This window comes from Spea bombifrons, chromosome 10, assembly GCF_027358695.1.
Source record: "Spea bombifrons isolate aSpeBom1 chromosome 10, aSpeBom1.2.pri, whole genome shotgun sequence".
Lineage (NCBI taxonomy): Eukaryota > Metazoa > Chordata > Amphibia > Anura > Pelobatidae > Spea > Spea bombifrons.
The window spans coordinates 36,130,706-36,202,794 of NC_071096.1; the positions used below are offsets into that span (position 1 = coordinate 36,130,706).

The window sequence follows — 72,089 nt, forward strand, 5'->3', positions numbered from 1 at the left end:
ATGTCATTTCTAATGGAGGGCGGACAATAAATTGATTTGCGAACGCAGGTCGCCATATTGGAGATACTGCTCTACCCTGACTGGTAGAGCTACACTGAAGACCCATGTGGCCTCCCTATAACATTCATGTTATAGAGACAGTAAAGGGTATGGGGAAATGATCCATTGCACTCTGCATCCGTACACCCAGTTTACGGGCTGTGAGCTTTTACTGTATGTTGAATAGTATCGAGCTGCAGCTCATTTGCAGTTTTGGGGTTCGTCCGGAAGGCTGTCTGCCCAGGAGAATGGGAGAGATGTGGAGCTTCTGTAACATCATGGAAGCTCTGTGTTACAATGTAGCGTTACAATGAATGCAGTGCTTGTCGGGCAGAGTGCGGTTCATATAGAGGACTGCTCTAAACCATTAGTGTGCAAATCACTTTCAGCTTCTGCTGGCTGTAAGCATGTGTTTAGCTGATCTGTTTTATTGCAGCAGTGTTTTGGCAGGACGAGGGTTAAGTGTCTGTAAAGGGGGTGGAGAGGGAATCCCTGGCCGGGACTAGAGCCTGTTCAGCTGAGAAAGAAGCTTTCAGACATAATGATGCAGCCCTGCAAACAGCATCGTCTCTGGATGTGAGAGACAGTCGCCAGCTGGGGGGAATCTCCTCTTTGCCCAAAGGAAAGGAGCGTATAGAGATGCATGGTGCTCTGCCCCGCAGGGTAAGTGCCTCCAGACAGCTGGCCATTTGCCTGCACCTGGATGCATGCCTTGGACCGGTGGGATTTAGAAGGACAGTCCTGTTCATATCGATCATTCTGCCTTTTGACATGTGAAGGAATTTCATTTTTGGAATATGTGAGCGAGAACTAGAGGGGGTCACCTTTAGAGGCTTTCCTATTACTTGCTCGAAAGCCATAGGGTTAACTCTACAAGGATACAATAGTCATTTGGCAGCTGTCATACTTTTTAATATGTGATATACAGATATTAATGCATGGCAGGAAAAAAAACAAACAAACGTAACCCTTCCAGGTCGGTTACATAGGCCCATCTTTCAGCTAAAGGGTTAAAACACACAATCATTTTCTAGGAATGCAGTGATGTCTGCCGATATTTTATCTGGGAACATGATTGCAGCGTTCATTTAAGAAAATTGTTTGTAATGCGTTTGGCGTAATGCTTACAGCTCGATTACGATGTGATTTTAAAACATTGGATGCATGTGTGCACCGGGGGCTTTTTGATGTCAGACGGTTTAACTCTTGTACGCATAACATTTGGTTTTAATGACTCGTTTCCCTAAAACACGTCATTAACACGCTGGCTCTGGAAGTATCAGATCTACTGTTTCGATATAGGAGGATACGTTATTTCTCTGTTTACAATGTAGCTAATTGTTAATGTTATCCGTTTGTTCCAAAGACGTTGTGATAAAAAACTGATGTAAACATAAGGAAAGCTCCATTCACTTCACAACTGTAGGTGTCTGCCTTACTGCAGGACAGCGCTGGTCCTTAATGGTCCTTTGGGTGGAATTTGGCACTGGAAGCGTGTGGGACTTGTGTCACCGGTATAAGATTCAATGTCAGGATCAGTTCCTGGACACAAGCCCTGCTCAGCACCACAGTGATTTAATACATATGTCTCTGATACAAAATCCAAGATTTATCAGTTGTTAAGATAGACATGATAAACATGAGGTCAGAGCCTGGCACTATTGGCTTAAATAATAATAATAATACAAAAATAATAATAATTATCATTATTACTCCTATCCTACTTTTCTCTTTTTAAAAAAAATCAAAATGGGGAATTTAAAGGATCAGAATCACGTACTCGCTCCGTTGCCAATTCCCCAAAATCCCTCATTCTGACACTTCCCCTCACCTTTAGCGGAACGCATTTTGGGAGAGGATGCATGCGAATGGAATGCTGTGGAGGAGAGGCAGGATCCCCATTGGCTTACGAGTTTTGGAACCGTGAGCAGCCAACAGTTGCCATAGAAACACATCTATTTTGTGTTCTGAGAGCAGGGAGTAAAGGACATTCATAACGTTTTAAACAGGATTCTTATACTCTTGTGTTTTTGTTACATTGTTCACATTGTTCATATATGTGATTATAATGTTACAAATTGTTACCACCTTCTTCCTAAGCAAACCCTCCTTTCTAGCTTCAAGGTTATATCACATGTACCAAGAGGGTGCTTTGCCACACGTACCAGGGGTGATTGTATTTGTATCTACTTTGCGCATTGGTTACCACACCAGGCATGAAATTCTGATTGTGACAACATTGTGACGGTAACTTTGCTGAATGTACCAAGGTGACCCCTTCTTTGCCTGCATCCTCGGAGTGCATGCCATTGCTTCAGTGGTCTCCACACCTACTTCATCATCATTGCAATCATTAGTTCTGCAATCTAATGTTGAAAGATATAGAATTATTTTTATAAACTGTCTTTTGGACAGTTCAGTATTATTTTCTTGCCCCCTGTTAAAATTGACCATTACCTGTGCTGGATGAGCCATTCATATCATAGTTACTGGACGTTTTCAACTAAACATATTGGTTTTCGGCAAAATGAATAGCCACACAAGTCTTTGCACATGGCTCATGTCGGGAAGTTACTTCCCTTTGGACCAGAATTACGTAAACCACCCACCCGATCTCCGTTTTATCTTGGCTGAATCTGAGATAAGGCGCTGAAAGCTTTCTGGCGAGGAGGAGACCTCATACAGATGCCAACTGTCTCTCATTTTAGCGATGGGACATTATTTAATCTCCTGGATTACAGCAATTCCCCCTTATCCTTTAGCGCTGATGAAAAATAGCAACCAGGTTTACTAATGGACTGCCAATATCAATAGGGGGCTGAGAGTATGAATTACACATAAAACACGCTAAGCAGTAACAGGAGGCATGAGCGCATAGTTGGACATATATGCATAATAAAACTTTTGTATATTAGCCTAGAATCTCCACTGCTTCCCATTCCACAATTTATGTTACCTGTCGGATATTGGGAAGTCAAGTTTGGGCCGTAGAGCGATGCCAACCTTCTCATTAAAGGAAACCGTATCATTATAAATGGCCTAAGTATCATGTAATGGCGAGTGGAATACTGTCCTTGTTTATTTTATTTCATATGTAATTAGAAAAATAGATAAAATAATAATAATGGATAAAAGAACAAGAAGGAAATGTAACCATATCATAACTTTGCATTGGTGGATTTGGCAGCCTGTAGGATTGGGTAGAACACATCAGAATAAAGGTACTGTTTGCCTCTTTTCACTGACATGACAATGTTAAAGACAGGCGGACACACCTCACCTGTCATCTTAATTTATAATGATCTATTCCCGGGGAGAAACGAGAGGAGAGGGTTCCTTTCTAACTCTTCACATCACAAAACCCAAATGGGGGGTGAAGCAAGACCGTACAGGAAAAATAGTTTAAGAATTTTAAGCGCTTGCATAGTCCACGAATCCTTATAATATTGCATATTTCTTAGCTATAGATGGTATTTATCTTTTGCTTTCAGGCTATATCTCCTTGCACCAGAACATTAGTTACTTTAAAACGTATATATCTTTCCATGGCATGACAACTGGAAACGTTGCACTAGACCCTATAATTTAGTGATGGAATTTCAGTGGTTTCCTTACAATAAGAAATCTTCAGCTTATTGTCACCTGTCTGCCATTTATTTTTTCTAAATATAATAACATACGACATGTGTTTCTAATGCTATGATGCCCTGTTTTCCTGCATCTCCTGTTTTTTCCTCCATGCTTTCTTTGGCTTTGGTTGATTGCCCGAGGTGTGATCTACTTCTTCCTATTTAAACCAAAGATCGTGTGAACCGAAATGGATCACTTTCAGCCTCCTGGGACCATTTGTCTAAAGACTACAATGATGGACTTTGTATGGCTACACATTTTGTCTGTTGGTTAATACTGTTCAGTTCCACCATCTACTCTATCTTCTCTGATTCCCCAAACTTGTATAAATGGTTATTTAGCGTGCGCGAGGGATCTGGTTAACGCGCGGGGCTCTAATTCCATGAAGCAGACAGAAGTGATCTTTTGTCATATCTGCTAGATACTGTTGCAGAATATCTTATTTCACATACAAGCTTCGACAAGCACGGGGCGTTATTCCTCTTGGTTGGGAATTGAGAAGCGATTTCTACAAGTGCGAAATCAATGGAAATTGGCCTCTCTGAAAGACACACATAAAACGTAGGGGATTTCATATGCGATATAATGTTCTTCTGCCCCTTCTATATCTCTAATATACTCACATTCAAATTATACATGTATCTCTGCTGCTTTGTGTATTCATTAGCAATGTTTTCCAGTTGGATTGGTATAATCCAGGGTTACCCCTGAGAACCACCTGTAAAGCATAACATCCGACAAAAGCGCTCCGAGTGGAACTTTCCACCAGTTCTACTCCACATTTACAACGTTTGCCCAGAATTGTAACGTTTACGAGTTCTACAAGTCCAGTGAGTTTGATCTCCGCACACATACAGTATATACTACTGGCAACACTTCTTCCATTACTTACATGCCCCAAACAGAAGAAGATGTCTGCTAGAAGCATTTGACTGTGTAGCTTTTACACTGCAGCACAGGGGGAGTTATCTTGAGTTGGTTCAGCTCCCGGGATGGGGTGTGTACGACAGACTGGGACGACGCGTAGTAAAGGCGGATGTTCTCATTCATTGACTTTGCGTGTTTGTTACAATCCACGTTTAGCCGCGCTTGTCCCGCTCGTCTTTTATAACATTTACCACCGGAATATCTAATGCTCTGGCTGTGTTCTCAGTGAGGTTTAACGGTCCTGGCGAGCGGCCAGTTACAGTCTATGTCTCATGCAAGCTGCTGTTCCTCGGTCTGTTTCCGGATCGTTGTGAGTCTGTTGGTAACCTGCATCCCCCCCCCCCCCAGCACACAGCTGTCACTATACGCGGTCCCGAACCGGCAGCACTCCCCTGCGATTCCCTCGCGGACTGCTCTCAGGGGGCCAGCTGTCACTCAGTAAATCCTCTGGGCCCAGCCACATTTAGGAACCCTCGCCAAGATGTGCAGGTGCTACGGTGGCACCACGGGCCAATTTTGTTTGTTTACATGCACACCAGCGAGTGCAGCAAAGTTCTCCTGGAACAGCAAGTGTTCTAGCCATGAGAGCTTACTATCTAACTTAAGAGATGTCTAAGAGAGATGGGGCAAAAGACACAAATGCTGCAATTTCTTTTTGAAAAGTGCTGTATTTGTTGTTTTCGGTTGACAGTTTTTTTGATAACTGTAAAGCTACAACCTATGTCCCGTGTGTGTTTTATTCCCTTTTGGCTTTCAAGAGGTTAACTTATCAAACATCGTGGCTTAAATCTCTCAAGACAAATGATGCATTCAGTGTTACGCAACATTTTTAGACAAAAGGGCAAAAAGACGGTATTGTGGCTGACCCAGGAAACAAACTGGTTAATTTTTGCTGCAGGATACATGCTGCCAGAAATTTGCTTGGCCTGATATAACTATGAGAAAATGTCGTGATGGCCGGCTCTGCTCTATCTCCTCCCAGACACAGAAATAAACCAAGCTTCTCCTCCACAATCATACAGCGTCCGCGGGATGAAATTCAAAGAGATGAGAGATGATTTTATATTTGTAGATTTCCTCTTTTCTGCTAAGATTTATTCTTTATCTCTCCCCAGCATTCCCGTATCCTTAGACTATGGAAGCATTAGTTGGAGTTACCCAATGGAGGAACCTGTTGAGGTTTAGAGAAAAACTGTTCATAATTAATAGTTTTGAGATGCCAAGCCCCTTACCTCCCCACCCTGGCGTGTCCTTTAATGCGTTTTCAGAGTCATTGAATCGCTTGCTGCTTTACCATGCTTGTTCTGGGACACGGCACGTGGCAGGGTCCTCCATCTAACCCGCTTATCCTGTCGGAGAACCCTCCCAGCATCCAGCCGCTGGTGACGTTACAGATAAATGCGTCCTCATTGACTTTACCCGAGTATTCGATGTTAGTGATATTCTCCCGGCCGCCTCTTACATATGTAGTTTATGTTACTGAATCTCACTGCTTACCTTCCTCTCCACTGTCCTGTCAAAACCACTGCTCGCGATCCATTATTCACTTAAACCATATGTCCTGCTCCCAGTGTAACAAATCGTTAATCCCACCAAGATTTAGACCTCGACTGGGGAAAGTGGAATTTAGATTTCCCTGCTTGTAGCCTGTTTAGTATAAGCTATTGTGTTTCTGCAAAGCTCTTCAGCAGGTTCCTAGAATCTTTGAGGCTGGAGCGTTTCTCGGTTTCAACACCTTGTACGACAGCATTCAGGAACATCTTTGCAGGGAAACAAACGTATGTAATATATAATATAAAGAAACGAGATTGTTGGGCAAAAAAATGCGCCGCTATAATTTTAAGTGATATATAATATTTCTCTGAGGTTGACTCGTGGTTTCTGTACAACCGGCCTATTAAACAAAGGCTGCGCGCTCGTTATTTTACAGTTCATAGACGTTCTCGTAGCAAACCATAGGGTAAAACCATCGGCATTTGACAGTATTCCACATGCTCTGGTTTTCAAACCGTTTCTCGGACCACCTAGTCACATAGCGTGTTTAATTCGTTCCAGATACAACATGATGCATTGCATCGCGTGTCAATCATATGCCTCTTTGAACATGCATGTTCCAGGTGCCTTGCCGTCACGGGAAGAGCATTCTGGGAGCGGCAATGAAAACAGGAATCATTTGGGCATCGGCGTCAATTTACATTATTTTGGAAGAACTTTTCACACAGATTTGTCCGCAGTGCGCTCACACCTGCGCAGACGCGGCCCTCGGCAACAAAGTTTCGGCAAATATTATATCTGGAAACCTTAAGGTTCTCTTCTGTGCGATGGTGGTAGAGAGGACGTGGAAAAGCCTCCAAGCAGAAGTGGTAGAGGTTAAAACAGTGATGGGATAGACAAAAGCATGTCCTGCATCTAAGCTGAGACCAAGTCTGATTATGGTCTTTACAAAGGGAAAAAAAGCAGACCAGACGGGCCCAGCGGACTGCAAACCCTATGTTTCTGTTGAGCAATAGAACTTTTTTTTGAACTTTTATTTGCCGTTACACATGGCAATGGATAAACCGAGCATGCCATATGATAGCGTGGATGATATCCGCCATATATACATTTTATACGATTAAGCCCATATGCCACCCGGTTGCCATCCTCACCTCCCACACATTCCGCTCCAAGAACAAAGTTTCGCTTGATACAAAACTTCTGAAGTTTATTATTTCCCTGCTCCTTCCTCCTGTGTTTATTTCCGGCGTCCAGCGCTTCACAATTCCTGCATCTTGGTCTATGGACCAGCACCGGTGGAATATTTTGGTGCACAAACACTGCTATTATTCTTGGCTCATACCAATTCATAAAAAGCCTTTTTTTTGTGAGTTTGTTGTTTTTCTTTCTGCATTTTCTTGACTTTAAAGGACTTTTTCTGACTTTTGATCCTTTGTCCTTCTGTTTTGGTTCTTGATCTTATAATAGTTTATTTGAATTCTTTTTTTCTGTCTGATGTCTGTAGATGCTGAAAGCTGATTTCCATAAATTCTTTTACTGTTATATGCTTTCTGTTCTATATTATTTAAGGTGTTTTTTCTTCTTCATCATGTCCATATATATATATATATATATATATATATAGGTCTAGGCAAAGGATGTAGTCCAGGGATCTGTAACAGATGTTTGATTGCAGCTAATTTAATTAGCTGTGGTCACACCTGTTCTCGTATAGGGATGTTACTAAAAATCATCCCGTTTTGGGTTCCCGGGAAATAAAATGAGAGTAATTTATCAGAGCTTTAAGGACAGAGCTATCTGAGTACACTTAATCCGCCCAACCATGCAGCCAATGAACGGGACAGAGAATTCATACAGCAAGAATATTCTCACACCCAGAAATGTCTGCGCATTCTAAGCGAGTATCTGCTAAAACCATTCAAACGTTTTCCTTCCAGCTGTTAATTCAAACGGGGCTTTGTTTTAGCCATTTAACCCTCAGCAATGATCCGGCCGACCGTACGTTAAAGCACCGATCCCCACTACCCCGTTACAGTATACTGCCTGCGTTTTAATGAGTGCAGAATCCATTAGAAACAAATTAAAAGCAGAAACTGTTTATAAATAAAACAAAACAGCTAATTATGTCACTTCCTATGTTTTTTCCTTTATTAATTGTTTCATTATTGTGTGAATTAATTGCACTTTTCTATGTAGGCTTGCATGGCAGCTTGTGGCGGCTTTATAAAGTCCCTTGGGTTATTCCTTTTCATTATTCACAAGAGTTTGTATTTTTTATATTTTTAGATATCCGTCTGTTGCGTGCTCGTAACAATTGAAGAGTCTGTATAATTATACATTATAGGGTAAAGCATATAGCCCCGTGGCTGGGCTCCATAGAAGACACTTTAAGGACTCAGTCTCTTGATACTGTGTCTTATACTGGGTGTCACTAAGGTACAGAGGTACACTAAGGTACAGAGGCACAGCTGGTTCTTGGAAATCGATCATATTTGGGAGCTAACGTATATAGCCCCTGGCATAAATGACATACTTTCATGACTTGAATAACATAACATAGCAAACGTTCCACAAAATAGCAGATCGTACTATGGTAAGCTCAGAAATAAAATGGTAAATTCAGGGGATTCGTTTCCTTCTCTGCTACTCAAAGTCTGTGGAGTTCTGAAAAGAACTGGCAAGCCTTGGCAGTCACCATTTTTTGGGTGTCATCTACCAAGTGAGGAAGCTGAAACTCGGCTCACATCAAGTGCACTTGAGTTTGGCTGGGAATAGCTGCTTTTTGGGAAGTACAGTGGAGACCGAGCTCAAGCTGTCCACCACAATCCAGCGTCAATGTCATCCTTCTCTGTTCATCTGCTGAGGACAAGTCACGTTACAGGTGGCCATTAACTCAGAAGCCAAGCAACTCCGCAAAGTTGAACACCATGAAGTCAGGCATTGTCCCAGATTGTGCTTTCACAAAAAGTTTTAAAGGCCTATCTGAGATGGACTTGTTTGTTGGTACGCGGATATCAATGATATTAGAAGACTTAGCACTTTGGTTTCTTTCCCCTCTCCAGAGACACTCACTTAATCAGGGCAGAGGCCACCCTCAATGGGCGTCCAGCATGGCAGCGTCAGCCTCAAATGTAGCTACATACAAAGCAGCCACCACTTGTGAATGGAATGGAGACAATGTATTCTAAGACATTTAGTAACTGTTTCATTTAACTCTTTTGTTTCATTTATTTCCTGGTGCCAAGTCGTCCTCTCTGGCCTTCAAGGGCTCAGTCTTATGCTGCACGATGTACAGTGGAAGCATTTCATTATATTCCTCTTCAGCAAAACATGTTTGTCTGGTTAAAGGAATGTATCGTTTTCAGTGAAATAAGAACGGATCGTTGCCTGTTTGATGGCTGCGCACGCAGGCTCCCATCATCTCCGTAGAGCACAGTTGGAAGATATTACTGATTTGTCATGTTAATGTATTCCATTGAGACAGACTGCCAAGATAAACAGAGTAATTAAATCATTAACTCCCTGTTGGGTAGACTGTTAAACAAAAAAACAACAGACCGAAGTCTGGAAAAGATCTTAAGGTTATTTAATAAGCCCCCCGCCCCCCCGACTGATATAGCAATGAATACCTACCCAGGCAGGTAGTATAACATGTCGCAGTTTGGTGGTTTGTATGATCTGTGATATTATATGGGATTGTGTCTTTACTTACTTGACACACAAGGTTGTCCAAACGGAAACGCTTTCATCCTTTATAGATCTAGCTAGATACAAAGGTATGCGTAGAAGTCAACATCTCAAGAATATAGTTACTCAACACAAGGATGATACCATTGGGTGTCCTAGACTAATAGAGCCCTTCGTTGGTGCTACTGCATGGTGAAAGTAAGCGATGGGAGAACGATGAGCATGCACGCCGTAAAAAGAATCATTGTGTTACTTTTTGGAAGTTTTATGGAGAGTGGATCTGTTATTCCGTCAGATTCTCCATGGATCATACCACATTTCCCATCCCATCTCTGCATGAAGCTTTGTTTATTCCATTATGTGTATTTTACGTAATTTGGCGTATGTCTTGCAGTCGTGGAAGTATAATTCTCTTGGAAGGTATTTTGTTGGTATAATAAAAGGCTAATGTAATTATTACACGAATTCATATGATTGCAACAGATGTCATTTATAAAAGACAATAAAGCGGGTCCATGACCTCATTGTCATTTATGGGGTCCAGCTGGAAATGACGTGTTTTACTTTAAAGTCTAATCAGGCTTTAATTCTACGAAAAGACCGCTTTACATCATCCCTTTCTGCGATGATGTATAAGCTTTGTATTTTGCCTTTGCTGTTTCTGAAGGTCATTGTAAGCCAGATGGACCAGAAATTTGTTTTTGTGTGTATTTTAGGAATGGGACAGGGGAGAGAAAGGGAGGATTTTGACTTAATAGCTTATTAGTAGTAAAATCAATAGTAAAATTCCATCTTGTGAAAATCAACATGCCTTTAATGTAGTGGGCAGAGAAGAATTGCCGATGCCAGGGCAGGTAGAGAAGAATTATAATATGATCATTAGCGGGATTCAGCGCAGGTAGAGGGTATTTGGAATCTGGTCATTAGCAGGAGTCAGGGCAGGCAGCGTGGATATGGGATCTGGTCATTAGCAGGAGTCAAGGCAGGCAGCGTGGATATGGGATCTGGTCATTAGCGGGATTCAGGGCAGATAGAGGGTATTTGGAATCTGGTCATTAGCAGGAGTCAGGACAGGCAGCGTGGATATGAGATCTGGTCATTGATGGGAGTCAGGGCAGGCAGCGTGGATATGGAATCTGGTCATTAGCAGGAGTCAGGACAGGCAGCGTGGATATAGGATCTGGTCATTGATGGGAGTCAGGGCAGGCAGCGTGGATATGGGATCTGGTCATTAGCAGGAGTCAAGGCAGGCAGCGTGGATATGGGATCTGGTCATTAGCGGGATTCAGGGCAGATAGAGGGTATTTGGAATCTGGTCATTAGCAGGAGTCAGGACAGGCAGCGTGGATATGAGATCTGGTCATTGATGGGAGTCAGGGCAGGCAGCGTGGATATGGAATCTGGTCATTAGCAGGAGTCAGGACAGGCAGCGTGGATATAGGATCTGGTCATTGATGGGAGTCAGGGCAGGCAGCGTGGATATGGGATCTGGTCATTAGCAGGAGTCAGGGCAGGCAGCGTGGATATGGGATCTGGTCATTAGCAGGAGTCAGGGCAGGCAGCGTGGATATGGGATCTGGTCATTGATGGGAGTCAGGGCAGGCAGAGAGGATTGTGAATCAGATCATTAACAAGAGTCAGGGCAGGCAGAGAGAATATGGGATCTCGTCACCGGCAGCAGGCACCAATGAAACTACAAATCACTGATATAAGGCATGTGCCTGGCATTAAATTCCGTCTCCAGCATGTGAATAGAGCAGATGCGGAGCTGCAGCTCGTACTGTTGTGGAGTGCTGTGTAATTTGTGTTTATTGTAACAGCGCTGTGTGCTGTTTCTTTTCACTGCAACAAGTTTAACAAAAACAAACTGACATCTTTAATTCAGAGTGCAACTAAAATTTGCATGTTGCTCTCACGCATTACTCAAACAGTTGAAGTAGATCTCTGATATGATGCACACACGTGTGTACATTACTTGTAAACACATAATAACCCCTTTAATGTAATTTGTAAGATTCCGTCTGTGCGGGTCTCGTATATTTATACCTTATTTACGTTTTTGATACAAACCATCCTTTCATGTGTGCCTCTTGGCTTTCGTATGATAACACAACCATGAAAAGCGTTCTGCAAACTAAACATAGTGATTGACACATTTAAAATACGAGCGTTTCAGGATGTGCCGTAGTCTGAGCTGGTGTGAGGAGGGGGGAGAAGTGATTGGCATATCACTAAAATTTTCTTTGATGCCAGTGTGTTAAATGACTGGCGGCTGGCCATTTCCGCTCTTCTACCAACTGAGCTTGAGGATTCCAGGATGGATTGCTCAGAACGTGTTGTTGTAAATAGAGATATCTTCTTGATTGCTTACCAGTATTAACAGCAGACATGGCGCTAATTGTTTGGGAGCTTTTTCTTTCTTTCCTTGAATCCTTTGTCTGTGTTAGCTGGAAGATTAGGGCAAATCTATGCAAAGCCACAATGTCTTAATGAACATTTGAAAGGACAGACAAGCTACCCCAGAGAAAGATGAGTTGTGGTGCAGTCGCCACCTTAAGTAATGAACTGTAATCTTCCCGTTCTCTAGGGAAAAGTCAATCATTTTAAAATTTGATAAAAGAGACTCAATTGAATCTCGGGGTAGGATTTCACCTGAAATTGACAAGGTGTTTGGTTGCTGAGTGTAACTGAGCTCGTCAGCTCTCTACAACTGTAACAGCAAACCATCAGGGGCGCACAAGAGCTGCTGAGGGATCCTGCCGGGGAACTCCGACGGACTACAGCCGCCCTGTTACCAGTTCGCATTAAGGAATTCAGGATCTCCTTAGCTGAAAAGCTGTGAATGCCATGATTAGCTTTGCTGAAAAAGTAAGTTAGAATTAAAATAGTTATGGCCACAATGATATCCTGAATGAAGCGGACAGAGGTTTTGTGGCTGGTAGGAAAAACGCTCCCTGGGTGGGCCAGGCAGTTCCTATCTATTGGATCCTTTGCATCCCCCATCATTCCCGTAAAGCCGAGTCAAAGATATGCGTTGGCAGGTTCTTTAGAGCAACTCACGCTTCTGGTATGCAAACGGCATTCTCTTTCTCCAGTCAAAAGTCCATTTGCACGGCTGTGGCATCTTTTTGGCAACTCATTGTCCTTTACCTGTCCCTGGTTAGAAGGCATAGAGGGGAGATCCTATAGTAAATTGACTGTTTAAAAGACTTATAGGCTTGGCACTGGAACATTAAATTCGTACATAAATTCTACTCCGTTCCTCCCAAACCATATTCCATTAAGCACGAGCTTCATGCTAGTCTGACCGGTCCCTGGCCTCCCAGTAATCCGCGCCCGATCTAAAATCCATAATCTAAGCCTGTCCCTCTCGCACAGACTTCTCCGGCGATGAAGAATTAAAAATGGAACATCTCTGTATGATGCCTGTCTATGTGAATGTTCTCTGCTCGGGGGCTTTGCTGCAAACCTGGAAAAAGTCTACATTTTTCAGTTTTTTCTAAAAATAAAAAAAAAGCTTCTTAGAAATCACAATATTTTATCAAGTTGACAAGAAATACTTCTAAGATATCATAAAAAAAGGAATTTTGACAAGTAATAAAATTAAATAGAATTACGTCACTTGCCATAAATCTGCATGTCACTACATTCCAGTCCTCGTAATTGCCGGTAGTTAGTTAAATAAATAACCCTGCCGGTGCTCTAATTAGTGGAATAATCAAAGCTCTAACCTTTTCATCACTTATAATAGGTTGTAAGGGGCACATATATTGTACCCGTAATATTGAAATGTAATTGGAATCAAGCGAACATGAGGTCATAGACAGTTTATTGAATTCATTGCTTTATTCTTTGATGTTTATAGGGATGTCATACTTACGTTTAATTCTGGAACTCATTTACTGTAAGACAAAATATTTTATGAATAAAATCACCAATACACTTCTGTCTCAATATAAATCCGCAGCCGGGTTCCATGACACAAACACTGAGCTTAGACAAAAAACTGCAAAGAACCTTGGATGAGGAGAACCAACTTTGCCAGGGTTTAAATCCATTCCACGAGGCCTTCTTCCTTAATCCCATTCATTATACAATCTATACGTGCTAAGTCTGGGGAGACTGCATGGCTTATACTGCGAGCTCCAATGAAATAGCAACTCGGGTTCCAAAGAGGGACTGCCCTGCGCGAAGATGGACACTTGAGATATAAACCAAAGATAATTGTAAGTTCCGGTGTTTTATGTTCGGCTCAGCTCACACCCTGCAGATGGGTTCCGGTCTGTCTGAGGTCCCCTTTTCTCTGCATCTCTGATGTCGGATCGATGTGAACCCCCAAATAGCTTCCCTTGCGGATGTGGCCCACACAGAGCCCAGCTTCCCACAACACACATGATGACCTCAAGCGCTGCCGGTAATCGCGTGCAGATCAGCGGCTTCCTCAGATCAGTTAATTTTCGGATATAAATATGTTGTGCAGTTATTAGTTTAATAGGGCGATGGAAAGGAAGGAATGATTTGAACTTGTGATTTGAACCAAATGATTTTGCATTATACACAAATAATATTTATGACCTTTGCTTATGATGATCCCGCCATCCGTTGTGTGCACAATTCCTGACATCTCTACTGACAACTTTATCATCCAACCCACAGACCAAGTTCACTGCCTTGGTGTCACACTTGGCTCTTTCCTTCATCCCTCACATTCAGTCCCTCACCAAATCCCGCCACCTGTCAAATTCACCCATTCCTCACACAAGAAACTACCGACACGCTTCAGTCTTGATTATTGCGACTGCCTACTAACTGATCTCCCCCTCTCCCTCATTCACTGCAGCTAGATTAATCTTTCTCTGTTACCGGCCCTCCTTTGTTGCTCCTCATTGCCAATCGCTTCATTGGCTCCCAGTACTCTCCAGAACCAAATTCAAACCTATGATCCTGACCTACAGAGCCTGTAAGGACTCCGCACCCCTATATCTCTACCCTCCTATTCAAATACACCCCTAATCACCCTCTTCGTTCCTCTAAAGACCTGCATCTATCTTCTCTCATCATTACCCCTTTTCTGGAACTCCCTTCCTCGTTTCATCAAACATTCTTCCTCGTTTCATCAAACATTCTTCCTCGTATTCGAATCTCGAAGGCTCTTTGAAGGACCTACCTTTTTCTAGAAGAGTACAACCTCCTCGCTGAACACTGTCAGCCAACATTTAATGTAACGCTGATGGAAGACTTGGCTGACTGGGGCCATATTAGGGATGGAAGTGAAGAACGCGCAAGCCCTTGTTGGGCAAATCTATCTAGTGTGCTTTCAGGACTGTGCCAGCCACAGGTTTTGTCCATCGGCTGTCTGAGGGGGGTCTCCAAGGTATTGCTTGCAAAAAAACACTGTATAAAAGTTTACAAATATTGTGGCAGTCAGCCTAATGGGCTCCAGGCCAACAGACTAGCTGACCTTTTCCTTCTCTGAAAGTTAATGTATAACATTTAATGTAGATTTGGTGTATGTTAATGTATTGTGTTTGTTAGAGTGTTCTGGGCAAAGTGCCAGGCCCTCGGGTTGTGTACCGAGGAAAATTGTCTCCATTTTTAGAAACAGATAATTCACTTTATGACGTGTCTAGATCTAGAACTGCCTTTTTTATTGTGTTATGATTTAATGTGGTAAAAGTTGAGTGAGTTTATGCAGAGTCCACCCAGACACCCATAACCGGCCAAATCAACGACTAGTTATGGATAGGGTTGCCACCTGTCCAGGTTTCACCTAGACTGTCCCAGAATTAAGAGACAAGTCCTATGTCCCGGAATGTACTCTTTATGTCTCTGAAAATGCCAGGTCAGTGTCTACACGAGTCAGCATTCCCAAAAGTAGGGACTAAACATCCTTTGGACAGGTGAAGGCGGTTACCTGTCACACTAGCAGGGCCCTGGAAAGAGCCAAATGTCGTCACTCTCTACCAGTTAAAGAGTTTTTCCCTCATTTTGCGCTTCTTTCTACTCGTTTTGCACTTTTATTTACTCTCATACGGTTCCCTCCTTTCTTTTTTCCCCTCTTCTTTCTCTGTTCTTGCTCTACTACTTTCTTCCCTTTCACTCCCCCTCCTTTCCCTATCATCTTTCCCTTTCTTCACCTGTCACTCTTTTCATCTATCTTTTCTCCTCTCTTTATTTCTCTCCTCTTTATTTCTCATTTATTTTTTGGGGTTTTTTCCTCTTCTTTCTCTTCTTTCTCTGTTTTCTCTCTCTCCCCCTTCCTTTTCCAGTGTACTCAATTTTAAGATCTAAATTATATCTTGGAAAATAATGCCAACCCAGATGTGAAATGAAGTGGAAATATTTCATAGACTCAGAAGCCTAAATAAATAAAGAGAGGTGTATCTATTAGGCTTTAGAAGAATCATTTTATGGCCGTGTTCATTTAGCTGGTTGACTGTAATAAACGGCCCTAATATCTCATAATTGATGAACTGCAGGAATTCAAGAACACTGGAATCTTTCAGAAAGGATTTGCAAATCCCGGTTTGTATGATTTGCTATTTAAAATCAAGGCTATAGAGAAAAGCGACCTGTCTGAGCCCATAAATCAGATACTGCAAACCATTTTCCATCACGTTTCTCAGGTCAGAACATAACTTCCTAATGACGTCCATCTGTATGAATGGTCACATTACACTGCATGCATTTAGAAACGTATCTGTATCTACAGGTACATAAACACGCGGGATTACAGCCATCCGCATTTACGCTGGCTGTTTGCTAGGCTCTGATACTTCAGAAAAATGTAAAAAAAATATAGTAATTTTAGGTAAAAACCCACATCAGATGTGTAAAACAGAGCCATACAGAGCAGAAAACACCAGCACGCACCATCTGTGTGTCGTTTGGAAATTGCTTCAATAAAAGGTATCACAGTTTTTGGGAGCAAAGGCTTGTTAGTTTTACATGGAGCTCCTGGAATCGCACATAAATGTTTCTGAGTACAGTGGAAGCCATTACTGCGAGCGATTATAGTACGCTTAATATCCAGAGAGAAATTCCAGTTTACTCAACGCTCGCGGTATTAAACAGAAGCAACGTTTACCTGGGAGATACAATGTTCCGCAGCGTTCGCATGTATACGGGTAAATAATTAGGGCAAATAATATTGGCACTTTCTTTCTAGAAGTACTTAGCATCGGAGCTTGCTTTTACTCTGACCCGCCACATCTTGGCCCTTGAAGACTTATACGAGCCACGACAAGGTTAATTTCTGTATCCTGCTCAATAAGCTGCCATTTGAACTCGCTAATTACGCCAAAGTGACTTCAGATGCTGGACGGGCGGCACCGCGGCCCCCGGCTTTCTGTTTAAAAAATCGACCCTAAAGCTCGCCCGATCGAAAGTACGACAGCCGCGCTGTCCTGATCTGTAATCTTTGGCACATAATGAATTAGAAGGCGTGGAAGTCAGACGTTTCTACAGCCTGCCTGGAGAGAGCAGATTTTAACGCTTCCCGTTACAAAATCACAAAGTAAACGACCCACCGGTGGAAAACTTTAACAAATGATTTATACCGCGGCATGTGAGGCCTCGGGCGCCCTGTGGCTGTCACCCTGCTGTATAGGTCTCTACAGCCTTAATAGTGCGTCCCATCTCAAGATCGTCCGCTGGACGGAACAAAGCAGCTGCTATCATAATTGTGATGTGCTTTACTTGTACTCGGTGCTCGCTGTACAATTAGCGTGATTAGTTCAAAGTATTTTCCCAGTATGTAAAAAACTGCAAAGGCATTAGAAGTAACAACACACGTGTACATTGTATGTGCCGACGATGAAAGGAAAGTTGTTTTAGGTGACAGCTCCACTTTAAGAATCACATTCATTTTTTGTCGAGACATGCAGTTGCTTTACACGCATTTTTTTTCGCCGTGCCCCTATAGACGAATGCTTCGTAGGTAAAGGTTAAAGCTCCGTACACTATTTTTGTTTGAGGACCATAGTGCCCTCTAGTGCCCAGAATGGGAATAGCTATTGACATTTTGTTTTATTATTATTATTATTATTATTTTTATTATTATTTATTTATTTATTTATTTTTTTAAGGATGAGGGTTGAATAAGAATTTAAGCAATTTATTTTACTTCTGTCTATAAGCATTAAGCAAGATTAGGGAAAACCATCAGAATGTAAAGTTTTAAGGTGATGCTTACTGAGCGTAAGAATAGACGATATTGATATATTATAACGAAAGGTGTGCAACATGAAATATTTATTTCCGCATCTCGGAATGCTATGTGAAAATTATTATTTCTGCTTTCATGACGTTCGTGCAAAGTGACAGAAACAAAGATACTGAACATTTGGGGCTTTAACTAAAACCTCTCAATGATTAGAAGCATTTATTTAACGCAACCTTGTATACCATAATCGGATATAAAATAGTTAGGTTCATTTTGAATCACTTTTGGTAATTGTTTAACAGATACGGCTATGTGTGTGTTTGTTAGGTCTGGGGCGGAATAATGAGCATGGCCAAGAAATTTTTAACTCGGCGAGGCACCTTAATAAAAGCAATGAAAAGCCTGAAAAGCTTTTTATTTATCTAAATTAATTAATTTGGTGTTTTCTTCTGGTACAGTACGGAATAAAACACAAGAAACGGGGTAAATGGGCTTTTTTTTTTGTTGCAGGACTGTAGCAACATCAGGGAAAAACGTTTTTTGAGAATAACATCCAGCTCGTTGATAGGACTGCAGCTGGATTACTCTATCCAAACAAAGTTAGAGTCGAGATTATTCCCAGAAAGATTTCTTGGAAATACGCGCAGGTCCAAGAGAACTTTCAATGAAGACATTCTACAAGCAAAGTAACGTTCCTGGAGTTAATCTCCTGAGTAGAAACATCTGTTGTTTTATATATAAATATATAAATATATATATTTATATATATATATATATATATAATGTTTCACATTTATGGCAGACTGTTATATTCTATTAGACAGACAATTTTAATGTAGTTTTTGCGACCTGTCAGTGATTCTGCCAGCTATGGAAAGGCGTCTCGCAAATGACCAAATGGCCGGGAATTTACAGGAATTTGTTTTAGGTATTTGGATATATATGACGTGTTCTCTTATTCAATTCACAATAAAATTCCATAAACTTTATACAGAACCCACTACACAAAGCCATTAAAAATATACGTAAATATGTGGTCTTGAAACACAGGTATGGAATCTTTTATAGATTCCATGTATATATAGCATAAAAAATGAATCATTTCTCTGTCCACATTGGTCAACAGGAATATATTATTATTATTTTTATTGTTTTATATAGCGCCACCATATTCCGCAGTGCTGTAGATGGAAATATTTTTGATCTTGTGACCGTGAGTCCATCCACGGTCATTTCAATGAGTTCCTCTTAGAAGGTTTTACTTGGTTGACATGGACAAGAAGCCACTTCTCTGTGATCTTTTGTTTTGTGTGAATGTAAACTGTTTATCTCTACGTCATACGCACTCCTCGGGAGCAAATGGGGCGACTCGCAGCACAAATGCCATCGTGTGTAGGGCAGCCGGGCAATGTTTACGTGCGGATGGGATGCATTAAGTGATGATTTACAACCCTCTTCTGTACCCGTTTTTAAAACGGCATTTTGAATTTATTACTATGGGTAATTAGCGCTCTATATTTTTACCTTTTTTTTTTTTTTTTTTTGCAATTGGAAACTTTTGACAATTTTTATGAACAATAATAACAGAAACCCTTTAAAGTCAAACCTTTAACAACACACAACAAAAATGGTTTTAAAAAACCCTGGCGTACCTCTATATAAGCCCAAGAATATTACCATTTAAATTAAGGTAATGTTTCCATGTATTATTTAAAAAAAAACTGTACTGTCTGACATCAAAGAGAAGAGATAACGAGATGCACCACATAAATTGTTGGCACTATATAAATAATAGATAATAATAATAATAATAATGATGTCATGTCAGTCCATCATGGGGTTCATTTCAGGGCTCCAGCTGAGCTTCTTATTAACTTAATAAGCATCCTATTTCCTCCCCATCGCCATAAACCGCAGCCCGTAATGTGTATGCATCTTTTTAATTGCTGTGCTTTGAAGTCATTCATTTTTATTTCGGATTGTTCTGCAGAAATCCACATCTATGTAAGGAGGAGTCTCCCCCGATGGCAGAGAGTCAGAGGGGCTCATCCCGAATATGAAGCATCTCAAATACTGGAGGGTTTCTGATGTACACGCGAGGAACTTTGCTAAAAGCCTCCAACGAATTGCTCATAAAACATTTTAATATCTCCCAAACCACTAAGATCGTTAGTTCAGGTAATTAGCTATTGTTCTAGACTATTAAAGAAAAGCAAGCAAAGGAAGGATTGTATTATTGCATAATTGGGTTATTTGCTCCTCTATTTAATCCGTTTGAATGCTTCAGGCTCCAATAGATTTGTTTTTTTCTAAAGGTCACCACATTCTACTTTCATGGAATCCGATGTGACAAATGTTTGGTCTTTGTTTCTCTTTTATAGAAAATTAGCTCTATTTTTATCTTTTAAGTATGTTTTTTTTTAGTAAGGTTGAAGTTGTCATTCAAGTTAAACTTGTAACTTAACAGACTTTAAACGTTCAATAAAGCCCAACTTTTCTGGAAACTGGTCTACTTGGTAAAGGTTGAGTAGCCTGGTGAGTTTGAGTTGAGGAGATGTTGGGTTACACTGGAAAAAAACAACGAGTCGCACTGAGTACATGAACTCAACAGCCCTTAAACGGGTCATGAGAGACGAAGGTCAAGTTTGTCATTTATGATGGTGTTGGAGTTGGTTGTCAAAATTATCACCGCTGAAAAATTTAGTTTTGAGTCAGGTCAGGAGTCAAGTTGATTCTGTTGAGTTGGAGCCATTTTTTTCCTGTAGATAATGTAAAGCGTTTTGTCACAGACACAAAATAAGCATAAATAATAGAAAAGTGGAGAAACATCACAACATTGGGTCGCGTTTACTTACAGTCATCATATACCTTTATTCAAACATTAGAGGAACTTTGATATGTTTGATTCAAAAAGGCCCCTCAACTTTCCTCTCCCGGCATTCGTTTTGGAGTGCTATCTCTCCGTGCTCGTCCTGGTTATTCAGATAACTCCATTCACGAAGACCCAGCGTTCCTTCACACTCAATGATGACCGTTTGACTTTGATGGCTCCAAAGCTGTTCCACGATAACGCCTGCAGAGTTTGTTTACATCTGGCGTGTGCACGGTCATTAGTCAAGGGGAAGCGGTACACGTGTTTATTGAACACTGGCTGGGTTATACCTTGCTACTCTGAAGGCACCGTTAAGATTTAATTATGTTCGTGAACGTGAGCCAGATAGCCTCCTGATGCAGAAACAAATTCATTCATCGAAAAGGGAAATTAGAAATGTACCAGCGGGAAGGCAAACTGGTCTAAGAATTTAACGGAAGTTGACCTGTGTTGGCGCTGAGTCCGTCAACCCAATTTAACTCGCCTTGCGAAATATAGTATTGCAATGAGATGTACATCGAGACACTTTCCAGGTGCTCTTGGCATGACCTGATATGGGGCTCAACGTTCAGCCGTATTCCGGATCTAATGCTCTCTAAACAATCAAAATTCAACCCGTATCCAAAAATTGAAGCCTTGCCTTATTCCTTCCAGAGTTAGGTGTAAACTTGTCTTTTTTGGCAGGCAGATAAAATAATCAAAAAGTACTATTTTGTAACGTTATCACCTTTTGGTTCCAGCATTAATCAGCGACATTTAGAACGTACAGTACTTCTAAAATTGGTTCTTATTATTACTATTAAATGTCTTGTTTGCAGACTCAGTTCATGTCTTGAAGCCATTTCCCGTTGATTAGCACTTGGCAAGGAAATCCGTTCATTTTTTGTTTTAAGGCATAAAACCTTTAGTACAGTTTGCCGCGGATCAGTGGCTGCATCTCTAGTGATGAAGGAGGACTCTGTGTACTAACTACCCCTCCAGGTGCTATGCGCTATATGACCTCCTGATGCTCGGCAGCTGGTGGAGCACTATGGGAAATGTAGTTTTCAGACTTCACCATAAAACATCCCAGGCCTTTAAACCAATTCCCATTTGAATATAGAGTACATTGTATTACGTGTTGCATAATTCATTCATAAAAGCTAGAGTTTCTCAGCAGACTGTTTCAATAGCTAGTCTGTTTGATCTTCACAATCTATTTTAGTTGCTTTACAAGAAGCAGACTTTCATATTTCTCCGAAACATGTCTGACTATACTTTTCTCATTGCTTTGTTCTCTTTCAGACGTTGTTGCGGGACGGTTGGCTGCATCCCCTTCTTACAGACCCTGACTGTTCGCCATCAGGTAAGAATTCATTGGTTTCAGATACTTAAACCGCTACATACTGCAGAACACTTAGAAATCTAGAACGGAGAACCCAACTTCATCAGCATCTCAAACCTAAATACACTAATACAGCCGATACGGGGCCCTTCTATGGGCATGTTTCACGGATCATGCTGTGTTATCGGGGGTAGGTAGAAACATGCATACCTGTATCTGTATGTTTATCTGTATTTTATACAACGTAATGGAATGTTCTGCAGGTTACATCACAACTGATAAACTGTAATCCTGACTTAGACAATCTCTTGTTCCTCGCACGTGCTGTTGAGGAATATTGTGTGTAATAAGTAATTTGGAATGTGAATATATCATTCTAATCATTCTTGTAAACGTGAGTGGGTTAGACGTGTACCCTCTGTATACAGCTGTGTTTGTTACTGAGTGAATTCCGAGAGGAAACGGCACCACTGTGTTTGGGTTGATAACGTTGGGATTGTGTTAGTTGGGTCTCGGCTCTTGAACCAGTACATTTGTAACAAAGTGTTTTCCCCCAAACAAGAACTGCTGCTCTCAACAAGTTCCCCTAAAACTGGATCTGCGTCTCCATCACATGGGTGGTCCTAGAACTGGCAAGACCCTCGCCAGCTTTTTCTCGGAAAATGATATCATCGAATTTCTCCACCTCCTTTTCTAGTATTGTCTCTGGACCCGGATTTCATGGCGTGGCAGGCCCTGCAATTGGATGTTTTTCTTTTTCTTTCCATGGGATATGACAGAAATCAGACTCCGAAGTCTGGGAACCTGCAGCTACATACTGACAGGACTTTTCTCAGACATGTTCCATCCAAACAGACCTTCGAAGCTGATGGTTGATTGGTCTAATGGTGCAGATAGATTATTTTCAAATTACTGGTTATTTATGTTTAGATTGGCTTTTCCTTGATTCCACAAGAAAAAAGATCAGCTGAGAAGGCACATAAAGAGCCAGCAAAGCAGCACTATGAGGATCGGGGAAAATATTCAGGCAGTATCCCGAGGAAAGGGTTACCGCCTGCCACAATAATGTTTGTAGAAACCTACTGCCTCGTGACTGCTAATTGCCGCTGCGGGGATAACACGCGTGTTTGTGCGACTGACACGCTAGTGTGGTTTGCCCCAATGGGCTGTCTTCAGGGACCTATTTTTGTCGACCTAAACCAGCCTCAACATGACCGACCGTACTTTGTGAAACGGCATAAGATCTTGGTGCCCATGCATTTTGCCAACAGGATATTTTTAGGATCAAAATATTTTTTCATATACTAGATTGTGTGCAAGCGGAGTCTAATGCTGCCAGGTTTATAATTCTCTAATAGAAAAGAACCATTTGGGTGAAGGTCGTGGGGCTTTTATTAGTGCAGCTGGGTGGATTAATTATTGGACTCAAGCAGTAGTTTGCCCAAGTGCCCTTTGGCGTGGGGCACCCAGCCAAGCAAATAAACGCCAACGTTGGAGCCAGTTGTAAGATCTTCAGTCGCTGGAGGGGTTAAGGACTGTCTGCCGGATCGGGAGCGATGGATGGTATGCCTGACTCCCTGCACACACCGTACTCTGTATCACTGCTTTGGCTACGGCCAGCGATGCATTAACCGATGAATCAAACATTTCAGTGTACGGAGGCAGATCCTGATGTCTGCTTAATGGACTGGAACCATAAGGCTGCTGAAAGTGGGCGCCATACCTGGAGAGTCACAGGACCCATTTATTTCAGGCTGTCACGGATGTTTCCTGTACTGGACTTATAGCGTGAAGATGCTGCCCAACAGATACAAAGACTTAACCCCCCTCATCTTTATAGCTATAAAGGCACTTCTCCACCGGTAGATACAGTACATGCTTTATGTGGCAAAGACCCCCAAACACTGTTCTTTCACAGAATACCATAGCCTAATATATCCTTCCGATTAGGAATTTACATTTTGTTATATGTTTTTAGTTACAAAGGATGCTTTTATTAAATGGGAAGCAGTAAGGGGTGGGCTGGTTTTTACTACATGGCCGGTCTATCTAGCTGACAGTCAGAGCGAAGGTTCTTTCTATGATCACTTGGCATCAAGGACTGCAACCTTTTATCATCCCTTACTATACCCCTGGGTCTTCCAAGCCACATCTCGCGCTCTCCTCTTCCTGCTCCGCATGATCCACTGTTTAGATGCCAGGTGATGACCCACATTTCATTTACTCAGGGACTTAAACCGCTCTGTCAATAAAATTCTCGTGGGCCACCCATTCTCCTCCATTCCCACCCATTCTGCTTCCCAGCCTCCCTTCTCCATATGTTTATTCCAAGTCCACGTTTTTATTTATTTACAGAGTTTATCCCATCAGCTATGCATGAAACCATTCAACTCCTTCCCATTCACTATCCACCTGCAATAATCCAGTCCGATAACCCTTGTTCTTTACCAGCCAACACCTGATGGCCAAATATAAAGCAAATGCCTCCACGAATGGGAGTCTTTAGATCCAATCCATATATATTGTTCCTCTTTAATGCAAGAGCCAGATTAACTGCTCAGGCGTCCTAAAACCATTGCCGAATCCCATGCCATGAAAGCACAGCAAAGACTTTCGGGGATACTATTACATTCCCCACAGTGTCTCTAGAAGCGTAAATTAATATGTGATAATATATAACAGCACATATACAAAGACAATGATTAAACATATGGATGAGTAGAATGTCTATTGAGTGATCTTCATAATGTATGTTTGTGTGGAGCATGGAGTGAAGTGTTTGACTTTACTTGAAGCCGCGGATACTGTTACACACTGGAGAATGTTACACAACGGTTTTCGGGCTGGATAAACTTGCACCCCACCAGTCAACCTCGTTTACCAAGATGCTGGATTTTGGTAGCTAGCAGTCTCCATGGTGGGTGACTTTTACTATTGTTTTTGGCTGAACCTTAACCACATCTGTAATTCTTTTTGCATGGAATAACACAGACTCTTGTGGTTCTGATTCTCAGATCGCTTTTGTCACAGAAGCAGTATTTATTATTTTATCCTTTGCTCGCCAGCTCTTTTGTGTGTCCATCGAGTGTTGTTTGAGGCAGACTCGCTAACCTGGTAACTAATACTTGTTTCAACCCAAACACGCTCATATATTGTAAGTGTCCAATGTTTTTTCATGGAGGGGCACTTTGCACCGATACAAATGACCTTTAATGAGCTGAACAATCCAAACTATTCAGGGCGCCTCACTATATTCTTTTTATGGGACACGGCTGAAAATTCCATTCTACATAAAAGAATACCATCGGTGAATGGAATAAAAGTATTATTACACATCCAAGCCTAAGTTGGACTAATAAACTTACTATTTTGGTGGAGAATAAAGCCTCTCTCTTTTACTTCGCTTTGAAAACAAATTACTTACCTAGCATACTGACTGAAGCATAATAGATTGCAAGCTTTAGAGACTATCCAAGTCTCTTCTTCAGGCGTATTAGATATATGTCCTTAGCTAAGTGATTGTGGCTCCTTGAGGGGTTCAGGGTGAATGGGGCAGACTGTTTTATTAGGGGTAGACTGATGTATTTATGAGGCCGTGCCCCTGGTGTTCAGTGTCCACTTTCATTGCTGTTAGTAATGTTTTGAAATCTCATCCATCTCAAAGTGAATAGGGGTTTTAAAAAAGCTGATTTATTGCCCAGGGTCACAAGGAGGGTTTGGGAGTAGCTCCGGTGCTCTGGGCTGTATGGCATGGTTGACTTTTTAGCCTTTTGCCAATAACCATTAATTTTAGCACTTAAGTAAGCAATTAAGCAAACCTTTCCTTATATGCAAAACGAGGCTTGTTATAATAATTACCTTAACAGCTTGAACAGAAAAGAAGCTTCACCTCCACCCGCCTTCTCTGGGTCGCTTTACGCTTTACCCTACAGAATGGACGCCGGCGTCATAAAGTTTACTGCCGCCTTAATCAGGGTATTACAATATTACCATGAACTATCAATACCCAAACCAATTGTGCTTATACCCCACTCCCTACTGTCTTTAATTATAACGCTTTTGTTTATTATTTAACATTCTGAGAGCGCTTAAAGGTTTCCGTGCCAATAAGAGCCTTGGATGTAAAACAAGCCTTGCGTAAGAGAATACCCTTGTTGAAAGGGATAAAAGTCCTAGCAGTATTATTACATATCGCCGGCACTTGCCTTTGTTGGCTAATGGGAAATACACCCTTGTTTGTATAATGTATTCTTCTGTGCTGAATTTGGCAAAATAACTAGATCGGACTAATAAACATTAATACTATTTTGGTGGAGGATAAAGCCGGCTGACACTTATTTGGCCCGCGGCTGTTGAATACAGTCACAGATCTCAAGAAAAAAAGAAAACTTAACAGATCGCGTGTCATCTCTCGCCGGCAGCAGCAGCCCTGAAATGCGTGACTGACAGCTGGTAGTACTCCATGTGAGACTGGGGACTTGTAGATGACTTAGAGTGGGCCCATAGCATACAATTGCTGTACATTAGCCGCTGGAGCATAAGTAACAACATGTCGTGTTAACATCTTTTACTTGTTGGTGATGGGATACCCCAGCCTGCGCCCGACGCCTTATTCCAGCTTCTGTCTTTTGAAAACACTGCAAGAAGTTCTGTGACCGGTGCAGATGGCGAGCGAGATGTGAGCTTCGTGGAAGTCTCGTTGAAATAACTTCATCTTCGACTGCGCTCCGGGGCTTCAAAAACCCCAAGACGTTGACGCAAAATAAAGATACGGTAGGAGGACACAGAGGCGGCTTTTAAAACTGCTTCTATTAATGCAACGTTTTCTCAAGTCACACGATCCTTTTACTGGAAATGAAAGAAATTCCTGTATGTTCCAAACCACCTGTAAAAGGGATGGAGAGCCTGCGGTGTTTAACCTTAGCTGTGCCAAACGACACACCACCAGCTTGCGTATTACGGCTAGGTACCTCTGCTGCAAACACTAGGCGAGGGTAATACCCTGAAAGGGACACTCCAGCACTGGTGATATTCTGATAAATAATTGGGATTCTGCAGAGTAATTGGACCTCCGAGGAAGAGGGCAGCCGACGTACTCGCTTTAATATGCCCTCTTCTCGAGCGGGGCTGTCAGGGAGAGTAAACTGTGAGCCCGGTGTAAGCCGGTAATTTTTCTAATAGTATTCATGCCGACGTCCTCAGCTTTTGCCGAATGCCGAGCGCCGTTCTCATGCCTTCGCGGGTGAAACACAACCCTTTTGTTTTGTCATTCTTGCGGGATTACATTATTTCATTCTGTTCTGATTATTTTAATTAACGCTCATTATTTTTTGAAGACTTCAAAAGGCTTGTAATTTCCAGTTATTTATTTTAAATGGAGTAAAAATAAAGTTTTGTCCGTAAACAAGCGGTAATGAAGATCTGGAGCCTTTAGCTAAACACCTCTCTTTGCAATTAAGTTTTTTTGAGTTTTTTTATTTTTTTTTTAAAGTTCTTTCAGTAACATATTTGTCAAGGTGGGAAGGGAACACACCCCGATACTATTCCATGCCAGCCGTACCGCTGTTCCCTGCGTGGCACTCACTGTTCCAGGGAAAGATTTAATCTGTCGGGTGCTGTCGGTTTCTCGCGGAACCAGAAACGGTTACGTTTGGGACGGATCTAAAGATCTTAAAAGTCTTGTATCCAAAAGAAAAGAAACAAACACACGTCCCCCCTGACATATCCAGGATATAAACCGACTAATACTAAGAATTGTGTGTTCTTTGTTAGAACATTCTAAAAGCAGAGTTCTATCTGCCATCTGGAACCTTTCCTCATTAATATTAACGACCCTTCAATGTTTTCTGACTGTTGGCCATAACACATAGTAAGTGACCCTATATATATTTTTTTTATATACATACAGTAGATTTTTTTCTGCTCTTGCATTATTTATTTTTTTAAAACCTCTGCTTTTTTCCCCAATACGAGGGATTTTGTCCGATGTAAATAAGTGCAGTGTATGCTGCGCTGTTGGATATAATGCATTCTATATGTGAGTGTTACCGGTTAGCCTGTGTATTCACGCAAGCCATTCAGGTGATTGATTATCTTTAAACTCATCTGTCATCCTTCTCATTAACTGTCCCAAGAAGTCATTATCCTTTCCAAAAAAAAGCAGAAAATTCCACTCCTCCAATGGCACCTTAACGATCGTCTGGAACAAACTTTTAGACCGCTAGGTAATTTGGAGTCTTTTTGTTCAATTACTTTCAAGGCCAGAAATACCTAATGTTGATGAGGAACAACACATTAGTCAGTATAATTAAACCCTGTCATGTATTTATTATCGTAGGCTAAATGGTAAATATCCACCAGTCAGATTGTCTGGATCACAGGGCTATAATCGAAATGAAAAATGGCTGGTTTCCCTTTCTGTTATCCAAACTTAATTATATATATATTTGTTTGTATTATTTATTTATTTTTTTGGTAAAGCATTCCTTTCGAGGTGGATAGAGAATTTTATTTATTTGTGCCCGTACGATTCATCAATCAACAATACCTTTAGTAGATGTTATTAGAGACTAATATATATAATAGAGGAAGCAACCAGAGATTGTTACTGCAAATGTTTTTATCATGGTTGGGGTTTTCATCCCCTTCCGTAGCTAAACGATCTTGATTTCCTAATGAGGTTTCGCCTTTAAGCGATGAGTTCTTCTTATTCGCCCTCCTCTACCCTTTCTAAGAAATGGTGTTAATTAGATTGTGATGTGGTCCAAGGGGGGAATAGGCATTATTTCCAGATGTTTACCAGTTTCGCTTAGTTCGTGGAGGAACCCTCCATGAAAGAGTCAGCCGGGGAGTTATCAAAAGCCACAGGAGGAAACGAGACTTAGTGTGAAATTCACAACAGAATTCCCTTCCCTGTTGTGGAGACGTGCGGACGGTCGTAGAGACCTTTATCTCTAATGCACAAAACCAAAACAGACTTCTAGTTAAACCAAAACTGGGGGGGGGCATTTGGGCCTGGCCTAGCATGTTCGGTAACGCTGTCACCGTTAGCAAAATGTAGGATCGTCGTTCCAAGCAATACGAAGGGTTCATCTATAGACTGCGCTTTCTGTGGCATCTTAAAGAATGAAAAATAATGAACAGAGCCACAGTTGGATCCATACAACTCTTGTGGATGTTGGAAACGTTTTTACGATTTCCCGCTTTCCTTTGTTTTAGTTGCGTTCTGTTAGAAGTATATATGGCTTTTGGCCCAAAGCTGTGTTTTCTGTTCCTGAAAAATGCCCAATCTGTATGCATTTAAAATGTGAAGAATGCCAAAAAACGTCCCGTTTCGGATAGGTGTCGTAGCGAGTGCAGTGTTTTTCTTGTTTCACCCCGATGCGGAGAGGGTATTGGCCACACGCTAACTGATATGAGAGTGTATTTAGCGTCTACCGTTTCCTCCGCTCCTGTGAACAATTGATTTAACCTTTGTCCGTGGAAACAATAGGATTTGAACATCAGATACCTCGGTAGTGCTAGGAGGGAAAAACACGTTGTGTAAAATGGAGAAAGAGGCGTTTGTGGAGAAATTAATTTACCTATATGAGAATTATAAAGAATTTGGGATTTGACACAAAATGGCAGAGAAGATTGGCCAAATGTTTCAAAATGGATCAAAATCCATTATTTTAATCATATGTATCCATCCTTGAGAGTCACTAAAATATGAACATAAAATATAGAGAAAAACACTGGATCTTACCTGCTCCATGGCGTTTGGTTACTTTTCTTCTACTTTACTGTCTCTTTAAGTAATGTTGAGGTTGGTGGCTCAAGTTGCGTGTGCTTATAAATCTCATTAATACTGGCAGCGTCTTGCAAAGTCAATGCTTCCAGGAGTCATTGTGTTAATGTTGACTTCCAAACTATGTTTATGGAGTGTGGACTTTAGTTCCCATATGGCAGTAATAGAACTAATGGAAAAAGTGCAGCCTCATCAAACCTTACTTTGATCTTCAGAAGACAAGTAAACAGCTAGCCTTTAATCCAAGTTTATTTGCCAAGACCTGTGTAGATTGAAGCGAAGCATCCTTTCGATAATTTTGCATGGAAGACGCACAAAAAGCTTCCAAAACAATCCACGTCAGCGTTATTTCAGATTCACAATAAATCCCCCGATGCAGAGCATCTGCTTCATACACAGTGTTGGATCTGAATTAAATGGCTTCCTGTCCTTGAGGATATGCTGACATATTATCCAGGGCTAAACGGCTACAATGTGATCTAAGTCGGGTTGATTTCAAAGCATTGGAGTGCTGTCCTTTGGAGTCCATTCACTCAAATAGAGGCTCCAAGAGAGAAATTACTTCTTCCACCCTCTGTGGTTTGAAAGCAATTCCACTAATATGTACAAACAGGGGCAAAATACTCTCCCCAAGTTCAAACTATGGCTGCTTATCCTTGGAGTTGCCCTTAGATGTAAAATCTTATCATACGTTTTCCTCTGCTGCAGCTATTGGATATTCTGAGCACTGATTTACAAAGTAATTTCTCAAAGTGTGTTGGATTTAGTCTTTATAGGTCATTCACCTCTACCTCGGAAATACAAGATGGGATCTGTTCGCTAAGTTGGGCTGACAGTAGCTATAAGATAAAATATTTCCTCTTGGGCTATTCAATAATGGGTTTGAAGGTCTTGGTCCTTCTCATAAAGGAAACCATGCTGGATGGCGTACTACCTTTGACCTTAGAGTTCTTCAGTTTGGAAGAACTCCCCATCAGTGACCGTCTTCCCGATCAATGACAGTCCTCCCCATCAGTGACTGTCCTCCCCATCAGTGACAGTCCTCCCGATCAATGACAGTCCTCCCCATCAGTGACAGTCCTCCCCATCAGTGACCATCCTCCCCATCAGTGACCATCCTCCCCATCAGTGACAGTCCTCCCGATCAATGACAGTCCTCCCCATCAGTGACAGTCCTCCCCATCAGTGACCATCCTCCCCATCAGTGACCATCCTCCCCATCAGTGACAGTCCTCCCGATCAATGACAGTCCTCCCCATCAGTGACAGTCCTCCCCATCAGTGACCATCCTCCCCATCAGTGACCGTCCTCCCCATCAGTGACCGTCCTCTTCATCAGTGACCGTCCTCTTCATCAGTGACAGTCCTCCCCATCAGTGATCGTCCTCCCCATCAGTGAAGGTCTTCCCCTTCAGTAACAACAATTCTCTTTACTCCACACATAACTAGGGGAACAGAGGGCTACAGACCATATTGACGGCACCTGGACCCATAGCTTTTATTGGCTCACATACTATATATGTATAATAAATATAATATCGATGTTGGGGAGGATATGTGTATGATGCCAAAATCCCTTTGTTCAGTTTGGACAGATCTGTGTATTTTTGGTAGAAGGAGAAATATGTGTCTTGGATTTCTGTTCTTTGAACCGTCCTGTCCTACAAACCACAATCACTTGAAACTTACTATATTTTTTTAAATAAAAAAAATAAATTAAATTCATATAAGAAAATAGTCTCCTGCAGAAGTTGAAATCCCATCTATATGTTGATCAATTTGGATTACTTACTGATGAAAAAAAAGAAAATAGGTACAGCAGATACAATTTACATGAAGGTTTTTCTCAAGCTTTAAATGTTTAGAGACATATGTATCCTATAGTTTCAATATATTGTATCATGCGGACCCTTCCTTAAAAAGAAAATTCCTTTTTTTTTTAATATGCCCATCAAAGTTTTATTCCTATACGTCTGTTTGGATCCCAGTAGGAAGCAGCTTTTTAACGGCGCTCCGTTCACCTAAGACATTTCTTTGTGTTTTCCAAAAGGCTAATGAGGAAATTTAGCTCTCGAATTGCATAAACAGTTACAAATTGGGTTTTCAAAAGTGAGAACCGGATTTCTGCCATAGCCACCTTGGAACGATATAACACATTAAGCAAGGTCTGTGTTAGCATGCTTCTGTTTTGCTGGGGCAAGTAAAAGTAATTTTTGGAATAGTTGCTGATTTTAAACCTCGTGTCCAGGTCATAAGTATGGCGTCGGATTTCTGCGCACACAAACCGTTTCAGAGTGACCTCTGCAGCCGGGCAAAGCAATCGTCCAGGGGTGGACATCAGTAATAGGTACTTGAAGAATGTTCTGTTCATCCTGAAATATTTTCCTGTAGCTTTTGGCACCCCAGAGTGGCCCAACACAGCTACGAGTCTTTATAAATACTAATAAAAACACTCCAAAATGCCAACTGGCAACGTCTCTCCGTCCAGAGCCTAGAATCTGTGGCCTGATGCCTCACTTATCACCAGGCATTAATAAAATCTCCGACAGAAAAAAGAGAGAGGGTCTTATTCAGAGGCAAACCGGTGCGTATCCAAGATAAATCTCAGGTGACAAAACGCAGCTTTTGAGTTTCTCAGGAGGCCGGTGCACATACAGAAGCCATAGACTAAAGCTGGGAGTATAAACAAATCCTTTGCCAGGATGCCGCGATGCCAAAGCCGGGTCCTATTACATATTTTCTATCTGCATTTTAAGCATATATTTATAGCCTTTCTGCCCAAAATTACATTTTGTAGGTTAAAATCCTACAAGCCAAAGGATTTTATGTTTCATATCTCCCCATTAAAATGTGCGACATTAATTAAACCCGAAGCGGGTTAAGTGAAAGTGAGTGCCCGATGTTCACTTGAATATGCAAATATATAACCATAATTCAAGATATTGAATTACAATATTATTACAATAAACAAAAATAAGGAATAACGAAAGTAAAATACCCCCAAAAATGACCAATGTAAGTAATTAATCGAGGTGTACTGCTGTCTCTGTTGCAGTAACACTGATAATTGTTAATGACCTTACTTAGAGGGTGGTGGATAAGCATATGGGGTAGAGGCTAAAACTTGCTCTTAATTACTTGGCCGTCTGTATACGGAAACATTTTTGGACACCGTTTGTCCGGCCTGAACCTGTAAGGTATTAATTTCATTTCATTTTACTGAAACCTATGACTGTGAGCTCATCGTGGCAACTAAGAAACAAATGCAATCAATAGGCATAGGCAACAAAAAAACGCTGTCCAAGGAGAACATCAGAGAACGATCAGGAGATTCAAATGTCCAGTTTGTTTCTAAATGGGAGAAGAGTCTGTTGAAAAAGCCCAACAGAACTATCAAAGAGTTACTAACTGGAGACTTCAAACTGGAGAACATCACCCTTAAGGAGGAAGCCAGGAGCGAGCATACTGCCAGAAACTGGATAAAGAAATAAAAGAAAAGGAGATATGGGAGAAGGAGACAGAGCTCAAGAGGGAGCCGATGGAGCAGACGGAGAAGCTGTCCACTGTGGTCAAGGAGTTGGAGCTTCAGCCATACCTGGTGATGCGGGTAGAAGAACTCACCAAAATCAGGGAGCTGGAGAGAACTGAAGATGAGGGTGCAATAACATTACCATCTTAAGATAGAAACGATTGGGTTCCTTGAAGCAATGGAAGGCTACCTCAAGGACAGAAGCTTTTACCAAGCTTTCCAAACTGGGTAAGAAAGAGGCGCTTCTTTACTTGAAAGCCCGGGTAGAGCAGGTGAAGGAGGAGAATGTCCAGCGACAGCAAGAGATCTTGGCTCCGCTCTCACTCAGTAACATCCTGAAGAACAAACTGCAGGAGCTCCATCGAGACCTCTTGAAACACCCAGGGAGGGTTCCTCACATCAACACATTTGTATCTTTAAAGTTTTACTTTACAGAGAGGGTAACAGATGCATGAAACGGCCTCCCAGCAGAAGTGGTAGAGGCTAATACAGTGAGGGAACTTAAACATGCATGGGATACGCATATGGCTCCTGATTTTTAGTTGACACTTGTGACTGATTACGGTCCGAATCTTTACAGCAGGAAAATCAGGCAGACTGGATGCACCAAATGGCTCTTGTTTGCCAGCAGCTTCTATGTTTCTAAGCACTATGCCCAGTGCTTTGGGTATCTGCAATTGATTATTATTTTTTTACATTGGTCTTTGATGCACCCGTGTGTTGCCTTTGTGTGTTGAAGTGGATTGTTTTGCTTATTTAAATCCCTGGATTGGTAAAGGAATATTCCCCGTGGCCTGGATTACTCAGACTGTCTTTTAAATTCCCCTCGGAATCCTCGCCTCCCTGCCGAGGCAGAATCGGTAGTAATATTGCCTTCGTCTGAATCAACAAGAGGGAAATCTCAGAAATCCGGCTTCCCTCGCATCATGCGCGGGCAGCCACGAGCGGGCTCCTAGCCAATTGTGCGTATCCAACTTGTTAAACACTGATAAAACCCAGAGGACATAATTGCTCTGAGATTACATCTTTTCACACTTCAAATAGCTGATCTGAGACTCAAGTGCTTGCAAACAGTTTTCTTTAATTGTTATTAATACCATCACTCTTTTTTACTATTTTTTGCGTGAACATAAACAGAGATTCTTGGCTGCAAAACCTATAAAGACAAGTTTACTATCCATTCTACAGTAACTTGTCAAATGTGTTAATGGCTTTCTGGCACTGAAAGTGTTACTAAAGTAAGCCATCATTCGGAATTCCAATAGATCATCTTCAGCTCCCACTCAGTCCCAGGATAATTCACTCTTCCTCTCAAATCTTTCCATGATCTCAACACGTAGGTGATGATTTTCCTTTGTGTATTGAGAAGCATACGATCGCCGCTTCCTTCCCCAAACCGCGCCGATATCTCTTCTTTAAATCCCTTCAGACTGGGTCCAAAGTCAAATCCCACGCGAACACTCATTATAAATGATTCCGTGTAATTGCTGTGCATCTAAATTGATTTCCAGATTCCAAATTAGTGTCCTTGCGACGTGTATCTGCGAAGTGTATTTTTCTATTATTTTATAGACTATGAAAGGAATTTAGAAGAGCAGTCCGTACTTTGTGAATGTTGGCCACCTAAAGTCAATCGTTCTGCCGATGCCCGGCCGTTGTGGGTCCTTTTGCACTCTTTACTCCATATCCAAACCAACGTTCGGTTTACTATATTCCCATCAACCAGATTACTTAAAATGACTCCTTTTGAGAAATATCTTTACAAAGAGAGTTTGTGAACAGTGGTGACAGACAGCCTCTCGGGGCAGATGTTTACCACGCATAATATTTCGTGCAAATCAATGTAGTCCTTTATTCTGTGGTTTTGGCTTAAGCTCTCTTGTGATAAAACACAGCGAGTAGAATGCCCACGTTGGCGCAAAGCATTAGCCAGAGGTGGAGTTGCTTTGTTTTTGTTTTGCTTGTTGTTGACCAGCGCTTACGGTGCAAACATATCCATGTGGACACAAAAAACATTTTTAGAGCCTTCTGGTATCCAACTTGACTTGAAGTTCTTTTCCTAATTTAACACTAAATTAAAAGAACTTCACCTTTTAGGGTTGGGTTTTTTAATTCGCTATTTTCAATGTATTTGTTTTTTAAGCCATAGAATGTAGCACCTGCCTGCCAGACACTTAACCTCTACAGATGCTTGCAATGTCTCTTAGACATGTGAGTAATCTAAGTCTTGTAACATGTATGTGCTTATTGTAAACTACGTGCCGATATCTACCAACGCATGCACCCTTAGTAAAGCCGCGAGATACTGGTACCCATTCACCGAACAAGGTTTAGCACGATAATGTAACATTTAGTTACAGATCTTATGGATTTCTTAGTTTGAAGGGTAATAGAAGCAGAATCTACTATTTCAGATGATGGCATCACTCATATCAATACTCTCAGCCGGATACATTATGAATTATTGCCACTATATCTGAAATTCTTCTGGTATATTAAATGCTTTTGTTAGAATTAGAAGTATCTCGAAGAAACCGAAGGTCTTCTGTTAAACGTAGTCTTTCTTGTGCTACAAATACTGGCCTATGGAGGGGAAGTTTTGGAGATGGATGAAGTGTATTCCTTGGAATATCAGAGCTTTAAGATGAGGAATGACAACTACTGCTATACTCCTAATCTACAGGGATGGCCCCAGGGGCCGTAAACCAAAAGATTTATGGAGTATCTCAGATACAGATTGTATGCAGCGTAATTGTATCTTTCCTTTTGATGGACGCTCCTTTAGTCTGGGACCCACATGTGTATTTTGTGCAGTTCAGTAATAAACAAGGACTTTGGTTTTCAGACAGCTATGGCTGGGACCCCGAGAGGTTGATTACAATCCCATTCCAACGCCCAGCTGATAGCCTTGCATGTTCGGCACAAACACAGCTATGTAAACAGCCCTGGAAGGACACACAGAGGATGTCCCAATGTGAAGGGCCGAGTTTTATATCACATGTAAAATATAGAACAAAAAATTATTTTTGAATTGAAAAAGAGGAGACACGCAGCCAAGCTACAGATCTATATAAAAGACCAATATGGTGAGAAATAAAGCAGTTTAAACTTTTAAATCTGTGTTAATGTTGTGCGAAACAGAGAGCCAGAGCTCCCAACACAAATATACAAATCTGGGGGGAAAATTGTCCAGGCTCCAGTGGATCGTATGAACTAATCACAAATGTTGTTACAGTATCTCTACATCAAACAAAGCTCCGAACACAAGAATGCAGACAAATCTATAGAACGCCAGTAAAATCATACCGTTTTGTGTCGCTTAATGGCAATGAAAACCGGTTGCGAAAAGATACATTAGTATGCGATTACCCTAATGTACATAAAGAAAGTAAAAAAACATGAGGACTCAGGGGCATACTTGGGATGCCAACTGTTCTGGGGGAAATAGACCACCTAATTCCAAAATGTTGGCGTCACTTGTCCCAGGCGACATTAAGCCCTCACGCCAGGCATATAGAATCACTTGGCCAAATAGCATACGGCAGCCAAGAGATGTATATTTAATGTTTATTTAATTGCTTGTGTAACACGAGTAGACGTAAGACTTAAGTCCCAAAACTTGACTGCACTTTATAAATCACATGAAAGCGTTGGGTGGAATAGTACGCAAAGTATTGTTCCCCGGAATAAATGTGAAAATCTTTGGAAAATACGTGGGATGTAGACAATGTGAGGACCACCGACCGGGAGCATGTGACCAGCACTTAAGCCGCAGGAAAATCGATTGAAATGATGTTTCCTGGGGTAATAGAGACCCAGCAGTTAACAGCCCATCCCCAGCTGTCTAAAATAACAATCAACTCAAAGGAGTCGCTGTCGTAAATGTGTCTTTCTGTATCGTGACTCATGCTTTGCCCCCTCTTGTGATACACAGGTCTGATTGCAAATGATGCACCAACCACTATTTGACATCGGTGCAAACACCGAATCGCGTAAAGCGGGAGAGCTACCTCTGGCTGATACGCGGGATTCGGTCGGGTCTCACCCCGCGCCTCCTTTTGATACACGGTATCACAGGGCCCGTTCTGCACGTAGACAGCGTGAAGCCGGCTACGCTTTTCTTATTGCTTTGCTGACTCAGACAGTCAGACAGACAGTGTTTAAGGCCATGACCTGCACTAAAATTGGTTATTACAGCTTGACGGTTTCCCGTCTGAAACGACGGTCCTTGGTGTGTCCTATAAAAAAGTGCTGCTCACACCGGGCTGGCTGTCAAAATAAGCCATATTCCAACAATATGGAGATTTATCCCGACCCACAACCCATTGATGTGCATTTTAAGAGTATGTTCCATTATTATTATTATTAATATTATTTATTGTTTTAGATATTCCGTAGCTCTGTACAGTGGGATCACCATCTCATATCTTTGGATCCTTATTAACAGGGCATCACCGTTTTAAAAAGGGCCAACCATTTAGTTTCCAACCTCTTGGAAGGCTAAATGTGTTTGGGTTTTGAGTGATGGGCCAAGCCTGTGCTTTCAAAAAAAAATCTCATTATTAACCTTTTAGGCGGCACTGGGAAGATCAGTACACCTGTTAATGCCCCTGCCCTGCGGGTAGAGTTTCTCCAAGTGCTTTTCATGAACACACTCAGAAAAACGCTATAAAGCACTTAGTACATTGTTAAAGAAGCTTACCCTCTTATCTTGTATTTAATATAAATAAAAAAAGTGTCCATTTATCCCCCGAGGACTAACGTGGCTCACTCTGCTACTTTGTTATGTTGATTGTTTAGGAAACCCTGCATTAAGAACTCTAGCCAGGTTTACACAATGAAGAAGAAAATATAAATAAAACGCTTTCCCTTTTATTAAATTGTTTGTGAATATTTGATATATTTTCAAAATACTGTAAAGAATTGCTCTGGAAAAGTGACGGCTTCTCACAGCGATTCCAATTTGTTTCGGTCGACAACGAAAAGTTGTGAGACTTTGGGAAAAAGCTGTTTCAATTTGCATTCATAACTCATTCCATGTGAAGAATAATTTAAGTTAAGATAGTATTTTTGTTAATAGATGCCCTATATAATAATTATAAAGGGCCGGAGCTTTCCTACTCACAGCAGAGCTCTTCGATAGGGATCTCAGATCCTGACGTACTCAGATCCTACCTTGTCACATAATTCCTATCTGTAGACATGGTCCTTCCTTTGCAGAAACCCATAGTAACAGCTACTTATACCTCTAAAATCTGATTGATGATAGCTGCATTAACTTTTTAGTCCATTATACTCCATCCTCTATGGGTTTTTCCATAGGACAAAGTGGTCAGCCCTCCAGGGCCACCATAAAAACCTTTAGGTATGATGACAGCCTCAACGAGGAGGCAGAAGGGTGACGCAGTAGAATCTTAGTCTGCCAAATAAGACCTATGGATCGTTACACAAACACTGAAGACAGTAAGCTGCACTTTCAGCCATTTTTAGTTATTTGAGTTTGTGCTAAAGAACTAGCAATCTGTTGCTCAAGGGACTCTCCAGCTGACAGTAAGACAGCTCACCATCGGCCTTTATGCTCATTCTAATATCTTCTGTTAAGAAAAAGAACTTTGTAAGACGTTTTGATATACTTCATTAGCACCTTTTAACGATACGTGTCGCTCGCTGGGATTGTTTTTGTTTTTCCTCTGTGTTGTAGGTCACACTTATTGAGCACTGTGTGATCCTAATTTGTTTCTGGCGTGAACATTGCTGCTGTTCTGTGAGCTCCTGGGTATTTCACCCTTTACTAACCCTATGTTACTATCACACTTCCTATGTCCATGATTTATAAAGTGTCTTAACTGGTTCGGTTCCCGTAGGACTGGGAGGGAATTTGCAAACTACTGAATTTTTGGCCACAAATGTGACCTGTTCCTATAATAAAAGGCAATTCCCTGTTCCATTCAAAGCGTGCATGTTTCAGTTTCGGGCCAAATTTAAAAGTAGCTGAGAGTTTAACATCCAACAGAGCTTTTAACATGATTCCTTATAAGTTACAACATGAGTCCTTCGCAGGACAGTTTACAAACACGCAGGATTGTCCCTTCTCATCCTGGCCAGACCCAGAGCTCTCCAGATGTTGGAGAGCAGCTCCTAAACTTCTCAGCCAGATGCAGACAGGAAAATATGGTCATTGTACTTTGCCACCATCTGTGTAGCAACAGTTAAGGACCTGTAGCCTGTCCACATGCTGCTAAACAGTGGGGGACCTTCATCTTTTTCAAGCCCAGAGATAATTGCTGTGCAGTAAGTTGCCGTGAAGGTCAGATCTGGATGGGATTTGTGGATCCAGAACGTCAGGATGAATGTGCCTGAATTATATAACGTTTTCCGCAGCTTGGCAGGGATGAGTTGCACCTGCATCTTGGCGGTCGTTCAGATTTTGTCATTTTCTGTGATGAGCAATATAAAATCACAGTCGAGCCAAAATCGCTCTTCCTTTTGATGTGCTTCCATCTTTCTTTTGGCTTGTAGAGCCAGGAGGCATGTGTGCACGGCGTGTGCTTGCTGGTCTGCGTGTAGCCTGTTGGAACGAGCCAGAGGCTTCATTGATGAGAGTTTGGATGCAGGTAGACAGCCCGGTCATAACATGCCTCTCCTCTGTCCCTTCCTCCTAGTTTAGGGGGATCGGAGACCAGATTTTATGTGGCCCAGTGAAAGACGATCGTCACATGATTAAGGGCACCATGTTTTGGACGTTGGGGTCTGGGGATTGAGCAACTCCTGGTCTCTTTACACAGAATGTTCATGGTCCCCGTGTGAATGTGTCTTGTCTTCCCTGGCTCTGTTCTGAATTCTCTGTTGGCTATACCATTTTGGGTAGCTAAATACCAGAGCTCTTTATTTGCAAAGCAACGTTTGTCTCCAAAAGTGTCAGTATTATATAATGTTGTTTATTTGTAGCGTTAAATTCCATTGAAATATTCTTTCTAAATCTCAATCCAAAACACAGACTGGGAGCAGGGGTTATAGAAAGCATTACTCTCAAATTGAAAACATACTTCGACTTACAGATAAGACGATCCGTTTAAGTGTCTTGGCTGTGAGCGTTTCCCTTCAACCTCTTCATGCCAAATTATCTCAACCACATGAAACAGGTTGTTTTCTGGGGATTGGGCTTTAATGTTGCTCTCTTCTATTTGCATCTTGAAGCCTGTCTATCTTCTGGCTTCCGGGGGGCTTCACGCATCTCAAAGTGCTATAAACCCCCCCCCCCGTAACCTTATCTTAGCTGCATCTTCTTCTCCAATGTATAAAAAATGCAATGAGCTGATTATCTTTCTCTGGGAACAGAGAGTTAATATAGGTATGTCTTATTTCTTTAGCAGACGACGTCATGTAAGAATGTCTTGCTTCTTAATAAGGTCCTTTTTTTGTGCAGAGAATCTCTGATTTGATTTACGAAGCTTCGGATACTTGTTTTTCAAACACGTATTTCCTGCGGCATTAAGTAGGTGATACGTTAACAACATATCTTATAGGAATGCCTTTAAAAAGGTGGTCTGCCTTGTGCAACTTTCCACAAGATGAAAGTGAAGTGTCAACTTAACGAGCAGCCCGATAGCTAAACCTCTTATAATCAACTCAGCGACAAATACAGAGTGTAAAATCCCATACCCTCGCTGTCCAAAGCTATTCTGTAACACTGAAGAATACTTTGAGAATGATTCGGTTTATTAAAGAATCTATTATTTTGTTCCAAGTGAATTGTTTTTTTTTTTAACCTCATATGAGGCGGCAAGGGAATGGACTGTTTGGTGGCAGTGTCTCATAGTCTGGGCACCTGGGTACGCCTCCTAAAACAACCCTTAACTATGCAGTTTGCTGGGATTTCATCAACCTGATATTTATAACATTAAAGTGTTGAGATGATTGGCAGGTTATAAACTAAATTCAAGGTATAGCCTCGGGGTCTCATCGTCGCTTCGACTTGTTTCTCGATACAGCAGTTGGCAGTTTCCCAAAATCCCCGATCCATCACGGACAGAATGTTAGCGTGATACAAGTACATCCTTAACAGCTCTGCCAGTGGCCGGTTGTTGGGGTATATTTATTGATGTTGTGCAGCATGGGTGTATAAATATTGTATTTATTCTCTGTTATTCATAATGATACACATGATAAGATCCTTGTTATTCTAGCTGTGCTTGTTGACACAGTTGCAACTTTTTATTATAGCATTGTAACTTTTTCAATTCCACAGTGTATCAAAAACTAAATCTACTTATATCACATTCTAGAGTCTTTCTAGTATTTATCCTCTGCAGCAAAATGTGTAATTTATTTTCTTTTAAAACAAGGTATGGCTCACAGAATATAAGCGAACCTCTCTTGATTTGCCCCAGAGGCTCCGGTAGGAGAGCTGATTGCCAAGCCCCCGGGGTAATCTGTTAAAACTCCATTGTAGGGAGCGGTGATTTCCATTGCCTTTGTCCGCATGTGACCCCACCTTGGATCATAGCCCTGCCAGCCGCAAAGGAAGAGGAAGGGGGATAAACTATCAGGTGTGATCATTAAGGTCTGGGATTTCTATTTACTAAGGCAAACATGCTTACAATTTGCATGTGATCCTTGAGTTTTTCTGGAGTTCTGTACCAGTAATAAGTGGGATTTTGGAGGACTAATAACTTATGCAGCCCAGAATCTATCATTTCCGTTGGGACGTCTCTCAGTCCTGTTATTAGCACAGCCTGTACTCGCCAGCAGACTTCAGGGGATCCCACAGACGGGAAAGGGGGGTAGGAAGAGGGCAGAGAGCTGAGATTTTGGACCCTTCCACATAACCCAGAGCCTGATGTCATAACCAAAACTGCAGACGTAGCCAAAATACCCCCTCAAGAAATATTGTGGTCTTGGGCTTAAAACCACACGCTGCATGTAATGTGTGTTTAACCATTTCAAGACAATTTTAACTACAATTCCACTTTGTTAACTCGTTGTTTATTTTAACCCATGGTTCCAAGACTGTATTTCCTGAGCACAGAAAATTAGAAGAAGAAAAGAATCCCTGTTTTCAAGGACATCCCCCTAGCAATTAGTCTTGCATAGATCCACGTGTACCGCAGTCAGTCAAAGTACTGCATTGATCCATACATACTGCAGTCAAAGTACTGAATTGATCCATACATAATGCAGTCAGTCAAAGTACTGCATTGATCCATACATACTGCAGTCAAAGTACTGCACTGATCCATACATACTGCAGTCAGTTAACCTACTTCATTGATCCATACATACTGCAGTCAACGTACTGTATTGATCCGTACATACTGCGGTCAGTCAACGTACTGTATTGATCCATACATACTGCAGTCAGTCAATGTACTGTATTCATCCATACATACTGCAGTCAAAATGCTGATGCTGCATTATCTATGTGCCAGATCTGGTTATGTGTGTCCATGTTCCATATCACTGGGAATTTTCCTGGGTTTGTGCCCAGGACCTTCTTCTCTTTCTTCTATAGCAGTAATTCTATCAAGATTCTCCCTTTCTCCCTTTCTGTGTTGTCTTTTGTCCTCTGTTTTTCTTATTTTTTCCTCTCTTTTTTATCTTCTGTTCTCCTCACAGCCTTTCTAGCACCGTCTGCCCAATGTCATTGATAACAAGTTCTTATTCATGATTTAGAGGAGACCCCCTGAGCTGCCTGCCAGCCGACCGCAGACAGTGTGCCAGTGGGAAGCCAGCCAAAACACAAGAGGGGAATACCTCTACGGGGGCAACAATCAATTCATGGAGTGTACGTACGGCTGACTTAACCCCTTCTCTGCTGGTGCACAGCACATCAGTACCTCCAGGCCTTCCTTTAATAACCCTTTGCCAAGCCATCAGATCCTCAGGTATTAGAAGCCATAAACTTATAACAGCAACCGCATAGAGAAGGAGGCCACCTTTTACATGGCGGTTACAGTTAAATGCATTTTACAGTCCCAAGGAGCCCCCATGATATATTACTACAAGAAGCATATTAATGTGCAGGCTGCACAACTGGTGACAGACGGATTCATGGAAAAGAGTGTAAAAATGGGGAAAAAAATGAAGCGTAGCACGGGCTGCGTATACGTCTTGGAATTAAAACCAAAAACAAGTGCTACTGTAAATGGGTTTACTTTATAATTCAATAATAAAAAAAAAACTAGCAAAATTGTACGAAAAAAACAAACATTCCTGAGTGCTATTTTTAGGGGAAAGTTTCGCGAGCAGACAGAAGAAAAAGGAAAGTGTTCTGACTTTGAGTCTGAATTAACGTCTGTTTGATCGCAGGCTTTCCAAAGAAACGAGGGATCGTGTTCATAACTGCATTCCAGGAAGAAGCGGAGGAGAGGGGGACGGGGCGCTGACTCTTATGCTTCCATCATCCCAAAAACGCTGAAATTATTCATGACAGGGAATGAAAAGGAGCAATTTATCTCAAAGTTGCTGTGTATTTCTTTTAGGATGGTTAATGCAGCAGAAAATGGCTCAGGTTACCGAGCCACCGTGTGTTAATCACAATAAACAAAGCGGCAGACATGGGTGCTTCGCTGGGGTTAATGCTCAGTTGCAGCCCTTAGCATAATACTGCATGTATATGTGTGTATATATATATATATATATATATATATATATGAGAGGCTTAGACCTTATACTGAATGCTGAGTATTACTACTATTATAAATATACATTCCATGCCAGAAAACCTGTATGTGGTTAAATATGTTCTGGTCTGCAGAGCTTGCATTTCGTCTATACAGTTATTGATTTTCCAGTTCAGGGACGTTTCCTGTTGTGATTGAACCATAAACGTTTAACTATCATTACGAGAAGGCTAAACATATCAACCTGTGATCACGGTCTCATCGTGAGGATTGTGTAACCCTAAGGTTTATTTAAAGAGTCGCAAACTGAGTTGGGCTGCTAAGAAAGAAAGAAAGAAAGCTATATACATATATAATTGTGCTGCAATAAATATACAGTAATATTAAAAAGCCGGGATTGTGAGAAGTCAGGGGTTTTTTTTGTGAGACGTTTGGGTTTATTTGTTTAGAGCCGATTGCGCTTGAGATCTGATACTGTTTCAGGTATTCGGCAGCTGTATTTAATGGAGACCCCAGTGAGTGGGTTGGTGTTGAATTTGGTGGTAGAGGCACCGAAAGGGCTTGAAATAGCAGAATCTTATGAAGGTGTGAAGACCCTTGGGTTTCGCCAGTATCGTTTGATACCACAATTCATGTGTTAGTGAATAGAACTCATTGTTAATGCATTGATACAAGCAGAATTCTCTGTGCATTATTGCGCACCAGTAGGACACAACTCAGCCAATGGGCGACAAGCAGGGCAGAGATTTCATCTGTCATTGGCTGCCTGTACATTTCCGAACGAGACCCTTGAATCTTCCACCCCAGTCTTCTAAACCCATCATCATGCCAACAATTCTGTTCTATTTATCTAAAGCTCTGTGCTATTAAGACATGGTTTTTATTCTCCAGTCTCTGATAACACCGGCCTTTTTATACCCAGCACTCATCATATTTCGCATATATGTGGCTCCTATCCGTCCATCAGAAACGACAGCTGGTCTATTCAGTAGGGAATAAATTGTGTATTGAAAGGACAGTTTAAATCGCCGGAGGAAATATGCTTAACGCGGTGTTTGGAGAGTGAACGTCTCCTCTGTGTTTACATTCAAGAAGAAGCGGATTTATTTTTCTGAACTTTTCATTAATCAGCAGTAATCGGCAGTAGCGTGGCACACGGGATTTGGCATCGGAGGGTAACTTTTGCATTGGGTGCTTGGCTGATTGACACCGTTAAACTGTTGCTCTCTTCCATATTTGCTTAGCGGCTCTGTGAATGAAATCCTCTAGAACCACAGTCGATCTTAAATTTAATTCATTTACAAATGGCGAAGAATTCCGGCATTTAATTACAGACTGACATCCAGTTATAGAAGGATACGAACTCCGGTTTACTTAAACAAACTTTAGTAATTAAGAGCAGGGTTTGAATTCAGCATTTTTTTTGCATTGAGAATCTATTCTATCCTCCATTCATTCACTGCTGCTCCGTTAGATCTTGTATATCTGGTTTGGAGTCCGCTCAACAATTTAATGTTTACTTTTTACAATATCTTTAAAATTATTTCTTTTGCCACCGAATATTTCACCTCTTTCTAAGGAGATGGGTGAGAAATATTTATTTTTTATAGAATTGCACGTATGAAGGATAATTTAATGTCTCTTTGGATAAGATAAGAGAAATCATCCTAAGAAGAACCTCGGAGGATTTTTAGGAGCCACATTTCTTCACTGTGGTCCCGCGAGACACGGACATGCACACTTGGAGCCTTATGATACCCACACATGTTAGCTTCTATCGCATGACATCAACACAAGTAACGGGCTTATCTATCCACACAGATAACCGGTCTCTGCCAAGTTTACATGTTCTCGGCTACGTCTGTATCTGCACTCACTTACGATGATTGCACAGTGCTATTCTAAGGACACTCGGCGTTCTCCTTGTCTGCGCATTGCAATGCAGCTTGTCTTTTGAAGCCAAAGAGGATATTTGGTGTCCCCCGACATTCGGTGTCGGTTAAGGAATAGCTTCATTCTGAGGACTATTGTAGTTTGTCACCTGGCAAAACACTCCAACAATTGCAATGTCGTCACTACTGCTCAAGGTCATTAACAGGATTGTATAGAAGTGGTAATTACACACATCTGTGGGGTGAATTTCCAGCATTGTATTACAATGAAACGCGCATCATCTACATAACAGTGCCCCTGTGCCGTGCAGCCTTTTCAGACAATTTGTGGCACGGTACGCAGTAAGATAAGACCTGCTGTTGTCCATGTGCAGTAGTAAAGAACAGAGAGGGCTGTATTGAGCCATTGAAGACATTGAATGATACAAGCGCTCATTGTTTGCAGGTGGTCTTATTATAGCTTGTATGAAGTTGGCCTTTCGACAAACAGTAATTGCCTAGAAGGTATGGATGTGCACCCTTGTGCAAACACTATGCCCTGTTCATAATACCAAACAGCTCCTATAACCATGCTGTATATCCATGCAAAGCCACTAATAACTTCTCCCCAGGTGAGCAGGACATATTCAGGGCTGCCAATCATTTGCATTGTTGTTGGAGAGCCCACCTGTGCATCGAAGTGTTCAGTCTCAGATTATGAGTAGATAATTCAGCCATCTGCCGATATGGTTATGTTTGGCAGTGTTCAGTATCTGCCGAGCTCGGGTGACTCCGAATAAACTGAAATAACGATTCAGGATAAATGTTAGCACATCTTTATGAGGATCACATAATTCAGTGGCTTCAGATGGCAGGCTGGCAAATCATCTCTGCTTTTAGTTTGGCAACAAATGTATCAAAAACTGGGGTTGAGTAGAAGCAGATACAATGTTGCTTTGTTGCATCTATATCACAATAGGGATTAAAATGAAGTCGTTGGCTTAATCTACAAAACAAATATATAAAAAAAGTCTAACGATGAGCATTCTGTCAGAATAGACACATTTCAAGTCACAGAGCAGATGAAGTAAAAGACAGAGAGTACTTGGCGTATCTTGGGTCCGTACTCTCGTCACAGGCGTGGGATTAAAACTAAATGAATGGAATATTTCCCCAATCCTACATTTCCGAGTGATACAAGCAATAAATTCTAGTGATAATTATAACACGGAGGTGTCTGTTAATATTCCCGTCATCGGATTTGATACTTTGGCAAAGAACGCGGTGGGATGTTACCTAGATATCCTGGTATTTTGCACAAAAACATTTCAGAGCAAAAAAACCTTAATTCTCTCACTCCATTAATCATACAGAACGGGAAACCCAGCACATATGGCCCCAGCCAGGTGAAGAATGTCTATTAATATGTTGGAATTTGCAGCTTTCACTTGCTTTGTGCTCTCTTCTTGATGCACCCGATTGAAAAAGACATAGGTTAGATAATATGCGCTTCCTGAGATAGCACGGCCTGGCACTGTGGCTGCAAGCCAAGCAATCAAGTCCAATCAAACCAGTAGTCAGAGCCACCATGCACAGTGCTTGTGGGTGATCATGAGGACGATAACCAAAAGAACGATTATTTTCTGCTTGTATTTCATTTCCAATGGAATAATATCATTCTACCCCAATGCTGTGACCAGCCTGCTAGAAATCTTCAATGTTAATGGTTGGCTTCATAATGACCAACACTCAAAGCGGCCAATCAGCGGCTTACGGGAAGCAGCGTGAGTCTGCCACGGGGTACTCAAAACGCACTAACCCACTTCATTCAGTTTTAAACCCCTTTCTTTCACTAAATATGTGTGTATTCAGCAAGCTTGGCCCCGTCCCAAAACACATAATTCATCCTGAATTTAAATGTAACCTGCTGGACCAGCCACAATTTAACCCCTAGTCCTATTTAATTTTCTTCCTGTTGTCTCACCCGCTCGCTTCTCTCTCGCAGAGCCCGGGCAGCAGAAGGATCCATGGAATTAGCTACAACAAAGTCTTTTTGTTTCCCTTGGACGCAGTGTTCTGCAGCAAATATAAACTTCCCCCTTAGGATGCTGGCTGACAGTGGAAAGATAAATAGCATTTATCATTTGGACAGACAGCACATTTGTGTCTATGTGTAAATGTTTGTATGGTCCATTATGTATATCTGTTTACGCAACAAACTCTGCGACCTAATCAGCGCATGTATGTTTGTGTATTCAGTAGCCTGTGTGTTTAGCCACTGATATATATTTGCATATGTGGATGAGTGTCAGAGTCTGTCCTTGACTGTGATCTGTGGCTCCATTCATTTGCCCGGTGGGTTTATTTGCGGGAGATATTTTCAGATCGGTATTATACACACAGTAGATGAGATGCCAGCGTGAGTTACGGCATATAAAAGAGGCATTTCCTATTTCAGGATAGTTCACATTCCAATATTTCTCCCAAATTAGAGGGTTCTACCAAAAATGTACAGTGTCTTCTGACTTAACGTTCACAGGGAATAGTCGATAATAGTAATACTGACCCAACGATATACGGGGCTGAATTTATGAAGGAGCTTTTGTGATGGCATCATCCAAGCATAATCAGAATCTTGTGTGTAGCTCTTCAAAAAACATCTATCGGGATACTTTACGTGTTTAATTTACCGGGGTTGTGGTGAGGAGTCAGTTCATGGAACATTTTCACCTTCTTTGTTTAGTTTTATTGAAAAGATTAACTAAATAACTTTTAAACGCTAACAGCTCTATGGAACAGGTCGGTTCTTTTGGTTCCAAAGAGCCCTAGGACAAGTATCATTGGTTTAACGTCTTTTTGGTGCATAATTGTTACTCTGATTTCCCAAGACATCAACCGATTTCTGCGCCTTCACAGTGAGCTGTTTCGAATTGCAGTTTGGCTCATGGCGAAGGACAAACATTTTTAACCCGCTCGGCCTCGTAAAGAGCCATTTCAGTTACTGACATGGATACCGTTCGCGATCCTCAGCCTTATCCGACACCGAACGTGTTAAATAATCTCTGCTGCTCTTTCTGCGTTCATATTTTCTTTTTTGTTTATTGCTAAACTTCATATTCCAAGTTCTGTTCGGTTTCAGGCACCAGAAAATTTAATTTCAATTTCATCATCTTCTGGTCCCTAACAATAGTATTTGTTGTTTATGTTGCCAGAAATCTTGAATATTTCTGCAAAGATCTTTTAGTATAACACTAAGCCACAAACATTGCTTTTAGTTGAACGATGCACACTGATTCGGATCACATCAATAACATATATAACATATATGATTATTAATGATATAACATTTTTTTGTAGTTTGGTTTTCTTTTTATAAACTTTTTTCCCCAATAACTGGAATATAATACACTCCCAGACTGGTTTATCTCAACTGTCTCAGTGGGATTAATGTAAAAATTCCTTATTTTTGATCATAACCAGTTTACCCTTATTTTGCATCCTGTAGTTTCCTTCCACAAGGGATCATGTGCCTTTGTTGCGCAATACAAAGCGTCCAATGTTTCTTCTACTGTAAAACAACGCTAACCTGTAACAACGGAGCGACAATGTATCAAATGATGGAACGCATGCCAGAGAATAGCCATGGAAATGGAGCCACCAGTACTTTCTTGGCTGCCCCATTTGTCATCCTGTGAACAGTGTAGGCATTGTAGCGCACCGCTAGGGAAAGGGGTCCACGAAGGTGTTGACGGGGTAACACTGCTTCCGGCTTCCGCTAGGTGCAGGTAGGGGGTAGTGGAATCCATTGCATAACAGAAACGTTACTAATCTGAAGCTTTTCAGGTCGCAGGGCATCCACAGCACATGGACCTTCCAGCTATTTTAGAAACCTGACCCTCTTCGCTTAATAGAAGGCCCATGAATATTCATGATGACATTTGGATATAATTAGGATTATTCCTTGGCTACTTGCTATGTGCAGGGGATGTCTGCATTGGTTCCTGTCCCACGGCTCATAGTACACACTGGAGAAAGACACTGAAACCAGGCACCCCCCACAATATTTGTAATCCACACCGACAGACAAATTGCAACCAATGCACAAAAATGCTAAATGGATCATTTCTATTACTATGGGGATACACTTTTTACAGAAAATCCCAATAGTTCTATTGTGCTGGAGAACGTGGAAGCCAGAAGAACACCTCATGTGCTGCAGAACTGGGGTAGGAGTTGCGGTGTCCATAGTGCACATCTTCATGCCGGACACTGCTCTGATAATGTCCATCTCCAGTTACCCACCTCCGTTATCCATAGACCATTACCCGGTCTGTAGCAACTAGTTATTGCCTCTCTTATTGTAAGTCTACGATCTATCTGAACTAGCATGAAGGCAAGAGTTCACCAAGTCTGCCAGCTTGGCGTGAATGACTTTTATTTCAGGAAATGGGTTGTTCTCTTGGTTTTTCAAATCCAGCACTGCTTTCCATAGACCTACATGGAAGGCTATAAACTGCTTTTGGACTCATTCGTCTGAGTGGGAGCTAAACACCCAGGGACACAGGGGACGTAATTCCAGCCGTACTCACAGCGTTCAGTCTATAACTGGCATTACGCACCGGAAATACCAGTATGTATTAAAATCACACACGCTGTGCTGTGAGCAGGGAAACTGGTGTCAAATGGGTGAGTGTTTCCTCTTCTGCCCACTTTTAATATGCCATAAATAAGGACAACTGCTTTAAAGTGTCTTTGTGGCCAGTGGCCCATCTGGAAATGCCTGAGAGTTCAAGATGGACCAGATACAAAGAAACTAAACAAGATCAGATGTCTTCTACAGTATTAGAGGATAATGCATTTCACATGATGCTGGTAAACAGGGAAATATCAAACCATTAACTGGAGAGCCATCAGGGCCGCACATTTCTTTCATTTATTTCTTCTAAAACACTTACATCGCCTTGCCCCATGCCTTGGACCAAGCTCTTCTAAGGATTTCAGTGTGTCGGGCCAGGCTTGGCAAAGATCTCTGGATAAGATAGAGATGAATGCGGATATCAGTCTGCGTCCAAAGTGCCTCTAAAGGATATGCATGGAGATATGTGAATATATCTGCCAGTGGTTTGGAAACGGGATGGCCTGGAGCGATGGATGAATACACAAGGGGAGCAAATAGAGTTTTCTAACATGTTACTCCCATATTAAAAGCAGAACCCCTTTGCCTGGTGCGGCAACAGACAATAAGCTCATATTGTAGATCAGAATTAGCCGTCTGAAGGCTGAGTAGCCATTGTGTGCCTGGAAACCTGCGGAAAGATGTGTTTTATGGTGTGTTTTATGGTGCCACTCCTCAGGGTGGCTGCGTCTTCCTATTCAGTATTACTCCAAGGCATTTTCCTCCCCCATTTCACTGCTTAGTAAATCGTCTGGAGGGGTTAAGCGCCTCTGTCTTTTTCATGTGATTGGGTCATGTTTGGCAGCGTCTCTGCGCATCATACGTTGGCTGTAATCAGTGGAGGGGATTGCAGTTTCTTCACTTCCAGGGCCCGGAGTTGCTGTCCAATATCTGGCACCTTCACCTGAAATAAATCAAAACATTTCTGAAAAGTGGAATTAGATGCAGGCGTTTGTACGCATGTGACAGGGTTAACCTTTTGGGGTCAGATTAGTGGCAGCTCATTAAAGCTGTACAAAGTTTTAAGTACAAGTATCGCTGAATGTATAACAGGATCTGTACAGAGATGTAGAGTTCCAAGAGCGGCTACAATTAAAGCCGTAGAGTATTATGTGTCTAATTCATACACAGAGAGCCTCTGTCTGTAACCAGGAATCCGTAGAAGGGTTCTGTGGCAGCGAAGTGTTAGAACATTCTGTGTGTGCGGCTTAAGATTAATAAGAAAGCGTGGAATCGGCACCGTCTTCCAGCGTACAATGATGGGTGCACGATGACCTGCGACTTTTATATAAGCGCATGTACTTCAGACTAAAAAGAATTAAGTACCTCTCAAGCGGAATACACTTAAACTAATAAATAAAGCCATAAATCAGAGTTAAGGTGCTGAATGCAAGCCTGAGGCAGTCCTTAGAGGATAGGAATGCACGATACAGAATGTAATGGGGACTCTGCAAGTCATTTAGTAATAAATTTGTTCCTAATTTATGTGATAAAATCTCCATCGCTCTTGGTTTTATTACCATGCGCCTGAATGCCTTGATTATGTCTCTGGTCTGTGTTTTATTATCATGTTGTTTAACTTATAGTTGTGTGACCTGGAGTTTACAGCCTCGGCTAATCTTTACCTGGAAAGATGTAATTATTGTCACTAGTGTCTGGGGCAGTAATGCTTCGTGGTGTAGGGGTAAAGCTGGCAGGTTACCAACGAGAGGCGTGGGTAAATACCCCCCAAAAAAGGTTATTAATGCTCTGGTACATGGGGTTGGGGTGGTGAAGCCGAGGTAATTATAGCTATTAAGCCCAATAAGGGCACTTTTCTAAACTGTATTCACCCCCTGGCACATTGTCTTCTGCCACTCTGGGTAATAGTTACCCCTCTCCCTTTTTTTTTATTGCCTCGTCTGATATTGCTCACCGGGAAAGTCAACTCCTATGTAGCCGAGCCAAAAAAAAGCAAGGCATCCCGTTATAGCCGATGTCGCTCAGCACGCCTCGGGTCACCTTATACTCCCAGTCTGAAGACATCCAGCCAAGCATTAGGCGGAAAAGTCTTGGAACTGAATCCGCCATATAGAGGTCTATAGTTCACCGTGCACCTAATTCGAACAATATTTTAATATTTATTTTTACATTCAGCCCACAGAATGAGGTTTCATGTATTGCTACCATCTGGACAGCAAATGTGCCCTCTGCATGAAATGTTAATTTTGACCCTTATTTGCTTTGTTTAGGTATGTGAGAAAGCCATTAAACAGGTATAAATCAAGATTAGCTCTGTTTTGCTCAGATTTTGCTCCTCTTGATCTATTTTCTTTTCTGCAGATTAAATCATAAGTGACCTTCCATATTTCCAAGTAAAATTCTACTGTAACAGTACAAATTGTTATAGAAACCTTAATTTGTGCATGCATCTGATTAAAAAATAACCTAAAGCTGTGTGTGTCATAAACATACTTTTGTGTTTAATTAAGAGCCCCCCCCTTTCATTTCATTCTTTACCTAAGCGTGTTCAGGCATTCCGCGCGTAGTGTGATGTCAAAGAAAGGATAGTGAATAATGTTACAATGTCACACGCCGAATGAGTCAATGTCTCAATCAAACAGACGTGTATATTACAATACCTTGATGAAACATGAATATTAAAATGACACATATGGTTTTTGTAGCAGCCGGGATGTGCAATTTTCTTTTTGCATTAGTGGCTTCCTGATTTGTCTGCAACGGCATCTTGCCCAGAAAATGCTCTTAAGAGCAGAGTCTATGGAAAAAAAACATCCCTTTCCCTACCTCTTCTCGAATAAATAATAATATAGGGGATATTTTATCTGTAGAGTTATAGGAGGAAGATCACATACCTGCTTAGTAACTAATAGGACACCCACCAGGCATTCAGATCACAAGCTGTTTTAGCTTCCGCCCCAAAGAGCTAACAGTCTTTTTTTGATCATGGTCTCTGTGGAGCTGCCCTCTTACTCAGTGAATATTGAAATGTGTGTTTTTGTAATCAGATAGGAGATCCATAGTGATAGATTTAACAGAAAATCTAAAAATTAAAAATCTGACGACCTAATTAGGGAGCCCTGACGTTTCCAAAACGGAAATTTATTTTAAGTACCAATCATGCCCGAGGCATTTCCGTTTACTTTCGTTGGGAACGCTTTCAACTCCCTAATGCAAATGATGTGTATATCAATAGCAATTAATACGACACTGCAGTGTGACAAAGGGAAAGAGAGTTCATGGGGGTAGCTTATTCCATCTTATGAATTGCGTTCAGCGCTTTTGTCTTGGTGAGGCAGTGATACGGATTGAAATGCCTCCCAGATCTGATTATGTAACCCAATGAGGAATTTGGACAGCCATGCCTCGCTAAACCAGCAGATTGATAGACAGAATTTCTTTTTCCTAAATCTTACAACAAAAACAAGATTGTGGAGTGTGGAAAATGACTCACAGCAACAGCGAAGCGGTATCTGCCATGAGATATTCTGTGTGTCGGGTTACCAGCCGGAGTCCAAGAATGCTGTGGTTTCGTGGCAAGGATTAGACCATGCTAACATCATGTCTTTGAGGGGAGCCTGGCCAGAGGACCGTATCATATGCGGTTCCTGCAGAGGTCTGATCCTACTGTGGAAAAATCAGGGATAAGCACTTTTCTTTGGAGTGCGTAGAGACGGGTGCCATCTCTCTCTCTCCAGCACCTCAGCCAAAAGCCTAAAAAAAAAAGACATCCTTATTTACGGCATGGCTATCATTTGGAGCCTTGGCTCTAACTTAAGTAAACATAGTTAATTTTAGAACAATGAGGTACGATCGTTTGTTTGATTTTTCTATTTGGTGGGAGGTTAATGGAAAATCCGCTCGCAAGGACAAGGTTTCAATGTCTTCGGTCTTCAAAGCCGCTGGGCAAGCCATGCTTCCCACTTATAAACAATTAGAGATGATTTGTATCGAAAGATGAGAACCAAAGACTTCACCAGCCAACAATGTTTCCAAAATGTCTCAATCTATGTGGTTATATTTGGTGTCTCAAATATCCCGGAAAGAAAACCCAAGTGTTTTCCAAGGGTAAGATTATGGAAGTTGCTACCAGGCAGGATGGAGGTTGTTTATAAAGAGATAATATATTCTTACCACTGTCCTTTTTGATGTGTGATGTCATAGAATTCTTTTATGTACGCAAAATAAATCATCAAGAAAAGTTTAGGTTTTTTTTTAGCAGATACAATATGGATACCAGGCAGACATTAATACTGTTAGATTGTGTATCAACCAGGATCTAAGTTACATTAGTGAGCTCACGGTTTGTATATGATGTTGTCGGTAAAGCTTCTTTGTACACATTTATTATATTTTTTCCCCCAATGCTGGAAAAGTACAGTTGTACTGGTCAATTCAAGTCCGTGCTGTTTGTTGACTTTTTTGGCCCTCAACAAAATGAATATGTCACAGCTGTAACAATGATAAAATAAAGTGCTTGGCCTAGTGTTCTTTTGGAATAATTTCTAACAATGTCTTTGTTCTTTTCCAGATGATAACGCACGCTGGATGTCTTAGGTGCAACCTGGAGTTTCTCCCCACAAGCAATGACAAGGGTGAGAGCCCAGTTTTGTATTCTTCAGCTCATTAATAAATGAACGGACTGGAATGTTTTTCTTTTGTTATTTGGTGAACACAAAAAGAAACACAAACTGTTCTGTATTAGAGAATGGTACACTGAATGAAAGGAAGAAAAGTCAAACGAAGGGCTGGTAGAGAACAGAAGGTGCAAACATATGGGTAAGCAATGGTGGGGTATCTGCTCCATGGAAGAGACACCTGTAGAAACCCTGGAGTAAATAACCTGCCCTTCTTCACATCTCCTACCAGTGTCTGTAAGCTGGAACCCTTCGTTTTCCCCAGATATGAGGATACTGGTGTTATTATTATTATATTTTATTTACATTAAGAATATATGTGAAATATTTACGATGTATTGGGAATTCATTGAGCTCTTTCTGGAGCAGCGGTGAAGGGTTCGTGTCTGCAGGTTCTGGGATTGCATAACCACAGAGATGTTCTAATGGAAATATGTAATATCTAAAAACAGCTGGTTAGTGTTCTTTTTATCAAGCCCTTTGATGTTGATTTGCTTGGAGGAAGAGAGAGTCCCCCACCCACACAGATACACATGTGCTGTCTTTTATGTTCCTATTATTGGGGGGTGATGTTTGTGTATATGGTCACACCATGCCAATGGCCCTCTGAGGGCAACTTTGGATGGTCAGTGAGCTGCTCCAGCATGTATAAGCTTCTTTGCTTTTCCCTTTAGTGTTGGGATTTTTGCTTGAGGTCTAAACCTGTAGTCTGGGATTGCTACTATGTAGCTAACATGGATTTACGCATCAAACTGGCGCAAGCAGCGCCCCTTCTGTATTTGCCATGGTGTTGGATTATTTTATACATTTTTTCCATCTTGGAAAGAAATATGAAAAATGTCAAGGAGCTCCGGGCTGATAAACTCTTCCCTGCCATCGTTGTCATTCCAACATATGTTCCTGAGATAACCTGCTAACCTTCCTAGTGCGGGGAGTGGGATTTAGTCCTGACTGCCAATTGATGTGTCTTGAGATCGTGTCATCCATCATCTGAGCTCATGGCAGCGATTTGTCTTACAGGCATCATTTAAATTGAGGTTTCAGTTCTTGAGAAACAGACGGTAAAGCATTGCGCAAAACATGCACTGCCCAACTACTTCTCTGACTCTTGACAACCTGAACCCTACAAACCCAACGGGTATAGAGTGTTGGAGTTTGCAGACCAGCCATTCAGTGCCATCGTAGGGTCTACATTGTGATGGAGTCTCCTTGGTCTTTCAAGAGATAATGTAAGACCAACATTTAGTATTACTTTAGTCTTCTAGGACATAGTGAACAATATCTGAGAGTCCTCAAAATATCCTGATGGTATAATCAGTGAGTGGACGTGTGATTCGAAACCTGCGGATTGTTTAATACCGCCCCATGCTTTGAACTTCCATCCTGCCCCAGAAGTGCCCTACTTTCTTCAAAGCAGATGATTATGCAAATGTCGTTGGTCCGCCTGCCCCAATAAAGCCTGCGCAGCTCTCGGCAAATCTTAGCTTTGAAGGCAGATGCCAAGAGCGGCGGTGATGGAAATCCTTTAGCTTCGTCCATAATGATGTGAGATGAAGTCAGCCATTCTGCATTCACCTAAAAATAACAAGGTGCAAAGGTAATCTCCTCTCTGACATCAGGGCTATTGTTTGGCCTGGCACCCTTCCCGTCTAGCAAGAGGTATAATCACAGCGCCGCAGCAGCGCAGGCGGAATTCATCACGTGTTACTGATTAATAATACGGAAAATCAATACTATAAAACCTATCATTTAGCTTTGTTTCTATTATTATCCACCAAAATGTGAAGCGTAAAGCAATTGCCGTGACCTCTGCAGTTTCCCAACCCCAACATCTGTTTCTCTTCAATGTTTTCTGTTCGACGCACAAGCACCGGCCCAAAATCTCACAACTGTTGCTGGTTATAACGATTATAAAAAAAAAAACCAGCATTATCACAAATGGCGAAGATATTTCAAGTCTTCACTTAAAGGAACAAATACTACGAGAATGAGGCGAGTTTACAAGATCAAGTAAAGAGCCCGCATGTATTTTCCTTTACGTAATTTGTATCAAGAAAGGTGTTTATTGATTGATTGTTTCATAAAGAACTATCATATTCTGCAGCTGTGATTTAAAAGGCAACAATTTGTTTAAAAAGTGTCAGAAAAGAAAACTCCCCTAAAAGCTTTCTTTGAGGAACTGAGGAATGGTAACAAAAAATAAAATCAATTATTTTCTTTAAAGTCGGACAAACTCTTAACTTTCTTTAAAATTGGCATTTCTGCTCACGTTTCCTACTCCAAAAACAAGATTATGGTTTTTTTTTTGGAACAAATGCCGTGTTTCAACATCAATAAAATAACGTACGTTTCTAATCGGTGTATAAACGTGTTCAGGAACAACGTAAAACGTCTTGTAGAACACGAAGGCGAAAAGACTAGGCTTTCTATGTTTAAAATGGGAGATAATGACAGTTTGTCTAATAAAATAAAGCATTCGGACTCAAAGACATGTAATGGTTGGGCAATCATCTGTATCCAGTTAAATTCCTTGGAACAGGTAGATATCTCGGAGAGGCGAAGGATACTCTGGAACATCCATTATTCTTCCAAAGACTTTCATGTTTGACACTACAGCTACTGTGTAAAGATGCATGTATCCTTTCTTCGCCCATTACAATACAGCCATTAAATATTCCAACAGATCACTTCTGTTAACCTCTTTTAGAGCCGGAGGAAAAGCCCTATCCAAGATCAATAATCTATATGAAATAGGTAATCTTTTTATGTGCAACGCTGTCTGCGAGGAATTCCAAAACAAAGAATAAAGCTTTCCCAAGACGATGCCTCGCTTTGCTTTATGGTGAATGTTTGCTCCTTGCATAAGGTGGCCAAAGTTCTATATGGAACCGATCTCTAGAATGGAGAACTTCCGGAGTCAGTCACTTGTACGACACGAGTCCTGCTTTATACCACAGGGGACCATTTCTAGCACCAAATTCAGCTGATGACTCTACTGTACTTTCCACAAAGATTCAGGGTGAGGAGCTGCCCTCATCTGCATCGTCATGGTCCTTGAGACCCTTTTCAGAGAGTTAAGTATAGAGTCATGGAAATCGGTAAACATATCATCCTGTGCTAATCCCTGGAGATTACCTGACCGTGCTACAGGCTCTGCCGAGCTGCCTCTCTGCGGATGACCTTTGGGAGATTTACTGTAAGGAAATTACAGACAAAATGAGATTTTACGGCAGCAGCGGTCATACATGAAACTTTCGTGGAAAAGCCTTCCATTTTCTCTGCATTGGCTGGCAATGTGATTTTGTTTAGGGATGGTCTGTCTGAGCCTCATTTGTAAGCCGTGCTGTGACGAGCGGATCAATCTCGATCATAAATCAGTGTCTAGACTTTATTAAGTGGAGCGATTATTATGAATTCCAGTGACTCTCGCACGGCACATCGCAATTTTCTGATTATTCCATGTTATGGGCATCTGGATTTTTCAATATCATATTGCCATAACCTTAGCCATATACTGAATTATTGGGGATGGAGATATTTCTCACAAGCAGGACCACTTTTGAAATGTGTCAGAGGAAGCGTTCATATTGACCAATTTTGTAAAGTCTTCTTGAGGACTGGGAATAGATCCAGCTTTTTGGGGAAACTTAATGGCTTGATGGCTCTTGAGTATCCTACTGGGCTTAAATATTGTTATAAAGCGACTTAACCCACTGTGTTTAGAAAAGCACCTTATACGTTCCACCGGTCTCTGTGGCAAGGAGGCGCTCATTAGTTTACTTATTCCGCCATCCGACAATCAAAGGAGGAAGAAACCTTTTTCAAATAAACATAGTCACATTGTTTTAAGAATGTGTCTCGAGTAATTATGGTCTAATGTCTACGGTTGTTTATTTTATATTTTTATTTCCAGTTGAAATGCAATATCTGTTGTCATTTCCCCGCAATCTGTAAATATTTTTTAGCAAAAGAACAAAATTTTAGCAAAAATTCCATTGTTTTGCCAGGGCTTCCATACAATCGGATAAAGTTGTCAAAAGTTTATGGATTGCATTAACGTTCCCGTGACTGGGACTTGAACTTTGCCAGTGGAAATTCTCATTTTTTTATGCCCCTTAAAGAATCTCCGTGGTTAATATCCTGCCCGAGACTGATAGCAATCCGGGGTTATCGGGAGCAAGGTGGTGACAGGTTCAAAGCCCTGTCTGTGCTTCATTATACACACAAAAAAAAGATTATGGAAAGTTCCAGGGCTACCAAAAGGATCATTCATGCCCTCCCCCATAATTATGAAACAGATGTAACCCCCTCGCTGCTCATACTGCGTACATTGTACAGATTCCAGGGTATTGATTGAACCTGTAGTCTGAATGCTGGGGGGGGGGTAATTGTTAGTTTGTATCACTGTCTGTTCTGTAGTCATGGATTTAGTTGCTACTTTATGTGTCATTCTATGTTTCTAATAATTCTATGTAGCACATGATAAAATATACATATATATATATATAGATAAACTTATTGTAGGGCCCCACGGTCTCCATCATTTCCAAATATATTTTGAATATAACTACATATGTTTACACTGCTATTTCTGATACATTTATGTGTGTCTATATGTCTATGTTATGTTAGGCAGTGTAACTTTAAAGTTTTGGTGGCTTTGGCATGGTCTCCAGTTTTTATAACTTTGATATTTTTGCCTGCACCCACAGGTTATGCCCCCGATGGCATATGGTCATTAGAAAATATAGTTTTTTTCTGGGATGCAGGAATTAGGAGACTTTCTGACCCATATGTTTTCAAGGAGGATTATCTTTGGTGGTGTATAGAGCAAAAGGGTGCACATATGCCCTAAAATGTTGATAGACTTTGGGTATATTTTATCACTAATGTTCATTATAAGAAAAATATGAAACTCCTAGATTACTCTCCTAGCGCTGTCCTCGCCTAATTTCCACATTTTCTGTGAGCTCTAAATCGATTTAGATTACAGTAAAATGTCCTAACATCTGCTGGATTATAATCATTCCCCTAATTGTTGTAAATGTTTGATTTGTCTCATACACTCCGTATAAATATTGCACTCCTGGAGCTCGGAGTTAGCGCTGTCAGCCTTATATTGTGTTTCTACATTGTAACAACGTTGTAACATTTTTTATTTTGCATCTTCTTGGTTGCTTTTGCTGTTCAGGGAATAAACTCAGTAGGTTGTGCAGCGTGTAGACAACAAAGTCTTCTCAAACTTTAAAAGAGCTCAGGCCTCACGTGGAGTCGGGTCAAGTGGGAGAGAGGTGGAGGAGTAAAAAAAATTAAGAATAATAACCGCGTATTTGGAACAAGTCCATAGGCAGTTCTAGTAACGTATTAGTCTTGTTAACATAAGCCCTTTCTAGAGGACTTACTGGAACTGATTATGAAAGGTGCCTTGGAGGTGAAGAGGTCAGGGAGCAATATCGCTACTTCAATTGAAATTAGACTGCTTACGGCTTTCTGGATTCAGCGCTAATATCATGTCACCTCCCTGTGAGGCAGCCAGAAGTAGAATGAGTGTCTCTCTGTTGAAAGACATGCCACCCCAGGGCTCATGTGTTCTTGTTGGGATTGAAGATGTCTTGGGGTGTCACATTGTACATTAAGCATGATCAGAACTGTATCGGCGATGGGATGATGAGATTCTTTAAGGGACAAAAATAAATCACACCTGTGTTAAAGTCAAAATGATGTCTCATGTGAAGACCCTGTGAGCTTTCTCACAAGTTCTCCGAGACATAACCTCATGCATTAAAAACCCCATCCTTCAGATAGAGGACGGGCAGCAACTAGAACGTCTAGAACATCGCCACCACCTGAGGCAGGTAAAAGGGAATTTCTTCTGACTCAGTCTGCAAGCTGATAATTAGAAACTGACTCATATTGACTGAAAGTGATGAACCTAATGTGTTAATGATTTAAACGACTGAGAACATTAATGGCTGATGTGTTCTAAAGTCATCAATCATGCCACAATCCCCAATGAAAGACTCTAGCTAGAATATTAACTCTATGATGCATGGATACCTCAGTGCTTCCATATGCAATGGGGCTTAATGCGGTGGCAGCCGACTGCTTACCTCAGAGGGAGACTCCTGATTTCCAGGTGAGACTCCCCTCTAGTAATCCCCCCCACTCAAAGCATTTTAGTGTAGGTAAAGTGATCATCCTTTGCTACCCAAATGGTTAAAGGAAAGCTTCGAGGGAATAAGCTTGCAGACTCCTCGGATTTCCATCTAAATATTTTCTTCCATCCTGCCATGCTGTGGTTTAGGATCGAGACAATGCGCAGAGGCCATCTGCTATATTACTTTTACAATGAACGCTAATTTGAAGGGATTAGAATCCATTGTATATCGTAAAGTCAGTCTCCAAGGGCTGGATGTAATGGCTTCACCAAAGTCTCGCAGACTGAAACACTTTGTACTGCGGCTACCCCCTCATTTCCTCCAGGATCCCGTGTCCTGCACTCCCGCTGGCTGATACTAGCCCAGAGGTGACACAGTCTCTCTGCAACAATAGCTACACGGATTCCGCGTTACATGCGTGTACACATATTGTAATAAGTGCCAAACCAACAGCCTCCTGGGGTTTGAATGAAGCCGGGGAAGACACGGCATTCCAGCTTAGTGACCTCAAATCTGATGCTGAAGTGAGTAATGAAGAGTTTGTTAATTCTTTTTTTTTTTTCCTACTTTTTTTTGGGGACAAAAAAAAATTCTTTCAGCGACACTGTTGTGTTTCCGCTTCAAGTAATGACAAATATTTTTACCTTTTTCTTCATTTCCCCACTGATGGCACCGAACCCACCCTACCCGTAAGCTTTCAGAATCCGCTGTGCCATTGGGGAATGCAGGCATTGTATATCATCGTTCTGCTGGTTGTTTTTGGACAGCGGCTCCATAGTCACATGCTGAAGCTGACGTAACCGCTCCTGACCTGGTAGAGAAGGTGAACGTGTTTGTAATATGTTAGGTATATTTATCCCGGGGGGCCTGGAATGTGTAATGCTGCTTTGTGTGTGATATGAGAGAGGAACACTACATCACCCAGGTCCTTAGGGGGGCAATAAGATGTGTGTATGGAGATTTCCTCTAGCAATGTAGATGGAAGGAGACATTCTGTACCTGTAACATGCTGCAGGCTCATAATCTACCATTTCTTCTAGAATTCTTCAGACATTCCTTTTACGGGGAACTAGGATCCTGAGCTGATTCCTCTCTGTTTGGGTTGATCTTTGGGGGAAGATGTTGGCATCTAGAGCTTTATCCACTAAAAAACAATCCACATATCCCATTTGAGTGGAATGTTCAAAGCTCTATTTTATAGAAAAAAGGATAGAAATGGATGAAATAATGGCCGATGTGCAACCAAGAATGTACAAAACAAATATGCTTGACAATCAAAAGGTGAATGAGCTGATTTTCGTAGGGTCTTGGGCCAAGTGGACAGTTTCTCTGGGTCTGTAGATCAAGGTTAGGACTCCAGGTGTCCTGTTGATTTAGTTAAGGATGTAGAATGCGGCTTCATCCCAGGAATGTATTTCAACCTTTATCTCTCCAGCATCTGACTGAGCAATTATGTTGTCAATAAAACCTTGTAATGTGCTCAGAGTATGGTAAATGTATCAAAACACGGTATAGTTCAATGCACAGGGCAGGTTCACTAAAGTCAGCGCGCGGTGAAGTGGGTTGCAGCGGAGAATGCAGGAATTTCGCTGTCTGTTTTTCGCTGTCTTTTAGTAATTAAACAACCATTCCGATTAACTTACAAACCGTAATGCATTTAAACGGGCTGTGTATAGGCATTGTGTGTAGTAAGGCTGCATAGAAATATTTCTGTAAATGTGCAATAAAGATATAGTAGAGACAGAGGGCTGATGCCTTAAATCTATTAAGGAAAGCCAAGAGCCGGGGAGATCAGTACCAATGGGGTACAAACCAACATGTAAGCTAGAAAGGATCCTACTCACACACCATATCATGCTTGCTTGGTGGATGTGTAATGTGTGTGTATGTAGTGTATATGTGGATCCAGTGAGGAGTATTTGTGTGGAGTCAAAGGCTTAGTTGTAATTTAGGCCAATACAGGGATATTAAACATGCATGGGATAGAATTTTGACTTAAAAAAACATTTAGTTACTGTGTGTTAATGTACGAAAAAAAGAACATCAGTTTTCGATAACAGCCAAAAATGCATTATCGGTGCACAAGGAAAATTGGCAAGGAAAAAATGTATGATGTCATAGAACAAAGGCACATTTATTGGCCGTGCAACACTAATAAAACAGCCCAATGACCCATCTCACATATCCATTTTTTTCTGACCCTAAACACATTCCAGGGATTTTTGTAATTCTTTAACATAGTTCGTCCTAAATACCTCTGCTGGAAGGCTATTCCATGTACCTGACACTGTATCTTTAAAATAGATCTTCCATGCATTGCTCGTTAGTCCTCCCATCCCTGCGTTCGCACCCTGCGATCTTAGCGCTTGTCTTAAAAATGAAGTCATGAATTGATACTTAAATGTAACACTCCAAAAAGATTTGTTTACTGTATTACATTGACACATCTGAGTGAAGGCATGTTCATGGAACACGCCGTTCACGCATCAGTCTGTCTTAGGAAGAATAGTTTGATTGCCGTTACATGAAGGTTTTAAGCGCAGATTCATCCTAAGAGCTCATTTCCTCGGCTAAGATTATAAGCCACAAATTATGATCCTCATCAAACTGCCACCTTAAGTGAGTTCATTCCTGTGTCAGCAAGACTTTCTCCCGAAAATATTCACCTTACCTTTCTGATTCCCGGATAATACTTCATCGCCAGAGGCCATGAGAACTACACCTTGGTCATCCTCTCTATCTTTTGAACTCATTCCACCTTTGCCTCAACTCTGTTCTTAGCCTTGGCATGTCGAGGACGCAAGCCGGGGCAAGTCTTCAGGAAGCCCAAGGCTTGGAGAAACCCGAGCAGGTGTGCGTATGAACAGTGACCTGCGCTCTACACAATCGTGAAATGGAAAACTCTCGCCAGAGGCTATAAGAAAACTCTGTGCATTTTCCAGTCTCGTTGAGGGATTGAAACGCATTGGCATCCAGCCACTGATTACATTACTCTGTTCCCAATAAACCTCTTTTTGACCTCAAATGCTAAATGTTACCATAGAGCCTGAGAGTAGTATCAGGTCAGGGGGGATCGGGCCATAGCTGGCGCTCACTGTATCGTGACTATCAGTCAAATCTCCGAGTCAAAAAGAATAATGAAGTAGCAGTGAGATAAGGGACAAGCTATCATCTCTCCGTATAAAGCTATTATCATACAACGAGTGAGCGTTCTATACGTCAGAGGAGCATCGCCCATCTTTACACTGAGCCCTACGGGGGTCAAGTTTTATAACATATATAACAATATAAATCAATGGCCAGTTAATGATTACTAATTCCTCTTCTATTTACCTTTAGGGAATAAAATATCATTTCTTGCATCTGCCTAATAGTATTTTTGTGGAATTCCTCAAAATATAATGAAATTCTAAAGCTCATACGAAACCTTTTAGCGGAAATGATTATCTATGGGTCAAGTTAGGTGAGAATGTAACCTCATTAATGAAATTATAAGGTCGCCTTTAAATGATGTGCAGCATTTCCTGCTATATTCTGTTTTTTTATGGATGGATTTGCAGCTTCTGTTATATATTAGCAACCTTTCACATAATACACATAACCTAGACAATTCATTCTGACTTATTTGCCAAATGAATATATGATAAGAAGCAGCTCATTTTATAGTTAATCCAAACCATAATCAACACGTAATAATATACTATGATTTGTAAGCAAGCAAACTGGCAGTGGGGTTACTTTTATGAATTATACATAGAGCAAAACTGTTATTTTATGATTATTATTATTATATATATGATTCAACTTAATGCACATCAGTAGCTACAGTATGAGTGTTTTTTTGGGACAATACTCCATAGAATTCAGTAAGTCTGCCCGGAATGCTTACATATAGGAAGCCAACACGATTTAGTACGCTTTCTTTCTGTAGTATAATAGTAGATGATTACATGGGCGAGCCCTGCTGCCGTGTCTCTGGGTGTTTATCCAACAAATGGATCCATTTACCGATTTAAATTAAGTTGTCTACTATGCGTCCCGGCATCATTCGGGGCTCATCTCTGGAAGGTTTATAGAAATCTCCTGAGATCTCAGTATTGACTACGGTGCCAGACAGCAGATACCCGCTGGGTACTGGGGCTGAGCCCGCAGATCTGACCGGGTAACGCGGAGCACAATAGTAATCCGTTTTCAGCAATGTACGTTTTCAGATAAAACATTTGGCTGGCTTGTGCTTTGGTCTATAAATAGAAGCCTTTGGGATGGGGATTATACTGGTTTAGGATTTCCTCGTCTTCTGGCGGTGAGCCGACACATTAGTGAAAGTTGAGAATACTTCTAGATGGGGTGAAGACTGATACCCACTTGCCCCTCCAACGTACGCGATCACAATTGATTAATGGCATTTTCCCTTTTGCAGAATGGAAACTATGTGTTGTAATTATACTTAGCTGTTGTTTAATGTTAATACTGCTCCGGGGCGCACCATAAACGCGATCCCCATGCAGCTGAATAGCATCTGAGCGGGGTCTATGTCACTTCCTAAGCATGTTCGTTCACGTTGGCTGTAATCAGCCAAATGGTAGGTTTCACGGGACAGAGCTACTTATTGTGTCCGAGCCGCTTGCCGTGTTTTATTGCAGCCGAATGAAAACTGTATTTATATTTGACTTACTAACAAAAGTATATACCTTCTCCCATTAAACATCAAAGAGCGATGGATTTATGTCTTGCAGGAGTTCCACCAAAATGAACGTCTTTAGGATGTAGGTGGGCGCTGTACAGCCTGTACATAAATTACTGAATATAGGTTTAGGGAGACATAAATTGGATGATGTATGCGACGCGGTAAAATGGGGGCACCATTGCCTCAAGCGAGACAAGATCTTGTGCAAAGAGGTAGTATTGGAGCAGCTAGTAGTAAAACTCAATCTGTTGCCAAGGTGATTTCACCATTTTAAAGAACAAACCTTCAATAATGTGTCATGCTCAAAGGCGTTTTGTCCGGTTAGGAGCCCCAAACACTTTGCCACCCATCAGGGTTAATTAGCACCTGTCAGCATGCACATTTGAGTTATCGGGTTCATTGTCCATTTAGAGCCGATTGTATACATTAAACAGGACTCCGCCGAGCCACATCACTCACTGAGTGCACACAGCTTTTAAGGAAAATCAAACATACCGATCTCTCCTAGAATATACCACCGGGACATTCATTTTATTCCATAAATACAGAGGGTTTGCACTAGGGTGGAACATTTTACCCCCAAATCTCAAGTCACTTGACAGATGCAATGAATTCTATCATTCCAGCTCTTTCATGTCAGAAACGGAAGCCCTCTTTATTTTACATTCAGAGATGGAAGCCTAGGGAAATCTCATCAAGGTTAAGACTCTTATCCTTGACACGGAGCTCAGGAAAATTCCAAGGGGGACAAAAATGAACATTTTTACGACAGCAACTATTTGATTAATCTGTCGGTGGTATGATTAAAATATCCAGAGGAACTTTTTATGTGCAGTCTCAAGTATGGCCAGTTCTACGTTCTAGTGGACTTGATATGGGACAGTTTGATCTGGCATGTACTGCGGTAAATTGGATAAGTGTTTCTTGGTTATGTAATAGGTTATGTAATAAGTCTAGATGTGCTAGGTGCATGATACACCAGGAGATGAAGACCAAAGCATCACCCTCAACTTCCATAGCTACACCAGTAAGGCGGCTGGAGAGGCGTATGGAGTGGTGGTAATTGGGGACAGGGCATAGAGAACAGTTCTGATGGGGCAAAGTCTCACTAACCAGGTCTCCTGCCACACGATGTTTACCAGAACTCACCAGAATACACCAAAAGAATGAATACCAGTCATGATCACGGCATAGGATTTTAAGCACTCTTTTTAATAATCCATGGCAGACGTCCATGGGAAGTATAAAATGGTCAAAAAAAACTTCCGCAGCCTTCGGCCGTCACCGCATTTCTTAGCAGAGAACTCAATCAGCTCCCTAACTAAATGAAAGTTGTCATTTGGCAATGGTGTCCATTTATCGTGCTATGTGCTGACATCAGACCTTTTCAAAGCCTATTTTTGTAATCCATTCGCCTACAAGTAATACATTTCATTAGCAAATTCTTCAAAGGAAGCTGAAATTCAATTTCCTACAGTATTCCTTCTGCTTGAACCAAGGAGTGTTCCGTGTCTCGTTCTTTTCCCTGGAGCGTCGACCCAGTGGAAATAATATTATTATAAGCCCCCGAAATGATTTACCACTGAAGGAGAGTTGCCCAACGTGAAATAAAAACACATTGTGAGCGCAAAGCCCAAGTTTCTCTTCTTTCCTTCTTTCTTTCTTTCCTATTTTAAGTTGTATTATTTGATGTTGGTTTTTAATTGAGCGCTCCTGGTCGCCATATGTCTGGGATTTGACGTATCAGCTCGGGGAGAGAGGTGTGTGTCTGTGCGCATGGGGGGAGATCTGGACTGTCTCCGTTCAGGAATGCGACATTAGTATTTTTAAAATAATAATAATAGTAATAATACGGAGTTTCTTGGGAGCCTCCATGCGTGTAAATGAAGAAAGCTTCCTTGCATAATCTTATTAAACTGAACCGAACTACGGTTTCTTGCAGCCAAGACAATGGTAATAGTCACGCTTAATTATTTTATTTTAATATCATGTTCACGCAAAACTACTGTTTGCACATCTTTAGAAGTGTCAGGACAGTGAAAAAATATTTTTGTTGGGTCGAGGCCCAGTCCAAGAACCAACTGGTTGCTATGGGGTTACTATGGGGTCAATAGAATGCATAACCATGAGAATGCACAGTGACGCCGGGCATCATCAGGAAGAAGATGAGGGAAGGTGAATATGGGAATGCATTGTTGTATTGTAGATTAGTTTGACAATTTGAAGAAGTGAACCCATTGGAAAACTAGATATGAGTCAGGGATTAGTGATATAAATACGCAGCACGACAGCAAATCTCATCAACAAGACTTCCATGGTGGAATTGCAAATGGTGCTGATGCAAGTCATTCACTACTCATTTCCAAATCATATGACTTTGCAGGTTTAGTTTAGTTTGTAGACCCAAGTACAGGTTATATATAAAGGGTGTTCTTGGTGCAATGCGTTTTAATAACCGTAGCAGCCAAGTTTGGCTGGTTGTATCCTCGTCACCTTTAGTGAATGGACCGTTATATGTTCACGCTTGGCTTCCGAGCCCCGTGTAGAATAAAAGCTCTTGCTCTGTCCTGCATGTTTCCCTGGCACATGGACACCAGATTACAGACTATTCTAACAATATTTCCCCTGCTGATAAAAGCCAAGCCCCGGCTGACAAGAGCTCCTGATTTATGGCAGCGGTTAAACAGAAAGGTACGTCTACCCTAATAAAATAGCAAGGAGCTGAGGTTTTACATTGTTTCCTAATGGTTCATGAGTCTAGCCAGTCGCCTGGAACACGGAACATAGGCGTAGCCACCAGGAAGGAGATTTCCACGACAGCTTCATAAACTCTAACATCATTTCCCGGCAGCTACAATCCAAAAGCTAATAATTGGCCGTTAAAGGGACTGAAACCGCTCATACGCAGATTACGCTTTACGCGTGTAGAAGGATGCATCAATTAAACACTCTTTGATACAATATTACCACTAATTCCAGTATCCAACAGAGATCCAAGTGTGTTTAGGATTAATGTCACTCAGTAATGCTGTCAGATGACCTACGCTGCGTTCTCCATCTTCCAAAATCATAACTTTCAATGAAATAAAGTTTTCTTTTCAAAGTGTTTCTTCTGGCAGAATTCTGCGGAAAGTGATCTGGCGTTCTTATGTTTTTCATCCTGAGCACCTTCGTGTTTTATAAGAATATAATGTAAACGGCGACAGCTAATTAGGCTCACTTTAGTGGGACCAATACGCAGGATAGTCCTTTTTTTTGGACCCTCCCGGGCATGTCTGTATATTCACTAAACACACAATTAGTAGCCTGCTTTACTGGGATTAGTTAGTTTTCCTTTTTGGAGGTTATATCGTTCGCTTGCGCCTGTGCCCTTGGCATTCTGTGCCTGCAGACACGTCCCATGGGGAGCCATCAACAAGTTAATGCCAGGTTTAATTGCAAAAGCCTCGAAAGTGAGCGTCAGCCCCTTAGAGGCGGCTCGGAGGCGCATGCCGATGAAGTGATGTCACCAGGAGACAGCGTTCGCTCTTTGCATGGTCTCCGCTCTTTGAATATTGTTGGCTGTGTATAGCAGCAGCACAGGTGTGCTTCCAGGCTGCGTCCCCGGAGAAGCTCGGAGCTGCAGACTCTGTCACTTCTCCTCCAGCCCCCTGGCGGACCCTTTTTTCCATGCCTTCATTTCCAGTGGGATATTATTTTTTTCCTTTCTCTCTCTCTGCAAGAAATGTCATGGTTTGGGCCAGAGTGTCAAAACAGGGAGGTTCTTTTGATAGGAGACAGCCACTGGTGGTGGGGGGTGAGTTCTGCATTTCCCCACACGCTTATTAACCATTTCAACAGCCGTGAATGGAATGCATACAACTGCGTCCAGGGTCAGCGGGGGAGCCAAGGATACTCATCGCTACTGTCTAATTTACAATAGAAATTAATTATATCCATGTCTTTTTTTCTGATCTAAGCACACACATTCATTTGGTTCTAGAAATGTGTTTCCTGGTTTAATTGCAGTTATTTATTGTGCAGAGAAAGCAATGCCGTCATATTAATTAACTGTATAAGAAATCAATAAATGAAACTGCACCGGTAGGGATGCCCCTTTGCCCCATTGGTATTGTAATACTGATCAGCGCCCTTCAGCATATACATGGGCAAGGACGCATACCGCTGAGTATATATCACAATGAGCGATGGGTCAGATGTTATGGCCGTATCCGTATGACATCACTGATACATTATCTTTTCTCCTTCCATTCCCTGTAGGTTCTTGGTCTTCCTGAGGTGGCATTTTGATGGGCTTATGAACAGAAATGGTGCACAGCAGCCGCGTAGCCGCCAAACTCTGTGTAAATGAAGCGTTATTATACTGAACCAGAAAGCAGATGTGTCCGCATAAGGTGAGAACACCTCTCCCTGCCGGGTCTTATCAGTGATGTCTTCTCTGTAACAAAACTCTGCAGCTCCTCTCCTTGCCTCTGCATTAAGTATCCATAAGAAGCATTGCGTGTAGCAGCTGACCCTCTTCTTCTTTTACCCTTATGTGTTCTGTCATGTGCCTTATCCCCCCCCCTTTTCCAAGTTGTACATATACTAGTTACACTAATATGCTATTCAGTGTCATCAAAAAGTTATTTTTTATGGATCACAAAAGTTCTTAATTAGAATTACATAAGGGCACGGAAAACTCACTGTTCTTAAACAATCAGATTAGAATATTCTGCAAGCGCTACAGTGAACTTGTCAGAGCAGCACGACCAAGGTCATTTGGGAGAATGTAAAACAGACATGGAAAAGCATCGAGCCAGTCGGCGTGTTCTGCTGGAAAAGCAGGTGTGTTTGACTGGCAGCTGCTTTTCACGAGGTGTTTGATTAACTTAATGAAAATTACTATAAAAAGGTAATTTTGCTTGAGAGGGTGCTGTAAACTCCATAAATGTTTTATTTCAAAGCAGTGGCATCAATGGCTAATTTCAGCGAGGCCTAATATTTCACGGTGTTACTTTGAAAGCCTGGAGGGCAGACAATACCTAATGCTTTAGCTGTGTAGGAGGCTGTAAGGCGAAGAAGTGTTTGCAGCAATGTGCAGCAGCTATAAAGCGAGGCTGTGTGTTAGTGCAGGCTGTGAGCATGGCTGCAGCTTCTTAGTGTCAATGTCTCGACACGCCTGATACATTTGTTTCATTTTTCCCTCTGTAAAGTCTACGTTTTGAAGTAATTACATTTATGACAACATGTAAAAATGATCTGCCTAGAACAAAAATTACAACCTGTGTGCGACCTTAGTTTTTTTGTGAGGACTTTTCTTGTCGGGAGGCTTTTTCTGTGATGTCATAGAGACATCATAGACAAATTCATGAAAGAGAATAGGAAACGGCCGATGATCACAAAATGTTTGGAAGCTTGATAGTGTCGCGTTGTATAAACAAGAAGGTTGCATTGTCTCAGATATTAGCATTATTTATGAAATCACCGTTTTATGAGAGCTATTTTGGTTAAAAAAAAATCTATGAAATTAAGTAGTTATGGGGCGCGTGCTGTGCACTCGGAATCCCCTTACCAAACCTTGGAAAGTTTTTTCCGATAGGACTATGTTCCATTTTCTCTTCACGTAACACCTACTCTTCATTTCTGTTTTTACGAGGATATATCTGTGAGATATTCCCATTGTTAGTCTTTAATGAGCTGATGATGTTCTTCATGTAACCCGATACGGATAACTCAGGGCAGCCTCCATCCAATCTTCATATCAATCAGTGATCCTCAAGTATAAACTCAGTCTGCTGTCAACAATTTCTTGAAGGTCTGAGTTCCCATAATTTTACTTCTTACCAATATTTATTTTTTCGGCACCAATTTGCTGTCAGAAAGACTTGCTGATGATCTTTTATTATTTAAGAACACGCCAAAGAAAAAGGAGTTTTCTCATTTATGTTCTGGTCGGAAGAAGTAAAAGAAATTCCTGTGCAAAGCGTAAGTGATGTTTGT

At 41.4% G+C, this 72,089-nt stretch overlaps 1 long non-coding RNA gene across 1 annotated transcript; it reads left to right on the top strand.

The window, feature by feature from the left end:
* The first annotated feature begins 585 nt into the window (after positions 1-585).
* Positions 586-55,286, top strand: LOC128467857 (uncharacterized). The gene is made up of 3 exons (XR_008345763.1): positions 586-702; positions 22,101-22,161; positions 55,157-55,286. It is a non-coding gene; the product is annotated as an uncharacterized LOC128467857 (long non-coding RNA).
* Positions 55,287-72,089: the final 16,803 nt, after the last annotated feature.